This window comes from Phyllobates terribilis, unplaced genomic scaffold (genome assembly GCF_046119375.1).
Source record: "Phyllobates terribilis strain yellow unplaced genomic scaffold, ASM4611937v1 Scaffold_4__5_contigs__length_816908805, whole genome shotgun sequence".
NCBI classification, from domain to species: Eukaryota; Metazoa; Chordata; class Amphibia; order Anura; family Dendrobatidae; genus Phyllobates; species Phyllobates terribilis.
The window spans coordinates 722,290,656-722,362,744 of NW_027362764.1; the positions used below are offsets into that span (position 1 = coordinate 722,290,656).

Sequence of the window (72,089 nt, forward strand, 5' to 3'; positions counted from 1 at the left end):
CTTTAAATGGACAGGTGATAACATGTTCTTCATCAAAGGCGATATGGACTCGCTAGCTTTTGGAGGAGGAGGGTAAATGACTTTTCTTATGTTATCAGTTATGGTGCTTTCACATTACGTTTAGTCACCTGTTCATTGGTCTTCTCGAGGTTTATGTCCAGACCCCCTGTAAAATGAGATTCAGGTGTATGTGCAGACGGGGCCATAGACTATAATTGGGCAGACAGAGCAAATGTGCGCTCTGTTGTATGTCATTTTCAGACTTGTACACCTATTGGAGGCCCACATTCAGACGTGGTAGACTACATCTCAGTGTCTCCCTCCAGTAGGCGTATACGTCCGAAAATGAAGCACGACAGAGCGTACATTCACTCTGTTGGCACCATTATAGTCTATGGCCCCGTCAGTGTATACGCCTGAATCCCTTTTTACGGGGGCGGGAGGATTTGGACGTAAGTTCCGACCTGGATCAACCAACTGGTGCCAGAATGTGGTGTGAAAGCACCCGGGGAGTTTTCACATTGGGGCTCGGGTGTCTACTGAATGTAAAATAAGTTAAAGCGGTCTGTGATATTAAGATGTCCTTTCTTGTGTGTGCCATTGGCTGAAGGTCCTAACTGAACACCAATACGGAGTTGCACAAGTTTTGAAACCTTTGGCATTTTAATGCCATTATCAACCTTTACGCCGACCCTTCAAATTCATTGAAAATTATGCCGTTCCTTGCACCAGGAGTGTTATTCCGGTCCTTGATTGGAGTAACATTTTTGGCGAGGCGCATTGATGGGATGCACCACATTCATGTAGTGATGTGCGCATCTTAAAGAATTCGGCATGTCTTGTTCCTGCATGCCCATCATTGAAGGGGTCTATCAGGGCTAAATAAATTTATTTTTTCACTATGAGCCAAAAAACTAACAATCAGATAGTTGCTAACTGGTTAGCAACTACCTGGCTGTTCTATCCGGTGCCGGTTCAGACAGTCACTGACCGCTCCTTCTGACGATTCAGCTGCTCCATGTCAACAGATCAGGTCTTCCTCTTCCGCTCTGTTGGTGGAGTGACTGCCGAGGTCATACTGATTGACAGCTGGCTTCCCGCAGTTATGCAGTAGGGAGCCGGCTGTAAATCAGTATGACGTCTGCACTCACACTCCATCAACAGAGGAGAGAGGATGAGAAGCCTCTACTCTCTCGACGTGACGTCAGCGGCATCATCAGAATTGCCGGCAATAGCGGTCTGTGCCGGGTAGAACTGGCAGGTAATTAGCAGCTACCTGACTGTTAGTTCTTAGGCCCATGGTTAAAAAAAATTAACATAGTCGTTAGTAACCCCTTTAAGAATGGCGTACGAAATGCTAATCTTAATTTCATAGTCTGCTCTGGTAGATTCATTAAGATCCAGATCTCTAAATTCATTTAAACCCTCAACACTTCATGACGGGTATGTGTGTCCTGGAGCGAGTTCAGGTGTGTGGACTGATGCCGGCCGAGTTATAGTCTTCATCGGCCTCTAACAGCAGTAATTGACACTAATGCCAATCGCTTCTGTTAACCCCTTAAATGTCACTGTCCATTGATGACTGTGGCGTTAAAGCGCTGCTTTCCGGCCCAGACGGTCCTTCTTTATCTGCTTCTTGTGCTGCTTTACTTCTAGATCCTGCCACGGGTTATGTAGAGAAATGCCTCATTGTATTCTTTTTCTTCTCCTGTCTTATTAAAATTGCTGACTATAAAAGAAATATCATTTTTTTCCACCTACAATGTAAAACAAATGACTTCTCTTACATCTTCTATTCCGGTGGGAGAGTAGATGCATAGCCAGGCAGAGGTAATTGAGGAGAGTGGGATAGCTGAGAAATGCATGTGACGCCCCAGGGGGAGCTAATAATGGCGGCTGAATAGATGGCTACAACCACTTTAAATTTGCATTTTAGCTGGAAAGTTCCTTGTAAAGAACTTGGTAGAAGAAAAACCTAGAAGATGTTGCTGATTTAATTCTTGTGTCAAAGCATCACTTTTTTTTTTTTCTCTCCAAGATCTTTGCTTCTAGTCATAAAGTCTTTATTGTTTATAGCCGAGGCAAGAAAATCTAACTGGGCCAGTTATCCCATGTCCAACTTTCACGGTCGAAGCACCCAACCCAAACTCAATATGTCTGAGGCTGTTGCATTCAGGCCAGGAGACCCAAGGTTGGTCTAGACTTCAATGTCCATACTTGGACTGTGAATGTTGGATGAATATCGTATGATGGACAGGAAAAACCTTTAAAGCTCTGCAATCTCTTCATTCTCGGGATTAGTGGGGGTCCCTGAGGTTTGACCCCCGCCGATCATGTGTCCTAGCGACATATGCTTTTTGAGGTGGAAATGGTTTTCTTAACTTTGCAGTTGACCCATAGTCATCAAGGTTTTACCATTAAGCATGCCGGAAGACAAGTTTTGGCTCTGCCAAATCTAGATGTATTTATGCCATAATTTCCACATTTACTGCTATTTGTCACTCAGTTGTGTCTTTTTTTTTTTTTTTTTTTTCTTCCTTTTTCCCGTGCAGAGGAGAATTTGCCCTGTGGCTGGACGGAGATCTTTACCACGGGAGAAGTCACTCATGTAAAACGTTTGACAACGATACGCTTTCTAAGAAAGAGGATTTCATTGTTCAAGACGTTGAAATTTGGGCCTTCGAGTAAATAAAACCTAGCGACTAATATCTCTTCAGCCTACCCTCCCCTGTACAGAAGAGAGAGACTCCGTGTACCGCAGCTTAATATATACCCTTTTAAAATATTTGTATTTTTGTTAATATTTAACCATAGTTACTTTTTATTTTCGGTAGCTATATCTATTTTCAGACCTGAATATTGGGTGAAGCTGTAACTGTACGTTCTGATGAATGTTGTAATTATCCGTCTCTAACTCAGTCACCGACTCTAGTCTAAGAAAAGAGCACATATCGCAAAGCAAACGTCAGTACAGTCGTGGATCAGCGGCAGACGTCCAAGGCGAGATCTCGTAAACCATCCGCTCCTGTAACCTTGTTTTATGCATCAAAAATGAAGCACATTTGGAAAGATTTCCTACCCTTTTGTGTCTACAGCACCTGGCCAGACCTATTTGTTTCCAGTCTGTCATCTTGCTCCCCACTGTAAGTTATTAAAGAGTATGTCAGCACAGAATGACTGTTCAAACCAAGCACCGGTGCTCGGTACACCATTGGCATGGCCAAACATTTAAGCGCACCTTCCCATCTATTTGTTTTCCATCTATCTCCATTATTCACTGGCTGTATAAAGTCAGGTGGAGATAGAGGGAAAACAACTAGCTAGTAAGGTGCACTTAAATATTTGGCCACACCAAGGGTGCACAGAGCTCCTGTACTTAGTTTGAGCAGTCATTCTGTGCTGACCGTCCCTTTAAGCACAAGAGGTTGGATGGTAATATGACTGCAGGATCAGACTACACAGCGTTTGTTTTGTAGTCTGTTACCATGGAGACACAAAGGTCTGATGTAGAGAATAAACCTTTAGTTTATGTCTACAGCTCCTTGGCAGACCAGTGGGTTTCCATATTATATGCTCGCTAAACTACCAAATGTAAGGTGGTAAAGTAAGAAGAAGGGGTATAACTGATGGATCAGATGCTAGGCAGAGTTTTTGTAGTCTGTTACTATGGAGACACAATGGTCTGCTGTAGACCTCAATGGGAGTCTGTCAGCCCACAGAATAACTGTGCAAACCAAGCACAGGAGCTCTGTGCATCATATCGAGACCAGTCATTTAAGTACACCTTCCCACCTAGTTGACTTCCTTCTATCGCCTCCTTTTCTTTTTCTTGACCATTCTGGCTTTTGGAGCCAGAGATAGAAAGAAATAAAGTAGGTGGGAAGGTGCACTTAAATGTTTGGCAACACCTAGGGTGCACCAAGTACCTGTTCTTGGTTTGAACAGTGATCCTGTGCTGACAGCGTCCCTTCAATGTCTTCAACAAATCATGGTCTCCATGGTAACAGACTACAAACCAGCCTACATTTAGAATGTTCGCAAGACGATACTATGGAAGTATATAGTTTGCGTCTACAGCTCCAGAGAAGACCTAGATGTGTCCATCAAATGTAAGTTGGTAAGAACTAGGGGATAGATGGCGTCATGGCTTCTGGATCAGACTACAATGTTTTTGTTTGTAGTCTGTTGCCATGGAGATAAAGATTTGCTGTAGATTTTAAACTAGCACCTTTTTAATCACAACACATTTGAAAACTGCCTTGTTCTTCACTCTGGATTTCAAAGAAAATTCGTTGCAAGGTTTACATAGGACTTAAAGGGATCGTGCAGCACTTCTGGCTTCAGGAGGTGCTGCTGACGTGCCATCGACTGCCGTCTCGTGCATGCATCCTGTTTGTAATAATAGGACAGGTGCACAATACCTGCCGGGCACGCACGAGACCTTCTGATATTCGGCAGGCAGCCCTCAATACCACATCAACAAAAAGCGAGAAGCTGTTGCTAACCCCTTCTAAGGGTTTTTTTTCTTTGTTTGTTTTTTTCTATGGCCATTGGAAAACATTTTGGGTTCGTATTCAGGGCTCCAATGGCGTTTACATAATATAAATACGGGGAGGGGGGGGAATTAGCAGGAAAGTCTCATGTAGTTTTGTATCGAGTGCATATATGTTGTACATTTCTTCTAGTACCTGATCTGACAAAATGGTTGACGTGTATGACGGTAATTAGACAATATTGTAATTGTACTACTTGTGGAATATGCAAACTGTCTTCTGACCTCAGAGGAAAAAAAAAAACAACATAAAAAAACCACCAGTCTTGACTATATCAGTAGCCGTTCTGTAGAGAAATCAGCCTTTTTGTGCAATAATTGCTCCGCAAAACACATTCAACGACAAAGCTTTTTATTCTGTGTTCTGCGAGTAACATGCCGTTCTCAATGTGACAGTGGGTTATATATATATATATATAAATATATTTTTGTGCTGAAGACTCAGCTGTTTGATACATATTGTATATTATCTTGTAAATTTAATGTTGAAAAGTAGCGTCGTTCTTATAGAAATGTGTTCATTTGACGGGTTTGCTTCTAGCACTTTAACTTTTTTTTTTTTGGGGAAAAGCCAAAAGGAATGGCTTATAGGCCTTATAACCAGGCAATCAGTTATCCACCCCCCCCTCCTTCATCCATTTCAGTCACAGCTCCCGCCATATACTGCCGGTCTGTCAGGAAAGGCTGGAAAGTGTTTGGTCGGCAGGGCACAATGGGTTACATTTATTAGCATATGAATACCTTTTAACATGAATGTCAACCTTTTTTAAACATCATGGTGTGTAAGTGATCAAAATCCAGTGCTCATTAATTTCTTATATTTTTATAGCAATCATAGCTCTAGTTTCTTGATACATGACTCCATTCTGGCTGCCTGCAGCCACCACTAGAGGGAGCTGAAGAGCTTACTGCATACATTGAACTCCATAATGGGCTTAAGCTCCCTCTAGTGGTGGCTAAAGGCAAGACAGCATGTTGTCTTTTAAATCCATACCTCTACAGGGAATTTGGAGCTCTGTATCAGGAAATTGGAGCTCTGACCGCTATAATGTTTAAGAAATGAGAACATTAGATATTCTCTTTTAACCGAATTTCTTTAAAACTAGGGCTCCACAATAACACAGGGGTCACCTGCAAGTTGTGACAAATTCTATTTTTGGGACTTTTTATGGAATTAATTGGGAATTGCAGTAATGTCAAGCCCTGGTCCGAATACTGCATTGACCTCATGAATAGGAGTTAAAATATTTAATATAATCTACAAAAGGAGCTTTACAACGAGAGCTGTATTCAGAATTCTGCTTATTGCTCTCTGAAATAGTTCATTGAAATTGTCCCAGAATGCAATGCACTATGTAATGATTATCCAGAAATTAAAATCACACGATTAGACCCTGCAAAAGGAACCTGGAATAAAGGACTTGATCTTGCTGACCTAAGAAAGCAGAACCAGCTAACCATTTAACATCTGTATGTTTGTCAAGTGTTCTTTTGACCATTTCTCATAGGGGGAAAAAAAAAAAAAAAGACTGGGCCTATTGAATTGCAACATGCCCCATCCTTTGTTCTCAAGGGACACAATATATTTCTATAGTCAAACTTCTTTTGTGGATTATATCTATAGGTGAACTGTTGGTCAAAGGTAAACGTACGCTATCCGTTATCTTAAAAGAGGGAAGAAAAAAGCCTCCAAATAAAAAATAAACCACCTGCTTCGGTAACAAAGGGAAGACGTTCTTACTATATGTTGCTAATGCTGAATGTGAATAGAAATACAGGGCATCAATTCTCTTTGTACATAGCGCTTTACTCCTGCTAGGTCTGATGTAGGATACATGTAAATATATCCGCACCCCCTCCCTCTAGTCTTCCACAGCACTAATATTGTCTTTGTGGATTTAAGACTATTACTAATCCTGTAACGGATTTTAAGTACTATAAGGTCATAGTGATATAATTATAAATATATGTATAAATATATATAGTAAATAAATACATGTATATTACCTTATTGTCGCATGTCTTGTTTTTATGTGAGTGTGTGTGTGCGCCCATAAGGGTTCCTTTATATCATGGTGGTTAATACACACAACGGAAATGTTTATAAAATTGTAAATATTGGGGTTGATTCACACCTGTCTACCGTGCATTTGGCTGCATCCTTTCCACACCTATGACCCTTTTAAAATCGCTAACCAATTCACTGCAAATTTCCATTAAAAACCTGTGAATTGTATCTACATGTGCTCACATAAGGAGAGGCTCGTGGATAAAGTAAAGGGGGGGGGGGGGGGCATATAATTTTTTTAGAAAAGGAGGTTGACTTGAAACGCACATCTGAACAAAATCAGTTAATGAGAGTCTGCCCCCATGTTTTGCTACCTTATCTGAGTGCAGCATACGTAATGTAGGGGCAGAGACTCTGATTCCAGTGATGTCAGTTTACTGGGTGCAGCAGTTGTTAGTTTTTTTTTTTTTTAGATGTAGCAGAGCTGGGGAAGCTGCCCCCCGCCCACACCATTCAGTGTACTGCTTATCACAGGAGGGGGCGTGGTCAGGCTCATAAGACCGTAGTCCAGCAGTGATAATATCCTGGTGATAAAACCTTCATTTTATGGGAACAGCACACAGCCTTGTAAGTGACACATCGCTGAATTCCTAGAGAGAAAAAACAAGAGGGGCTCGTTGTGTAACACCATCTTCTTCATTTAAACGAGTTAAGTGATGTGTTTTAAACATCACCTCCTACATAAGAGCGGAGGCACATCCTTTTCTGTTATGCCTGAGGAAGAAGTAGGTTATATTCTGAAACGCCTTGCAATAAATTGGAATTTTATTTGATACCTACTGCCTGAATTAACATCTGTTAGCGGCAGCGCCGCCTGGATCTCCTGCATTCCTCTTTCCTTCACATTGCTGAATACAGTGTTTCAACCCCTACCTCGTGCTGCCCTCAGATTACATAGAACCCTTTTACATGTACAGGCGCTTGCGCCTGTGACTCCTTTAGTTTACAAACATGTGCAACTGCACTCAGGTCTACCAGCTAAGTAAACTGAATATATCAATTTTAATCTGCATTACTGCTATAGAGACTGTACTTACAACATTGAGGTAGAAAGCGTGCATTTTGATCAAGTTGTGTCAAACCATTGTCACGCTTTTGCCAGACGCAATACAGCGTACGGTGAGACTGAAGGGAAGAGGAGCTCTGCCGCTAGGGAAAGATTAAAGGAGGGCACCTCTGACCCTTCTGTGCAACCCTAAGCTCCCTACTGTCCCTAGACGGGTCCTTTCACCCCGTGCAGCGATACGGTCCTACCCCTGTCTTACCCTGACTAGTGTGTAGGACAGCAGGAACGCTAGTCCTACTCTAGCATAAAGACTCTAAGGGAAACAGACCAGGATAAAAGAAAACGCAATCACTTAACTCGCTCCCAGACTACAGAAAGTAGAAGGACAAGGTAAGACAAACCAAATCGTAGCTAAGGTAAAGGAAGATTCTGAAATTTCCAAACATTTCTCCAGAGACTATTCCAAGACTACTTCTCTTCACACACCTCCAGCTCCAAACCAGGTTATAGCAAGCTATCACTGGCAACTAGTCAAGCTAAGAGGGGAGTATACCAGAGGGGAGTGGAGAAATCAGAACAACTGAGCGAGTTCTCCATCCTGCGTTTTAGGAGACAAACAACTGTTTAACCCTTGCAACAACAGAGCAAGGGAAAACTACAGCTAACTAGAAGGCAAAGCAGATCCTACCAGTGTAGGTGCATGTGTAGCCAGACGTGCGATCTTCTGACCCCTCTCTGTCGCGGTATCCCCATGACACCCATCTGTTAGCTGTAAGCAGTAACTTTTCAGATATTTTTCTCCTGCAAAAATGCCTACAAATGTAAAGGACAGATGAGATCCAGTTCTCTTTTTAAAACCATCTTACCCCTCATTGAGATTTGAGTCTGTTTTTCTCGCACATGGAAAGGAAAATGAACAGAACTGCTGAAACTTCAATCAAAAACATCTCTGAAACCTGTCCGTGAAAAAAGGACAGCACATGGATGGTGTTCACGTGCTGTTTGTTTTTTTACCATAAACTTGCATTAGCGACTTTAATTCAATATGTTCCCCCGATTTTGCACCGATCGGTAGGCCCGACAAAATAAATGTCGATTGGGCTGGTCACATGTCCATCATAGTTACAAGTTCTGTCTGTGAAAAACACGGATATTACTCGTACATGAAAAAATATATCTGAATGAATCTGTAGGCTATGTTCACACGTGGCTTTTTTTCTGCAGAAAACTAACAAAAATTGGGATTTCAGAAATATGTACACACAGCTTTTTTTTGAGCACTGCTACACCTTTGAACAGCTGCAGCTTGAAAATTCTTTCAGCGTTTTTACGCATTGAAAATACTGAGAAACTGCAAAAACGCATATTTGTGTAGCGTTTTTGGTGGATACAACTAACTTTATTAACATTTACCGTAGACAAATCATACATATAATCCGCACTCAAAAAACGCCATGTTTTTACAGCCCATCATTAAGGTTTTGACTACAGAAAAAAAAAAGCTTCAAAAACGCCAAGTACCTTTAGACTGATGGGAAGAGTGCTTGGCCAATATGGAAACCATCACCCTCAAAAGTACACTACAGAAAAAGCACCTAGGGAAAGTTTTTTTTAACCCCTAAACGACCACTGATATGCCTTTTCACAGCAATTGTTAAGGGTACTTATTCATCAGCGCCGCTCTTTAATGGTGATGAATAAGGGAATAGCGCCGCCCGACGGAGGCAATTCCTGCGGGTGTCAGTTGTATGTCATAACAGACACCCTGCAGTATCTGCGCCTGCCGATTTTGAATCTGATCGGGGCTGATTAACTTCTTAAATACTGCTGTCAATCATGACTGTGATATTTAAGCTGTCACAAGGGGGTTGCGAGACCCCCTTTAATAACCATTAGACCCCCACGATGAGAATCACTGGTCCCAATGGTTACCTTTGTACCCTGAAGTCAGCACTAAAATGCTCGGGTACTCGTTGCTTGGGTCGAGCACATAGGAATACTCGGATGCTCGACCCGAGTAACGAGCCCAATGTAAGTCTATGGGAAATTCTATCATTTTTCAGGCGGCTCCCCCCGGCGGTCTGCAGAGGGCCTAAAAATTTACCAAATTGATGGGAACACTGCTCAAATGACATGGGAACAGCATTGGGAAGACCCCTGGAAGCATTTCTGACCCCCAGGTGACTGCTGTCAACAACGTGGTCAGAGTATTACGCCACTTTTGCGGGCTCACAATAAAACGTTCAAAAACTAAACCAAAATGGATTTTCCTGGGAAATGTGTTAAGGAACATCCTTTCCAGGGTAATGACTCGTATATAAGGCAAAATAAATAACCAAAGATTCTCCTCCACACCTTGGACTATGTTCACACGTAGCGTTTTTTGCACTTTTGTATTGCTTTCAAACGTGACAAATGCATTCACTGGGAAATGTAATTTTAACATTTTACAACCTTATCTGGCCATGTGCTGTGTGAGCAGAGGAGTAGCCAGGGTTTTGGTTCAGGGGAGGGCGAAACTTCTGAGTGGGCCCCTAACCAGGTAACCCTGATTACAAAAATAGTTGGGCACCCATATAGTGGATGTAGGAAAACCTCAGCAGATAACAACGCTGTTACTGAAAATAATCTCTATTCAAAGACCAGCACTGCTATTACCTCCATATGGTGACAAATTGCTAGATACCAGTCCTGCAGAACATATAAGAGATTACAGTTATATATAGTAACTTACAGCTGATGTTCTTTCTGATTAAATTGTTCACTTTTCTCGTCTTTTCCATCTGGCCCAGACCGACACGACGACTTCTCCATCCAGGACTCAGAGTCTCAGGTCTGCAGAGATCACAACAAAGACACATTTGACTCCTTATATTTCAGGCCCTGTCCTCATCTATTCCCAACCTGCACAAACCCCTCATCCTGCTGATACCCCAATACTGAGCCTCTGATTCTGTACGTGTCCCTATTACTGCACCTTCTGTGTGCTGTCAAGATGGTAAAACAACCCTCTGGAATATAGTAATGCTGCGTGTAAGTGCTCTAGAAAACAGTGACCACATTTTGCCCCCTAGAAAGTAATAATGCCCTCTTTCAGCAGCAGAAGGGAAGGAAGGGAGACACAGATTCTCTACTTCGTGGGTAGGCGGAGCCCCATAGGATAGTCACCTCAGATTGGAAAAAGACGACCGGCCCCTCCAGTATATAGGCTCCTCCTACTCCCATGTTCATCAGTCTTTTTATCTGAGGTCTCAGAGGATAGTCGCTGCTTCGGCAGCTCCTCAGAAGAGTTGTTATTTTATATCCAGCGAGTCCTGTACCCCCCGTGGTCTAGAGGTCTCTGGGGGTCTCGGCGCTGCTGAGACCCCTGACCCTCCCCTGGCAGCTCTGTGTACCCCTTGAGGAGGTTCCAACTTATGCCTGCCGGCCCCGGGGGATACAGGGCGCTCCCTGGCGGAGGCGCACACCACACATGAGAGTGGGTCCCTGCGTGCTCCGCCATAGGGGGGAGCAAAGGGCCATGGCGCCACACATCCTTGAGGATCCCTGTGGCGTTCAGCCGGGTAAGTGCTCTTTGGTCTAAAGAGTATCTTTGACGGCTACGGCAAGTGTACTGCCTGTGTGTTTCTTGTCTATTTCAGACGCTGCCTTGACTGGGGAGCAGAGACGGAGGCCAGTAATTTTTATTTTTATTTTTTATTTGCGCATGCTTTTTTGTTTTTGCTTCCTGCCTTCATTGAGGCAGGAAGCTCCCTGTATTGGCGCGCGTTTTCTTGCTTTTATTGACTTGCTTCCTGCCTTCATAGAGGTAGGAAGTTTTCTGCCCTCATTTTTTGATTGAATAAGGCGGGGGCGTGGCCTAGCAGGGGCGTGGCCTAGCGTCTCTTGGCTTCCTGCCGTCATTACTTAGGCAGGAAGCGCTTGGTTGAGCGTGCGCTGGCGGTCCCTGCTTCTCCCTCCGGCGTCCAGCGGCGCCTCCTGCTCTCTGCTCCCCGTCCGTCCACACACTCAGGAGGAGCGGTCGCCGCAGTACCCCCTCTGCCTCTGGCAGGGGTTCTTTGTCAGTGCTGTCTCTCCAGGCTACCTATTAGGAGTCCTCGTGAGCACTGCCGCTTTCTCTCCTAAAGCTATTTACTTCACTGACCTTTTAGGCTGTGTAGTATTATAGTTGCTGTGATGTTAACCCCTTCTGAAAAAGTGGAACTTTAGGGGAAACACATGGTGTTTAAGGGAGTTTCCCCCTATTGATTTTTTGCTCGGCATTTCTGGGGTAGCTCTTTTCTAAGGGTGAGCTTTAACCCTTCAGAGCCTGTCCCATATATAAAAAAAAAAATAAATAAATAAAAAAAGTGAGTTTTGAAAACAGGCTGTGCAGCTTTCACACTTTTTTGCCATCCTTGTTGTACATCCTGGCATCTGGTGTGGGTGGCATGTCGGATCAGGGGCCTGGGAGTGCGGATCGGTCTCCTGATCCGTTTCAGGTTCAGTCGCACGCCTCTGATACACTCAGGCCTTCTACTACATCAAGTTCAACGCTCAGTGATGTTAAGGTGGAGGCGCTCACTCGCTCCATTGATAGTCTCTCTAGTCTCCTGGGACAGTGGGTGTCAGCTAGATCACACCCAATGCCACGAGGTAAAAAGCGCCGCAAGACTATGGTGGCGTTGTCTCCCTCGCAGAGCGCATCAGAGGCTTCGGATTCACCAACAGATTCGGTTGATGAAATTTCTGAGTCCGAAGAGGAGGATCAACAGGATCGCTCTGTTTCTCTTTCTGGTCGCGTAGATGGGCTTATTAAGGACATGCGGGAAGTATTAGAGCTGTCTGAAGAGCCGACAAGACCATCTACGTCGGGCCGTCTGTATCAGAAGACGCGCCGTGTTCGTTCTACATTACCTGCACATGAGGAACTTAACGAAGCGGTGGAGAAGGAGCGTCAGTGTCCAGATAAACGCTTCCGAGGAACGCGTTTTTTTGATGCCCTATATCCCTGTGCCAAGGAGATGGTTACTAATTGGGTTCTCTCTCCTGAGGTGGATATACAGTGCTGGCCAAAAGTATTGGCACCCCTGCAATTCTGTCGGATAATACTCAGTTTCTTCCTGAAAATGATTGCAATCACAAATTCTTTGGTATTATTCTCTTCATTTAATTTGCTTGCAAGGAAAAAACACAAAAGAGAATGAAACAAAAATAAAATCATTGATCATTTCACACAAAACTCCAAAAAATGGCCGGACAAAAGTATTGGCACCCTCAGCCTAATACTTGGTTGCACAACCTTTAGCCAAAATAACTGCGAACAACCGCTTCCGGTAGCCATCAATGAGTTTCTTACAATGCTCTGCTGGAATTGTAGACCATTCTTCTTTGGCAAACTGCTCCAGGTCCCTGATATTTGAAGGGTGCCTTCTCCAAACTGCCATTTTGAGATCTCTCCACAGGTGTTCTATGGGATTCAGGTCTGGACTCATTGCTGGCCACCTTAGAAGTCTCCAGTGCTTTCTCTAAAACCATTTTATAGTGCTTTTGGAAGTGTGTTTTGGGTCATTGTCCTGCTGGAAGACCCATGACCTCTGAGGGAGACCCAGCTTTCTCACACTGGGCCCTACATTATGCTGCAAAATTTGTTGGTAGTCTTCAGACTTCATAATGCCATGCACACGGTCAAGCAGTCCAGTGCCAGAGGCGGCAAAGCAACCCCAAAACATCAGGGAACCTCCGCCATGTTTCACTGTAGGGACCGTGTTCTTTTCTTTGAATGCCTCTTTTTTTTCCTGTACACTCTATGTTGATGCTTTTTCCCAAAAAGCTCTACTTTTGTCTCATCTGACCAGAGAACATTCTTCCAAAACGTTTTAGGCTTTCTCAGGTAAGTTTTGGCAAACTCCAGCCTGGCTTTTTTATGTCTCGGGGTAAGAAGTGGGATCTTCCTGGGTATCCTACCATACAGTCCCTTTTCATTCAGACGCCGACGGATAGTACGGGTTGACACTGTTGTACCCTCGGACTGCAGGGCAGCTTGAACTTGTTTGGATGTTAGTCGAGGTTCTTTATCCACCATCTGCACAATCTTGCGTTGAAATCTCTTGTCAATTTTTCTTTTCCGTCCACATCTAGGGAGGTTAGCCACAGTGCCATTGGCTTTAAACTTCTTGATGACACTGCGCACGGAAGACACAGGAATATTCAGGTCTTTGGAGATGGACTTGTAGCCTTGAGATTGCTCATGCTTTCTCACAATTTGGTTTCTCAAGTCCTCAGACAGTTCTTTGGTCTTCTTTCTTTTCTCCATGCTCAATGTGGTACACACAAGGACACAGGACAGAGGTCGAGTCAACTTTAATCCATGTTAACTGGCTTCAAGTGTGATTTTGTTATTGCCAACACCTGTTAGGTGCCACAGGTAAGTTACAGGTGCTGTTAATTACACGAATTAGAGAAGCATCACATAATTTTTCAAAGGGTGCTAATACTTTTGTCCACCCCCTTTTTTAGGTTTGGTGTGGAATTATATCCAATTTGGCTTTAGGACAATTCTTTTTGTGTTTTTTTTCATTGAAGACAAATTAAATGAAGAGAATAATACCAAAGAATTGGTGGCAACTATGGAAGCAGTACCATTTGCACAATTTCATTCCCGGGATCTCCAGAGCCTTATTCTGACCCATTGGGATCGATCTTGGATGGTGGTTACGTCCGGAGACTCTATCCGTGGGGAAATCTTTCCTTCCTCCGAGATGGTCGGTGGTGACAACCGATGCCAGCCGGACAGGCTGGGGGGGAGTTTGGAACAACCTCTGGATTCAGGGAGTCTGGTCGCCAAAGGAGTCGTCTCTCCCGATCAACATTTTGGAGTTGAGAGCAATATTTCTCTGCCTCCAACATTGGGCGGTCTTATTGAGCGGTCTACCGGTCCGGATCCAGTCGGACAACGCTACGGCTGTTGCGTACATCAACCACCAAGGCGGGACGAGGAGTTCCAGTCTCATGTCGGAGGTCTCTCGGATCCTGGTCTGGGCCGAGTCCAAAGTTCCAGCAATCTCTGCAATTCACATTCCAGGGGTGTTGAATATCTCGGCGGACTTCCTCAGTCGCGAGCAAGTGGACCCTGGGGAATGGAGTCTCCATCCAGAAGTGTTTTCTCTGCTGTGTTCCCGTTGGGGGACTACTCAGGTGGACTTGATGGCATCCAGGCTGAACGCCAGGGTTCCGACGTTCATGTCCAGGTACAGGGACCCGGAGGCGGTGGCGGTGGATGCTCTAGTGGCCCCGTGGGGTCAGTTCAAGCTGATCTATGCGTTTCCGCTGATATCCTTACTACCTCTGGTGATCCGACGGATCAAACTCGAAAGGGTATCAATAATTCTGATAGCACCAGACTGGCCGCGGAGGACATGGTATTCGATGCTGGTGTCTCTTCAGGCGGCACCTCCGTTTCCGCTGCCCCTTCGCCTGGACTTACTCACTCAGGGGCCCATTCGTCATCCGGACCTGAGGTCCCTTCGTTTGACGGCGTGGCTCTTGAGACCGAGATCTTGACCCGTCGCGGTTTTTCGCCCGAGGTCATTGCTACCTTGCGGGCGGCCCGGAGTCCAGCTACGTCCAGGATTTATCACAGAACTTGGGAGTCTTTCTATTCATGGTGTTCTGGATCCTCAAGAAACCCGAGGGTTTTTTCCATCTCCAACTTCTTGGCCTTTCTGCAATCTAGTCTGGCCAGGGGTTTGGCAGTTAGTACGGTGCGGGGACAGGTATCTGCTCTTTCCGCACTTTTTAGGAAGGCTATTGCCTCTCGTAGGGATGTGCGCTCTTTTTTTCGCGGAGTCGCACGTCAGTTTCCGCCATGGAGGGCAGTTGTGGCTCCATGGCGGCTTAATCTAGTCCTGGAAGCCCTTCAGCATAGGCCTTTTGAGCCTATGGATTCTGCTAAACTTTCACTATTTTCTTGGAAGGTGGCCTTCTTGGTGGCAGTCACCTCTTTGAGAAGGGTTTCGGAATTGGCAGCACTTTCTTGCTCACCTCCTTTTCTGGAATTTTTTCCTGATCGCGTGGTGCTTTGTACTCGGGAAGATTTTTTGCCTAAGGTAGTGTCACAATTCCACATTAATCAGGACATTGTGTTGCCTTCTCTTTGTCCAGGACCTAAGAATCCAAGGGAGCGGGCCTTGCACTCGTTGGACTTAGTGCAGGCATTGAAGTTCTATCTTACGATCACCCAAGGTTTTCGGAAGTCGGACTCTCTTTTTATAATTCCGGCAGGTCGTCGGCGTGGTCAACGTGCTTCCAAAGACACGATAGCTCGGTGGATCCGTTCAGCTATCCTGGAAGCGTACCGGCTCAAGGGCGAGCCTTGTCCGGTTAAAGTTAAAGCTCATTCCACGAGAGCCATTGGCTCATCGTGGGCTTTTCGTCAGGGGGTCTCGGCAGCGCAGCTCTGCCAGGCGGCCACCTGGCGCTCCGTTCACACCTTTACTAAGTTTTATAAGGTGGACGTAAGTGCTTCAGCCGATGCGGCCCTGGGACGCAGGGTCCTGCAGGCGGCGGTAATTTAAGTTATCCCTTTACTTAGTTTTCCGTTATTTTAGCGCGGTTTGCGCTCTTGCCTAAGTTTTGGGGTATGGAAGCTTCTGCCTCTATTTCCCACCCTTAAGTAGGTACTGCTTTAGGACGTCCCACGAAGTAGAGAATCTGTGTCTCCCTTCCTTCCCTTCTGCTGCTGAAAGCCGGATTTTGGTAAGAACTTACCTGTAAAATCCTTTTCAGCGAAGGAAGGAAGGGAGACACAGCACCCTCCCAGGGCAGAAGTGTTTTTTTGTGTTTCTAGATGCAGCGCGTCTCCTTCCTGATGTCGATCTTCTGGACTGGGTTTAGCGCTCTACGGCTCTCCTTCCAGTTTCGCCAGCTCTACACAGTTGTCAGGTCCAATGGGGTATGCTTAAGACTGTGTGTTTCTTTTACATAACCTGTTTTCTCTCATTTCTGAAATTTCAGAAGGGGATATGTTGTTCTGCTGGTTGGTCTGCTCTTCCTTAGCTTGTGTACGGACTGATGAACATGGGAGTAGGAGGAGCCTATATACTGGAGGGGCCGGTCGTCTTTTTCCAATCTGAGGTGACTATCCTATGGGGCTCCGCCTACCCACGAAGTAGAGAATCTGTGTCTCCCTTCCTTCCTTCGCTGAAAAGGATTTTACAGGTAAGTTCTTACCAAAATCCGGCTTTGTGCCCCTCTGACAGTCACAATAACCTGAGTTTCCCTATAAAGATAAGTGCCCACTTAACATTTAATAATGTCCTGGGTCTCCCCCCATGTACAGCTCCCCTATACACAGTATGATGCTCTCCTATACACAGTATAATGCCCCCTCACTGTATAGTACCCAACACACAGTATACTGACCCCTTAGTAGCCTCCAAACTGATGTCTCCAACACTGTGTGATTGACTCCACACTGTGCAAAGACCCCACATTATCTCCCACACTGTATGATGGCCCCCACACTGTGCAAAGACCTCACATTATCTCCCACACTGTATGATGGCCTCCACACTGTGAAAAGACCCCACATTATCTTCCACACTGTATGATGGCCCCCCACATTGCAAAAAGACCCCACATTATCTCCCACACTGTATGATGGCCCCCCACATTGCAAAAAGACCCCACATTATCTCCCACATTGTATGATGGCCCCCACACTAAACAAAGACCCCACATTATCTCCCACACTGTGTGATGGCCCCTACACTGTGCAAAGACCGCACACAATCTCCCACACTATATGACCCTAACTGTAATCCCCACACTGTATAAATAACCTCCATATAGTATAATGCGCCAGATAGTCCTCAATATAGCATAATGCACTCCCCATAGGCAGAGTCTGTAGGATAATCCCCCCCATTGGCAGTCTATAGCATAATCCCCGCACCCCCCATAGGCAGTCTGTAGCATAATCCCCCCACCCCCATAGGCAGTCTGTAGCATAATCCCCCTCATCCCCCCATAGGCAGTCTGTAGCATAATCCCCCCACCCCCCATAGGCAGTCTGTAGAATAATCCCCCCACCCCCCTATAGGCAGTCTGTAGCATAATCCCCCATAAGAAAAAATAACTAAGCACAATACTCACCTCTCTCTCCTCCTGGTTCCCCCGCTTCTCTGAGCGCCCAGCCCGCACACATCTTCAGCACCACGGGCCGGGCGCCAAGTGATGACGTCAGTGACGTCAGACACAGAGGACGCTATGGGGACTGATGGGAGAGGGAGCATCGCTCCCTCTCCCATCACTGAGCTCGCGGTTGCGGTGAATAGTGGGGGGGCCCTATGCTGGCACCGGGGGCACCGGGGGCCCCCTCCTGCTTAAGGGCCTCATAGCGGCCGCCAGGCAGTGCAGGGAGATCGAGTCTCCCTGCTCTGCCCTGAGTGTAACTGTGTGTGAGACATGATCAGACACATCCTGTTTCAGAGGGACTCTGAAAGTCACAAAGCCTATTTTTATAGGGCCATCAGGCGGCCTTTAATATTCTTAAAGGGCCGCGCTATTCTTAGAGAGCCATCAGCCGGCTATGCTTTGTTGTTCCCATTACTAAAGAGTGGGTTTCCTATACTGTTATTGCGTATGCAGTGAGTGGCAGGTCTGCCCAAAATTTGGACGCACCCTGACACCCGTTTGAAAATTTGGACGTACCCCAATACCCCCTTGAAGAGACTTAGAGGAGAGCCTCCTGAAATCAATGTTCCCATTGTTAGGAAGTGGGTCTCCCATACTGTTTGCCTATGAAGTGAATGCAAGAGCTGCCAAAAATTGGGACCTACTCCAATGCCCCTTGGAAGAGACGTAGAGGAGGACATCCTGAAAAAAAATGTTTCCATTATTAGGAAGTGAGTCTCCCATTGTGTTTGCTTATGCAGTGAATGCAAGGGTTGCCAAAAATTTGGAGACACTCCAATGCCCCTTGGAAGAGACGTGGAGGTCAGAGGGCCTCCTGAAAACAATGTTCCCATTATTACGAAGTGGGTCTCCCATTGTGTTGTCCTATGCAGTGAATGCAAGGGCTGCCAAAAATGGGGAGGCACTCCAATGCCCCTTGGAAGCAACGTAGAGGGCCTCATGAAAAAATGTTCCCATTATTAGAAAGTGGGTCTCCCATAGTGTTGGCCTATGCAGTGAATGCAAGGGCTGCCAAAAATGGGGAGAAACTCTAATGCACCTTGGAAAAGACGTGGCGGAGGGCCTCATAAAAAAAATGTTCCCATTAGAAAGGAGCGGGTCTCCTATACTTGTAATGCCCATGCACGAAGTATATGGGCTGACAAACATTTATCCCTGGGGGGTATACATGAACATACTGTATAACATTTTTTTTTTTTTTACGGGAATCATAAACACCCTTTAAAAAAATTTATGTGGGTGTTGCATCACGGACCATGGACCAAAGGTGCATGGGAATACACCTCCCAAAAAAAAGACACTGGATTTGATTTTATGTTACGCTGCTATCATTCGGTGGTGTTGAGAAGTCTGGCCCAATCCAGCGCTTGTTCATTTTTATAAGAGTCAGCCTGTCAGCATTTTCAGTTGACAGGCGGATGCGCTTATCAGTTATAATTCCACCAGCGGCACGAAAGACCCGCTCTGATAAAACGCTAGCGGCAAGGCATGCCAGAACCTCCAAGGCGTAGAGAGCCAGTTCATTCCACGTGTCCAGCTTAGATACCCAATAATTATAAGGCACAGAGGAATCACAGAGGATGTTGTTATGGTCGGCAAGGTACTCCCTCAGCATCTTCCCAAACTTTGCACTCCTTGTGAGAGTACCCCCCGCCTCAGGGCTTGTGTGATGTGAGGGGCTGAGAAAACTCCCAGAACTTTGACAGTGTTCCCCTGCCTCTGCTGGATTGAAGTTGTGTCTCTCTCGCCTGTACTCCTTGGTTGTCCAACGAACTGTGACCTCTGCCGCCAGTGTTTTCAGATGGGAATTTTTTTAATAGTTCCGCAACAAGGGCCTTCTGGTACTGCCCCATTTTTGTAGACCTGTCTGCTTCAGGAATAAGAGATATAAAGTTCTCCTTGTAGCACGGGTCTAGAAGTGTCACCAACCAGTACTGACTGTCACCCAAAATTTTGAGAACGCGAGGGTCACTGGAAAGGCAGCATAACATAAACTCAGCCATGCATGCCAGACTGCTAACAGGCAAGACTTCCGTGTGCTCACCAAGAGGATGACTGACCATGCTCTCCTCCTCCTCCTCTCTGTCCTCTGGCTATCCACGCTGAACAGACGGTATGACAGCTGCGCAGGTAGTACCGTCTATAGCGCATGAAACTAGCTTCTGTTTTTCCTCCTCCTCTTCCTCATTGTCACCCAAGTCCACTCCTGAGGTCTTATGTGTGGAGTCTGAACTGAAAACCGATGGCCTTGTTGATGCTGGTACTCAACAACTGCCCCCTTCGGCTCACAAATCCTTCCCAACATCTACAGTGTAGAGTTCCAATGCGTGGGGACGTCACAAACCAGTCAGTGAGCTGGAAGCTGCAAACGCTGCTGAAGCACCGCAAGGGTGGCGGAAGCTGTAGCTGACTTTCTAAAATGGGCACACAGGCGGCGCACTTTGACAAGCAGATCCGGCAGCTCCGGGTAGGTTTTGAGAAACCGCTGAACCACGAGGTTAAGCACATGGGCCAGGCATGGTATATGTGTGAACTCGCCTCGCCTCAGTGCCGCCACCAGGTTCCGGCCATTGTCACACACGACCATTCCTGGCTGTAAGTTCAGCGGTGTGAGCCACAGATCTGCCTGCTCTTTCAGAGCTGTCCACAACTCTTCAGCATTGTGCGGTTTGTCACCTAAGCATATTAGCTTCAGCACAGCCTGCTGCCGCTTGGCTGAGGCTGTGCTGCAGTGCTTCCAGCTTGTGACTGATGAGGTCCTTTTGGAGATGGAGGCTGAAGAGGAGGAGGAGGTTGAGGAGGATGAGGTGCAGTAGCTGTAGACTGTGGGGGCAACCCTGATTGACCTATGGCCCGCAATCCTCGGAGTCGGGAGATGTGTTCCGTTCCAATGTCCGACTGGGTCCTGGCTTCCACTATGTTTACCCAGTGTGCCATCAGCGAGATGCACCATCCTTGCCCACAAGCACTTGTCCACGTGTCCGAGGTTAGGTGGACTTTCCCAGTAACTGCATTGCTGTGGGACACGTGCTTGTGTAGTGCGGGGACGGCACACCGGGAGAAACAGTGGCGGCTGGGGACCAAGTACCAAGGGGCGGCCGCCGCCATCAGGTTGTGGAGGGCTTCCGTCTCCACGAGCCTAAAAGGCAACATTTCGAGTGCAAGCAGTGGCGAAATGTGGGAATTTAGTAGTGTGGCTGCATATTTGTGCTTGCGTTCCAAGGACTGGGGTATGGACAACTGAACGCTGAACTGGGACAAGGACGTGCTTGCTGATGGTGCTAGTTGAGAGCGTGCAATGACAGGTGCAGGGCAGGAGGCATCTTTGCAAGCACTATGGACAGGGAATTGGCTTGCACGCACAACAGCAGAAGAAGCAATGGTGTCACCTGCAGACACTGTTCCTGGACCCTGGGGTTCGGCCCACGAAGTTGGGTGCTTTGCTGCCATGTGTCTGATCATGCTGGTGGTGGTCATGCTGGTAGTTTTGCTACACCTGCTGATGCTGGCCTGGCAAATGGTGCAAATGGCCTTTTTGGAGTTATCTGCAGAGTCTTTAAAAAACATCCAGACTCGGGAAGACCTAACAGTTGTACTGGCAACTTACTTCGTGTTGGTGTTACGGGGAATGGTTGCCCGCCTTCTGTCTGCGGCCACCACACTGCTTCTTCCTGCCTGTTGGGGTGCTCTGCCTCCCTCCCCATGTGTGCTGCTATCCTCGCTCTGCATGTCCTCCTACCAGGTTGGGTTAGTTTCTATATCATTCACCACCTCATCTTCCACTTCCTCACCCTCGTCCTCCTCCTGACTTTCTGGCTATTGCCTCATCATCGTCCACTTCTTGTGACAGTTTCCCACCATCGCCTTCATGTGACCGTGGCTGCTCAAATATTTGGGTATCGCTACATGCGATCTCCTCTTGCCCCGCTTCAAGTAGACCAGGCGAGAGGCCAGAATCTATAAATGGAAAAGTGAACAGCTCTTCGGAGTGTCCAAGTGTGGGATAAGTTGTCTCTGGGCACTCGGCATGGTGGGAGGATGGAGGAACAGGGTGAGGAATTTGCAGTCCAGACTCACGGCTACTGAGACTTGACCGTGTGGAAGACAGGGTGGTTGTGGTGGCTAAGTGACTGGAAGCATTATCTGCTATCCAACCAATAACCTTTTCACACTGCTCTGTGTTCAATAGTGGTGTTCTGCGGTCCCCTATTAATTGGGACAGGAAGGTCGAGCGAGAAGATGTGGAGTTTGTTGTAGCTTGCCCACGGCCTCGGCCTCTGCATGCATCATCAACATCACGTCCAGTTCCCCGTCTCTTGCCACGTGCCTTGAACATTTTAAATGGAGGACAATATCTTCCACGCTCAATGGCTGAATTTGGAGCGAACTTATATGTTCCACAAAATAATTGGTAGTGCTGCGTTTTTTTCCGCAATGATAATCCGCAGCGGTATTTTCCGCAGCATGTACACAGCACATGCGGATTATTATTGGGGAACATGGCAGGCCTTCTACCATGCGTTTTTTTAAGCATTTCTGCAGCGTTTTTGCCGCTGCGGAAACGCTTAAAAAACGCATCGTGGGCACACAGCCTGATAGGGAAAGTAGATTGTGAGCCCCAGTGGGGACAGTGATGATTGATGATGATGTCTGTAAAGCGCTGTGGAATTAATGGTGCTATATAAGTGAGTAAAATAAATAAATAAATTCTGTATCTTAAAAATTGGAATAAAAAGCGATCAAAAAATTACTATGTGCCCCAAAATGGTACCAAAAAAATCTACAACTCGTCCCACAAACAATAAGCCATTATACAGCTCTGTTCGCCAAAAAATAAAAAAGTTACAGCTCTCAGAATATGGCGATGAAAAAAATTACACTTCATAAAAAGCATTTTAACTGTGACAGCAGCAAAACCTAAAAAAGAACGATCTAAATCTGGTACCGCTGTACTCGCACCGACCCGAAGATTAAATTTGCTTTATCACTTAGACTGCACGGTGAACCGTTCAGAAATAAAAATAAGGACTATTCTTGTGCTGCTGTGTTTATGTTCATTCTGCCTCCCAAAAATGAAAATAATTCTCGGCTCATGTTTATCCTGCACTCTCCGCTGAGCGCTTTCGTCAGGGTTTCCGTGTAAATTCCCCAAAACCGTGATTTAGACAAAACCCCTAGATGGAGCCACTCACTTACGAGGCAGATGGAGTCACTTTGGACTGGTCTGTGTTCCGGCGGTGTCCCATCATTTTAGGTGTCTTTTTAGTGCACAAGTGTGGACGACCACAGATCTGTGTATGCCTAAAAAGATGGAGACCACTGGAGCAGACGCCAAAGAGTCTCCATATGCCTCATTATGGTGCATGGTTCCAATGGGGTTTTCATCTGAATCACATTTCTGTGGGATCTACACAGAAACCCTGACGTAAGTGCTCATTTTAGAACACAAGAATGTGATCCTAGCCTTATTCTGGAAGCAATCAAAAAATATTATGTACCCCAAAATGTTACCAATAAAACCCTAATTTATCCCGCACAAAACCAGCCCCCACTCAGATCTGTCACTGGAAATATAGGGGGTCCCACGTTACTCATAAAACAGAGTCTGGAAAGACGATGGCTCCCACCTTCTCAAATAAAATCCAGTGAATTCTGTGCTCCCAAATTCAAATGCCCCCCTCCTTCTGAGCCCCACAATGCCTAAACCACAGTAAGTGGCCACATGGCATTGGCATATGGCATTTGGCATTATTGTAGTGGGGAGTGCATATTTAACAATTTACGGGGTGCGTGTCTCCAGAAGCACACGCTGGGCACAATGTATGGGGGTGCTACAATATATGGGGGCACTATACTGTATAGGGGCCCAATGTATGGGCACTAAACGGGCATATTTGCAATTCTCCAGAATAAAATCCTGGCTTGGATGTTACAAAATAGTCACTGAAGCCGTAGATTAATACATTGAGAGGTGCAATTTCTTAAATGGGGTCACTTTTGTTTTTTTTCTGCTGCAAATGTCGTCTGCAAACTGTTCTACCAAAATCTGTGCTCCAAAATCCAAATAGCGCTCCTTCCTTCTCAGCCCTGACGTGTGGCCTAACAGTAATTTCTGATGACATATGGGGAAAATGCGCAATAAATTAATGAATTAAGGGGTCCAGTTTCACCTATTAACCCTTATGTACCTCAAAAATTTGCAGTAAATTTAATTTTTACCATAAAAATGTCATATATCCACGTTCCAATGTTATAAAATTCTGTGAGGCACCTATGGCTTCAAAATGCTCACTACACCCCTAGATAAATTCTTTAGGCAGTGACGTTTCCAATATGGGGGGGAGGGAGTTTCTGCTGTTCTAGCACCTTAAGGTCTCAGCTAATGGAGCCCACAATCTATTAAAACGAAATCTGCATCTAAAAGCCTAGTAGTGCTCCTTCCCATTTGACCCCTGCTGTGTGCTCAAACAGTAGGGTTCAACTACATATGGGATATCACTATGCTCTGTAAAAATTGCATAACAAATTATGGGGTCCCTTTTCTCCTATTATCCCTCGTATAAATTTGGTGCTAAAGCAGTGTTTTAGTGGAACAATTTAATTTTTTGTTCTCACATCTGGAAGTTATAAAGTTTTGTGAATCACCTGTAGGTTAAAAATGCTCAGTATACCCCTAAATGAATTCCTTGAGGGGACTAGTTTCCAAAATGGGGTCACTTGTGGGGGAGGTTTCTGCTTTTTTGCATGTCAGGGGCTCTCCAAATGCGACATGGTATTCACAATCTATTCCAGAGAAATAGCACTCTTTCCTTTCCTAGCCCTGCTATGTGCCCAAACAGAAGTTTTTGACCACATATGGGGTATCATCGCATTTGAGAGAATTGGTATAACAAATTATGGGGTTTAATTTCTCTGGTTATCCATTGTGAAAATTACAAATTTGGGGCTAAAATTACATTTTCATGAAAAAAATGAAAATTTTCAATATGATGACCTAATGTTATCAAATACTGTGTAGTACCTGTGGGTTCAAAATGCTCACTATACCCCTGGATAAAATCCTTGAGGGGTGTAGCTTCCAAAATAGAGTAACTTCCATCAGTCTGCATTGCAAAACATCACTGCTTCCTTTCCGAGCCTTGCTGTGCACGCAAACAATAGTTTTCCCATACATTTGGGGTATTGGCGTACTTGGGAGCAATTGCACAACAAATTTTGGGTTAAATTTTCTCCTGTTACCCTTGTGAAAATAAAAAAATTGGGGCTAAAAGTACATTTTTGTGGGAAAAATTGTATTTTTTTATTTTCACGGCTCAACGTTATAAACTTTTGTGATGCACCTGGGGTTTCAAGGTGCTCACCATACATCTACATACATTCCTTGAGGAGTCTAGTTTCCAAAATGGGGTCACTTGTGCGGGGTTGTCACTGTTTAGGCACAGCGGCTCTTCAAATACAACATGGCGTCTGCTCTCGATTCCAGCCATTTTTGCATTCAAAAAGTCAAACTGTGCTCCTTCCCTTCCGAGCCCTGCCATGCTCCCAAACTGTAGTTTTACCACACATATGGGGGTATCAGCGTACTCAGGAGAAATTGCACAACAAATTTTGAGGTCCATTTTCTCCTGTTACCCTTGTGAAAATAAAAAAAATTGGGGCTAAAGTAAAATTTTTGTGAAAAAAAGTAAAATGTTCATATTTTCTTTCCACAATGCTTTAGTCCCTGTGAAGCACCTGAAGGGTTAATAAACGTATTGAATGTGGTTTTGAGTGCTTTGAGGGGTGCAGTTTTTAGAATGGTGTCACTTTGGGGTATTTTATGTCATATAGGCCCCCCAAAGTCACTTCAAATGTGATGTGGCTCCTAAAAAAATGATTTTTTAAATTCTGTTGTAAAAATGACAATATCGCTGATCAACTTTGAACAAAAAAAAATTTGTTTCAAAAATTGTGCTGATGTAAAGTAGACATGTGGGAAATGTTATTTATTAACTATTTTGTGTGACATGACTTAACAGCATAAGAATTCAAAGTTTGAAAACTGCAAAATTTTCTACATTTTTGCCAAATTTCCATTTTTTTTCCACAAATAAATGCAAGTCATATCGAAGATATTTTACCACTATCATGAAATATGATATGTCATGAAAAAACATTCTCAGAATCAGTAGGATACGTTGAAGTGTTGCAGAGATGTTATTACCTCATAAAGTGACATTGGCCATAATTGTAAAATTTGTCTTGGTCATTAAGGACATAATTGGCTCAGTCACTAAGGCTATGTGCCCACGTTGCGGAAATGAAGCAGAAAATTTCTGCTTCATTTCCGCATGTCCTCTGCCGGAAAAACGCATGCGGAATTTTGCAAGCGTTTATCGCGTGTTTTTCGCGCGTTTTCTACATGCGGAATTGCCTTGCGTTTTTTATTGCATTGAAAAGGCAATTCCGCATGCGGAAACGCAAAATTAATTGACAAGCTGTGGATTTTTGCGCTCATCAAAAACACTGCAGAAAAATCCGCAGCATGGGAATAGAACTTGCGGATTCTCATTGGGGACCATGGGTGCGGATTACCAAGCGTTTTACAAGCGTTTCCGATGCGGAGATTCCGCATCAAATACGCTTGTAAAATGCTACGTGGGCACATACCCTAAGACGTTAAAGCTAATGCATCTTGCATGCAGGAACAAAAATGTAAATGTTTTTCCTCTTGGCCCTGTCATTTCCATGTTTTTTCCAAACAAAAACTGAATAGCTCCTCGTAACAAAATAAGGTGCAAACTACTGTGACTGCAGTTTATATCAAAGTCAAGCAGCACACTGTGTGCGCCAAGATCTGTGCAAACATTGAATATATGAAATGTAAATGGCATTACTGCCATGTATAAAATTGAGATATTTAATGCACAAATTGGCCAAGTATATTTTAAATTACGGTAATGCAATTTACATTTCCTATATTTGATGTTTTACATTTATCCTGGCCACAAAGTAGCTGCTGCTCTTTTTTGATATGTGGCCACATAGGCGGATTATAATGAGGACGATATGGGCTACCGCCCGGGGCCCCGAACCTCCAGGGGGCCCGGGGCGTCTATGGCCAGATTGTCCTCATTATATGTGCGGCGCCACGGCACATACCGGCAGACAGTGGCGGGGGGGCCCCCGGACCGCTCCCCTAGCAGCGGCGCACTGCCGCTCCTTCTTCTTCGGCCGGGCTAGCACTGCAGCAGTTAACTTCCCTGTGCTGGCCCGGCCACGTCACTGCTAGGAGACACGGCCCTGTGCGCGGCCGTGTCTCCTAGCTGTGACGTCATGCAGGGCGCACCCGGCCTGCACTGCTACTTACCACCGGAGAGGAGCAGGAGCCCGGAGGACTGGAGCCGAGGCGGGGGATGGTGAGTGTGTGTATGTGTGTGTGTGTGTGTGTATATATATGTGTGTGTGTGTGTGTGTGTGTGCAGGCAGATATCATTGTGTGATGTCTGTTTATATGTATTTTTGTGTTTCAAATGTGTTTATGCGTGTATGTATAAGTCTGTATATGTTTGTGTACGTGCGTGACTGGTGCGGCCTCCTGCTGAGTATAGATGGCGCCGTGCGGCCTCCTGCTGTCTCTGGGGGGGCGCCGTGCGGCCTCCCTCTGTGTATAGACGGCGCCATGTGGCCTCCTGCTGTGTATAGATGGCGCCGTGCGGCCTCCCGCTGTGTATAGGTGGTGCTGTGCGGCCTCCTGCTGTGTATAGATGGCGCCGTGCGGCCTCCTGCTGTGTATAGATGGCATCATGCGGCCTCCCGCTGTGTATAGGTGGTGCTGTTCGGCCTCCTGCTGTGTATAGATGGCGCCGTGCGGCCTCCTGCTGTGTATAGATGGCATCGTGCGGCCTCCCGCTGTGTATAGGTGGCGCCGTGCGGCCTCCCGCTATGTATAGATGGCGCCGTGCGGCCTCCCACTGTGTATAGATGGCGCTGTGCGGCCTCCTGCTGTGTATAGGTGGCGCCGTGAGGCCTCCTGCTGTGTATAGATGGTGCCGTGCGGCCTCCCGCTGTGTATAGATGGCGTCGTGCGGCCTCCCGCTATGTATAGATGGCGCAGTGCGGCCTCCCGCTGTGTATAGGTGGCGCCGTGCGGCCTCCCACTGTGTATAGATGGCTATGTGCGGCCTCCTGCTGTGTATAGATGGCTATGTGCGGCCTCCTGCTGTGTATAGATGGCTACGTGCGGCCTTCTGCTGTGTATAGATGGCTACGTGTGCTCAATATTGAGTCATACAATTAATGTAAGGCTATGTGCCCACGATGCAGAAATGCTCTGGATTTTTTTTGAGCGTTTCTGCATCTCCCTGGCAGAAAAAACTAATGTGGATTGTACATGCGGATTGTACATGCGTTTTTCCTGCCAGGGACTTGCTGAAGTGAAGCGTTCTTCACATGCATTTCTGCATGCAGGTTGACAAGCGCTTTCCAAGCGATTTTAGCATCACTTGGAAAGTGCTTGACAACTTGGTCACACTATATAAATCCATGCAACCGGCATGGATTTATATAGTGAGACCGTAAAAGAATGGTAAAAAATAAATATATAATTACCTTCTGATGGCCTGCCGACGTCAGCGGTCGTGTGACCCGTCACATGACTAAATTACGTCACGACAGTTCCTTTTCAGACCATCGCGAGCTGCCGGCAAGCCAGGACGCATCGGATAAAGACACCGGGGGCCATCAGAAGGTAAGTATAATAATTTTTTATTTTATTCTTTTTTTACAGGTTCTATGGTACCCGGGTCCGGAGGAGAGTCTCCTCTTCTCTAGACGCGGGTACCATCCGCACATTGAAATGCATGGATTCCACATGTACAGATGCAGTGATGCGGATTCCATGTGTTCCAATGCAAGTCAATAGCGGCGAAAGCGCCACGCTTCCGCAAAATAATTGGTAGTGCTGCGGATTTTTCCGCAATGATAATCCGCAGCGGAAATTTCCGCAGCATGTGCACAGCACATGCGGATTATCATTGGGGAACATGGCAGACCTCCAACCATGCGTTTTTAAGCATTTCTGCAGCAGAATTGCCGCTGCGGAAACGCTTAAAAAACACATAGTGGGCACACAACCTCAAAAAAAATTATTATAATTAATATTGTGCCCAATTAATTTCACGTGAACTATCACATGATCTATCATAGGGGATCATGTGACATGTCACGTGATACATCAGGTGTGTGTGTGTGTGTGGGGGGGGGGGGGGGGCCCGCACCTTCTAAACTGCCCGGGGCCCTTGCTACTCTTAATCCACCCCTGTGTGGCCAGCAAGTGTTCTGACTCGATTTATGATGACGGTTCAAATAATAAAACTGCTGAAGAAGACAAAACTTCATCTTAGAAAGCCTGTCTGTCATTTCACCTTCGAGAAGGTTGGACTCAGGTTCATGTAGAATTCTGGATGTTGTAAAAGTTTGAGAACTCGCAACAAACTACCGGTCCTCACTCTGAAAAAACATGCTTCATTGATTAAAATTGACTTACATTTGTGTGTGTTATGATCTATGCATCTAGAATGTACAGCGAGTAAACTAAAAACAATTTGAAGTAGATTAAAGCTGGATCAACATCCTTCATAGTTGTCCATAAAGTTTAGATGGTTGTCGACCATACTCCCCCTTACAGGTGCATGCTCGGCTAAGCATTCATGTAGTTTCAATGGGGCAGAGGAGAGTAAGCTGCATCAGGAACACCACTATCATTACCTTTTCTCCTTGTCAAACAAGGATTAGGCCTTGAAGTGTAAATCCAAAGAAAGAATGGTCCGGCTCAATGAATAAAGCTTAAAAGTACTTCAATGATTTATTCCAAAATAGTTAAACCAGGTAGAGGAAATCCATACCACCAACACATTTCTGGCAGCAAGTGCCCTTACTAGTGGTGTATGAAAAATAGAAAAAATATTGAATTAAAATACCTTTCGGTTCCAATTAATTGTTGTTATGATAGTGTAGCAACTCACTTAAGAAAATAAGTAACACTGAAAACTGCAACTGACCCTGTCGGTTCCTGTACAGACTAGAGATCCTGACCCTGCAGTCCCTAGTGGTTCCTGCGTGACCTGAGATAGTCCTAATCACAGACGATGATGTCAACTCAGACCTATGCTGCCTGAAAGACTGTTGAGCTCTTCATTTTCCTCCTAAAAATCTGGAGGGCAGAGCAGAGTGCAAATTACCTACATAAGGGAAAGCGTGCTGAAACAGAAAGAGATCCTAGAGTAAGTAAAACAAACCACAAAAAGCAAAAATGATTGAGTACATACTGATAGAGCATATGCCATATACTTTCTTAAAAAGAAGGAGATAGGTTCAGGATAAAGAACAAAAAAAGCAGAGAGATAAACCCTAGCTGGTCTTTCACAGACTGGCTTAAACTACAGCAGTATGGCTGTAGAGAGGATCACCAGCAGGAAATACTAGCTGGAGGAAAGTATATAAAGCTGCACCCGCAAGGTGATAGGGCAGACAACTGAGTAAATGAAAACACCTGTTATGCTACAAAGACTGAAGCAAGGATAACAGAAACTAAACACCCAGAGAAAAGGTTTATCTGCTGTGGCTCGCCAGACAGAGAAGCCGACCACAAACTACAGGCTCAATGGTTTGAACCCTGGTGCATGACAATTGGAACCAGAAGTTTTAATTTAATTTAATAGTATTCTTTTTTTTCTCATGTCACAAATTGCAGAAATGTGTTAGTGGTGTGGATTGCTTATAAATGTCCTGTACCTTTTGGAATAAAGTATTGAAGAAAGTTTAATACAGTTATTGAGCTGGTAAATTCTGTTTTTGGGTTTACAAGGTGCTCCAAGAAAGTGGCAAAATGTCGTACACATGGGTGGACTAATTATTTTAAATTTTCAACTAGCACACAATTGGTATAGTAATAGTATTGATTCAAGAGTCCACCCAGTAGTATTGAGACTCTACTCCTCTACATGAACAGTTTGCATTTTTGACTACAGCATTGTTTAAACCCTAGGAAAAAAAATCTGCTGAGCGCGAGGTCCCACGAGCGTCGCTCTTTCATAAATGTTTAAATAAACCCGCACAGTAATAAGGCCGTTTGTCACTACTTTAAGGCATAAGATAATAACGCAATGACACCAACTGATATAAATAATTTATTAAGGTATAAAATACTATAACAAATGTTAAACGCATTAATAAATAATAAAAAATAAATGTTCTTTCAGATTCATCTACAATGCTGTACATAGAAGACTTCACAGCAGTGAAAATAAAGTAAGACCTCACAGGGCAAACCTAATAAATTGTTCTGATCAATCAAATTAAACTAACTCCTCATTCAAGGAAAGAAGGGTGCTAATTCTAGAAAAGTAGGAAAAACCCTTGTGTTTTATTCTATCAAAGCTCCGTTAAACCAGACGCATCAATTTTAGTTTATAGGCGTTTCCGGTAGATGATGTTCCACTTTCATCAATCTTGTAGGTTTTTTTCTTTCCTTTTTGATATTTTGTTGTACAGCAGTCAAACAGAAATCTCATTCAATTTGCATGTACAAATGACTCCCGTTTGCTCCTATGGACTACAATGGTGTCTGATGTCACTGTACAAAAGTCTATGTAACACCAGCCTATAAAGCAAACATCATATCAAAGGAAAGTCTGCCTGCAGATGGGTTGAGCCCGTCAGACCATACATGTACTGACCAGATGATCTGAATTATTTCTAGCTTCATACAGTTGCCCCCCTAAGCGTTAAAGGGGATTGCCATCGCCAAGATCCTACCCCAATATATAGTAGGTATAATAATAATAAATACCTCCAATTAGAAATGTAGTATAGTTTTTCTGATTCTCTATGTCCCTTACCCTATGTGCAGGGCATTGCAGTAGTTTAGCTATCCGTGGTACTAACCACTAACTAACTGTCACTATATTAGTGGTTGCAAACATGGATACCTAAGCTACTGCAATGCCCTGCACATGGGGTAAGCAACATAGTGACTCAGAGGAACTATACTACATTTATAATTGAAGGTATTTGCTAATAGTATTATTATTACTACACATACTACATATTGGGATAGGATCTTGGAGATGGGAATACCCCTGTAAGAGGACTGTGTATGACACAAGGGTTCAAAACTCACAAAAAAAAGAGAATCTTATGTCGTCCCAGCCCTCGCAGAATTTTTGGCAAATTTAAAGAGGTTGCTCAGGATTAGTAAAATGTTTTTTTTTCTCCAGGAATATCATCACTGTTGTACATGGACTGTGCCTGACGTTCTAACTCAGTGATCGACCACTCTAAAGTTAGGACTGTCTCAATTAGGGTCACCGTGAGGAGGTGGGGATGGCTTTTTCATTACTTTGATCAAAATTATGTTAACTAAGTACCATATATTATTTTCATGCACTATTGTGGTTTATTTATTTATTGCAGGGCATTTGTGTATTGTGTTTCTGTCTTTGTTTTTTTTCTGTTTAATGGCCATGTGTGAACATGCTCTTACATGCTGCATGCACACAAATTTACATTCCAGTTCATGTGTTCAGATTTTTTCAGTGATCTACCATGTCAGACACAAGTGTGGCGTTGTTTCTTGAAAAAATGTGACCAATTTTTTTTTTCCTTTTTTTAATCCTGTACTCTTTATGTTAAAGTGATTGTCAACAACAATTATTTTATATTAAAATTGAGCACAGCATGGTATACAAAAAAATAAAAAAATAAATAAAAAAAATACCTACTGGACCACCAAAGTGTTGCCTGTGTCCTCTGCTAGCCTTCTCGCTGTCTCTTCAGGAAGCCAATCAGCAGCAGACGGTCTCCTAACTCTGTTGGATAGAACGTGACCACTGCAGCCAATCAATAGCTGCAGCAGGGACATGATATCTGCCACCAAAAGGGCAAGTGATGAGGCCAACTAGAGACAAGGGCAATACTGCAAACGAGCAGCAAGTGTCCGATAAATATTTTTAAAATTATTTTGAAACTACTTTGGGCCTTATATTTTCTATAAAATTTTTTTTATAATGGGCTACTGATTTAATTGTGCCAACTGTGGCCTCTTCTTTTCTCTGGATGACACATAAGTATGCGCCCTGTGCACGGGATGAGTTATGCCTGTAAAATGGTCACCATAATGAAAAATGCTACTTTTTCATATATACAACTATCTACTAGGAAACGTTCTTACACTGAATTGGAATCTTAACCAGGCTACAGTAAGGTTATTATCACATGGTCATCTCTGCCCTGCCATAACATTTCCCCTGGGAAATCCACCATTCCATGTTTTCTGGCCCTCAGCAGGATTCCCACCACCTTATCGGAAATCCGTACGTATCTATCAAACAGTTCTCCAAAGGTGACACGGACCTTCCCGTCTTTGCCTGGTTCAGCCATTGTAGAAATGATGAAGCAGAGGTCTTTCATCTCCCGACGTATGTGTGCTTCTGCCCTCATGGCCCTCTCGGCAGTCTTGGTTCCATCCTTTGGACGCCCATAGCCATCTTCACCCTTCTGTAATCGTTTGGACATTGCAAAATCATGGTCAAAGTCATCACTGAAAGGATTCAGCTTCTGGTTGAGGACATGTTCCCCAGACCACTTCTCCCATTTTCCCTTAATGTTATTGACAGGGCTGTTTCTTTTATAGGCTTTGTTGATGTTCTTGAGTTCTCCTACAGCCTTGTTGCTCCTGTAGGTTTAAGAAAAGTAGTATATATTTTTTAATTTATTATTTTCCTAATTGGATATATACCGATATACAGCTCTGGCAAAAATTAAGAGACCACTGCAAAATTTTCAGTTTCTCAGATTTTTCTCTTTATAGGTTTATTTTTGAGTAAAATGTACATTGTTGTTTTAGTCTATAAACTACTGACAACATGTCTCCGAAATTCAAAGCTAAAAATTTTGTATTTATTTGCAGCAAATGATAAAGCGTCAAAATACTAAAAAAGAAACCGTGCTCTTAGACCTCAAATTACTCATGTTTTAACTGTGAAATCAATATTTTGTGGACTAACCATGATTTTTAATCACACCTTTCATTCGTCTTGGCATGCTTTCCACCAGTCTTTCCATGCTTTCCAATAGAATACTGTTCAGTGGTGTCTTAATTTTTGCCAGAGCTGTATATCTTCCATTCAGCACCACATACATTTTGTAAAGCCAACTGTTTTCCCTCTTGTAGCCTTTGATGCAAGGTCCAATACAGGAATGTTATGTGCAAAGTGTTTGAGTTTTATGGTTTAATACCCAACTAATCTATTGCATACCGCCTAAGACAGGTGTGACCTAATGGACGAAAGAAAACAACTGTTAAGGATATTTTCTCAGCACCAGCATTTATGGCATGTAGAGCCACTCTTACATGAGTTGCTCCAAGTTTGGATATTTTCTCCTACCCATAGGGGAGGGAATAACTTTCTAATGCCTGGAGGTCCAATCACTGGGACTCCGACCGATCCTGAGAACAGGGCTCAGTGTGAATAGAGAGCAGGTCGTGCATGCTTACCAATTCATTCTCAAAGGGACTACAGGAGATATCCGGGCACTCTCATAAAGAATGAATGTAGCTCAGGTTTGCATGCTTGACCTCCATTCTCTTTGCACATGGCTCTTCAAAGCTTCATTCTCGAGTTTCTGCAGGGGTCATAGTGGTCGGATCTCCAGTGATCGGGATGCCATCCGCCATGCTATGAATATGGGAAACTTGCAAACTCTCTAAGTTGGACGGTGCCCTATACAGCAACATAAATTGTTGCACTTCCATATGGAGGATGTAACAGTCTTTTTTTTTTTGGATTGTCCTGTAAATCTAATCACAAAGGTTATACTGTCCATGTAGGTAACTCAGAGATGTTACCATTCAGAATGGGGGTAGGTCTGTAGAACCTGTCCAGATAGGTTTATAACCTCGCCAATGGTCTCCAAATAGAAATAAATGGTTGCTCAAAAAAAAAACCTGAGATAAATCCAGAAAATAATACAAATCTATAAATTATAGATGATTTGGTCTCCCTTCAATACTGGTCATGTTTAGAGTTCCCAGACCATTAGGCTTGGTGAGCTCTCCAACATGGAAGGGTGTCGTACTTGTGCAACCACTTTGGTCACACACTCTTTGGCCGGTCTTGATGACATGTTCACAGTACATGCCATACATTTCTGATAAGTGTGAAGATCAAAGAATCCCCAACCTGTGTTTCACCAAGTGAAGAGGCAACAGGATCCATGGTGGGATTTGATAATGAGGTGGGCATTTCACATGGCAGAACGGTTTTGTGGAAACGTATTTCTTCCAATAGGTTCAGATCCAGTGGCGTGGTCCCCACCTATTAGAATTTTATGGAATTTGGCATCATTTTGGATGAAACTATTTATCTCTTTTTTTTTTGGGGGGGGGTATGTCAATAATTAATAGTGTAAGAAAATAACACGGCATGAAATAAATTCTATCATTTCGTGCAACCAAATGAGAAATCCTCTTGGAAACATAACAGGTACCAAGTATAATATCTACACATAACAAAGATGTGAACATATAACAGACCAAAGTAGCAAAATCGATGTAGTATTTCACGACGTTATATAGGCTAATTGTGCTCATACAGTTGTCCATTCCTGTCCTCCAGAAAAGCAATAAAATCTCTATACCAAGTGGAATGGTATAATTGTATGTGCGGTGAGACATGTAACCATGCATTTCTTCTCTACTGTTTCTATTGTAAAGGGAATAATAAGGATTAATCCAGAATTAAAGACTAATTCAGGAGGATTATTCCCTGTAAACAATGGTATTTTTGAAAACGTATCTACAGTAGATGATTAAATGCTTTAATAACAAAAGCTTTACCAAAAAGTGACTGCAATGTAAATCATGCTTTTGTGTATTTTCTGAATTTACGGGGAATATTACATTTTTATAACTTTTTAACCCTTGCACTGGACACTACTCTTATATAACTCAGTAGTACAATACTGCCGTCTGTTTCTGTGATTCTGACCCTCACCATTTTTCTTTGCAAATTACATGGTATATATCACAGACTATATTAAGCCCCTCGTCCGCACCTGCTGAAGCCCTGGGTCTTAGAATAGATCTAATGGGTTGTGCAATGCTCCTAATGGTGTACAGCTCCTTATTTCTGCATTGGATTCAGCATGCCACAATGTTTGTCCTGTTGGATTAAAAAGTAATTCAACTTTTCATTTTTTTTTAAAATAATTTTGGCCATCGTGGAAAGTTATGAAACTTTGTAAATCACTTTATTAGGGGATTTGTCTTCATTCCTGAAATAAAATTGCATGCAAGTGGCTCCCAAAACCCTTCTTTCTTCCTGTCTATTTGCCTTCAGCTGCATTGAAATCAGAACATACTCATTTGCAGTAAAGATGATGGCAGTGAAAGGGTTATCAGCACTAGAGATGAGTGAATAAATTCGGGTGGAACTGAATTCTACTGGAATTTTACATTAATCCGAATTCACCAAAATGCGGATGTATTGCAATTTGCTTCTGTGTAGATTTAGCAAAATCGCGGTCACTGATCACCACTTTTCTGAGCCATAATTGGACATCAAAAGGTTAAAAAATGCTTATACTCACCTAACCACTCACCTCTCCAGTCCTCTGCTACTCACCACCACTTTTCCAGTCTTTGGCTTAGTGCCCACGATGCAGAAATGAAGCGGAAATTTTCCTGAGCATTTCTGCTTCTCCTTAGCAGAAAAAAGCATGCGGTTTTTACATGCGTTTTTGATGCGTATTTGACACGCTTTTGCATGCGTATTTGCCATGCATTTTTTCAATGCAATGTATAGGCAACTACGCATGCAGAAACGCACAAGAATTGGTCATGTCCGTATTTTTTCTGCGAGTAAAATCTGCGCAGAAAATCCTGACCATGTGCACAGAACTTGCAGAATGTCATAGGAAGTCATGGGATAAGGTATGTAATGCGTTTCTGGAGCGTTTACGTGCTGCAAATACGCACCAAAATACGCACCAAAAACGCATCGTGGGCACACAGCCTTAGCCACATCTTCTGATCACCCATTGGTTCCCATCTTGTAGTAATGTCCTCCATCCTGGTCCTCATCTTGTAGTAATGTCCTCCATCCTGGTCCTCATCTTATAGTAATGTCCCCCTTCCTGGTCCCACTCTTGTAGTAATGTTCTCATTTTATAGTAATGTCTCATCCTGGTCCCCATCTTGTAGTAATGTCCCCATTCTGGTCAGCATATTTTAGTAATGTCCCCCATCCTAGTCAGCATCTTGTAGCAATATCCTATCCTCATCTTATAGTAATGCCCAATCCTGGTCCCCATCTTGTAGTAATGTCCCCATCCTGGCCCCCATCTTGAAGTAATGTCTCCATCTTGTAGTAATGTCCCATCCTTGTCAGCATCTTGTAGTAATGTCCCCATCCTGGTCAGCATATTTTAGTAATGTCCCCCATCCTAGTCAGCATCTTGTAGAAATATCCTATCCTCATCTTATAGTAATGTCCCCATCCTGGTCCCCATCTTGTAGTAATGTCCCCATCCTGGCCCCCATCTTGAAGTAACGTCCCCCATCCTGGCCCCCATCTTGAAGTAATGTCCCCCATCCTGGTCCCCATCTTGTAATAATGTCCCCCATCCTGGTCGCCATCTTGTAATAAGGTCCCATGCTACTCAGCATCTTGTAGAAATATCCTCATTTTATAGTAATGTCCCATCCTGGTCCCCATCTTGTAGCAATGTCCCATCCTGGTCAGCATATTTTAGTTATGCCCCCCATCCTAGTCAGCATATTGTAGGAATATCCTCATCTTGTAGGAATGTTCCCATTTTTAGTAATGTCCCGATCCTGGTCAGCATCTTGTAGTTGACGCGCCCCTGGGCCTGTGTCGCGCTGCGTTGCGCACGCGGGAGCTTACCCGGAGCCGGATCTCTTGAGGGTTGTAGTCTCGTGGCGGTGACCCGGTCCGTGCCCAGGGAGTCAAACTGAGCGGCGATGTAACAGCGGTAGATGTAGGACGACTACGCCACCCGTTGAATGCAGCTATGGAGCTGCCGCTGCAGGACAGTCCGCTGAGGCCGGTGGATGGATGGTGCAGCGTAGATGGTATAACCCCCAACGGGAGGGGTATGGCCTCAGGGCAGCAGATGTGGATGATGGGGGTAGCAGGAACCACTCAGAGACGGTGCGGTGTAATTCAGGGTCTTTACTGGTAACAACGATAGACCCTCCCGGAGTACTTGCTAGTGAACGGGGCCTGGTCAGTCCTTGAGCAGATGGGATCTCCCCTGGCCAGGCGGAGTTGTAGGCCTCCCAAACTGACTGTACTCTTCTGGCTACCTTGCTAGAAGCGGATATAAGTAGCCCACGTCCCTGAGTGTACCGTGTGGTGCTCACCCGTATGGCCGGTGACTCGGGGCCTTCTAATGGCTTCCGCTCCACGATGGCGGTGCTGGTCCCACGCGTGTGACCTTGCCTTCGGGTTTCTGGGCCTGAGGACCTGAAATCCCCTGCCGGTCGGCTTCTGCTGCTGGGTAAGAGTTAGTCCCCACAGCCTCGGACGCCGTGTCCGGTAAGAAAGCTTCTCAGTCAGGGCGAGCTCTGCAGCTGCCAGCCCCTGACTCGTAGTAGTATTGCTTCTGCTGTTTCTTGTCTCTACTCTCCTTGACTGACTAACCCTGCCTCAGCCCAGGGTTTATACAGGGGAAGTTCTTCCCCTCCCAAGACTGGGCAGGAGGTGTGGCATGCACAGGATCCCTGACCAAAGGACCTCCCACCTGCTCTCAGACATAACATTACATTACTGTGGAAAACCAGACCCCTGGGGTGCCACATTCCCCCCTAGTGAAATTTAGTACTCCGGGACTAAACATATTTTAGAAAAAAACATAACAAGATATAACAACAATAATAGTACAATAAGAAGAAACACATAAAGGTGGTCACGGCATGTCCGTAACCGGGTGTAGTCTTTGAAGAAAGCAAGGTGTCCATTTCACCAAAACAGGGAGACGTAACCAGGTGGGGGTCTGTCCTACCCCGAGTCCTTAACAGTCTCTAGTCCATCCTGGGTTACGCTCCAACTATGTACAAGGATTCCCGGTAAATCCACCAAGGATTCCTAAAAATAACTGGAAACACAAAATTATACACAAGCAACAATACACAGATAAACATAAATAAAACAATTTATACACTTCAAATCCTCCAGCGTGCGGGTAACTGGCCTCTAGTGGCCCTAGTAGACCTACGGAGCTGACTGTCTGGCCCTGAACTACAGGGTGTAGGAGCTGTCAAGGGTAAACTGGGCAGCTGTCTACCGGCTCTTTGTCTCACTAGGGGTACGGCAGGCTCACTATAAGCAGAGGGTTGATCCTCCTGTTCTGCTTGTGTGGAGTCTTCTGCCTCCTGGACCGGCTGTTCTTCCAGCTCTACCTGTTGCTCCGTAGGTGCTTGGGATGCTGGTTGGAGGAAGGTGAGTACGGGTACCACAACTGCACCATTGACTTGAGTCCAAGACCGAGGGAAGTCCCCGAGCACAGTACTAACCATATCTTCCCTTTCCTCTACGGGTCGATGGTCTTCTTGTTCTTCTTCAGGGTTCCTCAGTTGTTCGGGACACTTCTTCAGGTGGTCCCGGGATACAATGGCTGTGGTTTCCCCTCCGTCTTTACTGATGGTACAAACCTTCGGGTTCTCGTGGCTTGAGGGCAGTACGGTGTACGGGTCCTTCTCCCACTGGTCATCCAACTTGTGGAGCCGTCTCTTCCTCTTCAAGACCTGCTCTCCGGGTACCAGGGGAACAGCGGGAGCATACTGGTTGTAAGTTTTCTCTTGTCTTTCCCTAGCCTGACAGAGACTTCGCTCCACGCTCTCCTGTACTCTCCGGTACTGCTGCTGCCTCTCTGTGTCCCAGTCTGTTTCTGGTGAAGTGTCCTCGGGTGTCAGGACTCCCATTTCAAGGTCAACAGGTAACTTACCAGGTCTTGCCCTCATTAGGTAAGCCGGGGTACAGTTGGTGGAACCTACCGGGATGTGGTTGTATAGGTCCACCAGATCGGGCAACTTCTCAGGCCACAGACTGCGTTCTTCCAGGGGCAACGTTTTTAGAAGATCCATTACCACCTGGTTCATTTTCTCACAAAGTCCATTAGTTTGCGGATGGTAGGGTGTCGTCCTTATCTTCCGGCAGCCATACAGATTGCAGAATTCCTGGAAGACCTCCGCTTCAAAGGCAGGTCCCTGGTCCGTCAGCACTTGGTCCGGGTACCCGTGTGGATGGCAAAAGTGCTGCTGGAAGGCTCTAGCCGCTGTTTGAGCCGTTAAGTCCTTGACGGGGACGACAACCAGAAACCGGGAGTAATGATCCACGATGGTTAACGCGTAGACGTAGCCACTTCTGCTTGGGGTCAGTTTTACATGATCCAAGGCTACCAGTTCCAACGGTTGCCGGGTGACGATGGACTGCAGGGGAGTCTTCTGGCTGGCACGGTCCTTCCTTCTCAGGTTGCACGGGCCACAGTCTCTGCACCACTTCTCGATGGTTCCCCTCATGCCTACCCAGTGGAACCGCTCGCGCAGCAGGAACTCCAGCTTCTTCCACCCGAAGTGTCCAGCTCCATCGTGGTATGCCTCCATCACCATGGCTGCGTCTCTTCGTGGCACCACTACTTGCCAGAGTAATTCATGCGTCCGGGAGTTAACCATTCTGCGGCACAACTTCCCTTTGTAAAGGAACAGTCGACTCTTCTCTGCCCATAGTTGTTTGGCTTCCTCCGGAGCGTCTGGTTCAAGGCGAGCCTCCGGCCGAGTCAGCATCTCCTTCACCAGTCGGACGGCAGGGTCGCTGTCTTGCGTTTCCGCCCAGTTGTAGTGGGGTAAGGGGTTCAACGTAGCAGCCTGCTTACTCCTTACCCGGTGGGAATACTGGATAGTCCCATGACGGTGGAATGCAGGGAGTTCAACTTCTTCCAGTCCCTCCGGATCTTCTCCTCCGTCCGGCAGGTTGGGCATCCTGGACAGGGCGTCCGCGTTGGTATTGGAGCGTCCTGCCCGGTATTTGATTGTGAACTCGTAGTTGGACAGACGGGCCATCCACCTCTGCTCCAGGTCACCGAGTCTTGCCGTGTCCAGGTGTGTCAACGGGTTGTTATCCGTGTACACGGTGAACCGGGAAGAAGCGAGGTAATGCTTAAAGCGCTCAGTGACTGCCCATACTACGGCCAGGAACTCTAACTTAAATGAGCTGTAATTCTCGGGGTTCCTTTCGGTGGGTCGCAGTTTTCGGCTGGCGTAGGCAATTACTCGTTCCTTTCCCTGCTGGATCTGGGACAGTACGGCTCCTAGCCCGATGTTACTGGCGTCGGTGTAGAGGATAAAGGGCTGGCTATAATCCGGGTACGCCAGGATTTCGTCCCCCGTGAGGGCCATCTTCAGCTGGCGGAAGGACTCTTCTTCCAGCTCCTCCCATTTGAAGGGCGGCTTCTGGTTCTTAGCCTTCCGGGACTGGCCTATCAGGAGGTCCTGCATAGGTGCTGCCTTTTTGGTGAAACCGGGAATAAACCTTCGGTAGTAGCCTACCAACCCGAGGAACTGCCGCACTTCTTTTACGCTGGAGGGGCTTGGCCATTCCTTAATTGCGGTGATCTTATCAGGGTCGGGAGCCACTCCGTCAGCGCTCACCACGTGTCCCAGGTACTGCACCTTTGGTTTCAGGAGGTGACACTTGGAGGGTTTCACCTTTAGGCCGTAACTTGCCAGAGCTTCGAACACTTCCGCCAGGTGTTTCAGGTGGTCCTCATACGTCTTGGAATATACGATGACATCGTCCAGGTACAACAGGACCGTCTCGAAGTTTCTGTGGCCCAGACAACACTCCATTAGTCGTTGGAAGGTTCCCGGTGCGTTGCAGAGTCCGAACGGCATGCAGGTGAACTCGCTAAGTCCCATCGGGGTGGTGAATGCGGTCTTCTCCCGGTCCGCCTCTGCTACAGGAACCTGCCAGTACCCGCTAGTGAGATCCAAGGTAGAGAAGAAGTTAGCAGATCTTAAAGCAGCCAATGACTCCTCTATCCTTGGTAAGGGGTACGCATCCTTGTGTGTGATACGATTGATTTTCCGGTAATCTACACACATCCTCATGGTGTTGTCTTTCTTTCGGACTAAGACTAGTGGAGCTGCCCAGGGGCTACAGCTATCCCTGATCACCCCAGCCTCCTTCATGTCTCTAAGCATCCCCTTGGCGTGTTGGTAGTGGGCAGGGGGTACGGGTCGATACCTCTCTTTTATAGGAGGATGGTCTCCCGTGGGGATGTGGTGTTCTACCCCCTTGACTCGCCCGAAGTCTAACGGGTGTTTACTGAACACTCTCTCGTACTCCTGAACCACCCGATAGACTCCTTGTTTCTGGTGTGCGGGAGTGGAGTCAGTACCCAGATGTAGTTGCTGACACCAGTCCTCCATGTTTTTCTTAGAGCCGTTACCTTCCTCCGGGTGAGATGGAGGCAAGGGTTCCACAGATTGTATAGAATTTTGGTTAATGGTATATAATTTGGCTAGCGTGGCATACCGGGGCAGGTACACTTCCCTCTCCCCGATATTTATTATGCGAATGGGCACCCTCCCATGGCGTACATCAACCACCCCCCGTGCTGTCAAAATGGTGGGCCTACTGTCCGAGTAAACTGGTTCTACCATTGCCTGGTAATCTCTACCTCTCAGACCAATAGCTGCCCGGCACCAAATCATCATTTCACTTTTTGGGGGCATGGCAATAGGAAAAGGGTCACACATTCTTACGCTACCAATCTCACCGCCGGAGAGTTCCACCTGTTGCCGTCGCATCAGTGCCCGGATCTCTTTCTGGAGCACCCGCTGCTCGCCGGAGCTGGCGTTCTTGGCAACCTGCTGTAAAAGGAAAATCACCTCTGCAAGACAATTTTCAATTACATTAGTTCCTAGAGTTATTTTTGGGTGACTCTCATGTTTGTCAATATCTACAATGATCAGTCCCTGTGCTGCCAGTTCGACTCTACCGATTTTGATGGTCACCTCTTTAAATCCGATCTGTGGCACGGGCTGGCCATTGCTGGCGATGATACTCAAGTCGTCGTCAGGGTAGCGGGTAATATCCGAGTCATTCCAGTACTGCTTAAAGAGCACGTACGGGATGGTGGTGACCTGTGACCCGGTGTCCAGTAGGGCACTCATGGGAATGCCATCCAGTACCACAGGCAAGACTGGACGTCCTCCCACATATCTGTCGCGCCAGTTCGATGGGCCTGGTGATCTTTTTCCTGGGGGTTGGCCCTCTACCCCAGGTTGTGCCCGTTTAAAGAACAGTACCTTGCCATATGTCCAGGTTGATTGCAGCGGCGGCAGATGGGTCGTCCGTCCTCGCTGTATCGGTCACTGGGTCTTCCTCTGGCCGGTGGGGTCCTCCTTGGTCGACGCCACGGGATGTCCTCCGGTCCGGATGCCAGCTGGATCTTCCCTGGGGTGGAAGCCTGTAAAGACTGCACAGTTCGGGTTAGCGCAGCAACGCTCTTAGCTAGCTCTTGGACCTGATGGTGTAGGTCTGGAGCCGGGTCATTGTCCAAAGCCTGCGCATCAGCTCCCACAGGCCCTGCCGACAAGGGCGCCGCCTCCTGGTGGTAAGTGATAGCAGGGCGCTTGTGGGTCACAACGCCACCCGGTGCCGGTTCTCGGAGCACCCGGATGGCTCTGTTCTTGAACTGTGCAAAGCCCAGATGGGGATCCTGTAAGGCCATTGCCCGCAACTGGGTTCGGTGGGTATTACAATACAGTCCCTCTATAAACTATTCGGTCAACAGCCTGTCCTCGTTTCCCACTCCATCAGGGTCGGTCTGCTTAATGGCCCTCAGGGCCTCTTGTAGGTTTAGTGCATAGTCCCTTATACTCTCATGCGCTCGCTGCTTGCACCCGTAGAATCTAAGCTTAATCTCGGCTGAGGTGCGGGTATCAAAGGTGTCCTTCAGCCGGGTTAGTATCCCTGCGACAGTCTTCCTCCCAGGTGGCCAGGATTTTACTTCCCTTTTGGCTGCCCCGGTTAGTTGGGCCACCAGGATGCTCACTTTTTGCTCTTCTGTGAGGGGGTACACCTGGAAGAGGCTATCCAGCTTTTCTCTAAAGTCATGCAGGGTATGTGACTCCCCTGAGTACTGGGGTAGCCAAGCTGCTCCCGGGATATAGGGCATGGTGAAGGGCATAACTGCAGCAGCGGTAGCGCTGGCGGGGGTTGAGGCAGTGAAGCTCTCCTCCGTATCCGACATCTTCCTCCCCCCTAGTGGACCGTGGCCTACCTTGCGATGATCCTGTTCCGTAGGCCGCGGCTCCGCAGTGGATCGTCAGGGTTGAGGACCTTCCGTCGCGCTCCTGTGACGTCGGTGTCTGCTGGGCTCCTTCCAGGACCTTACGCAACGTCCGGACGTGAGGCGGGGCTTCAGTTCTCGCGCGCTTTCGGAGTCCACGCCCCTCTTCTTCCCGCGCGGCGTCCTCAAGATGGCGTCCAATGGCGGGAAAACTCCACGGATGGCGGGAAGAAGGCAGAAGATGGCGCCGGATGGCGGGAAACTTCACCGATGGCGGGAAGAAGGCTGAAGATGGCGCCGGATGGCGGGAATCTTCACCACAGGTAAGTTTGAAAAGTCTCTTTTTCAGGCACGCAGTACCCGGTGGTTGCGGGCACGAAATCCTGCCGACTACGCCAAAGTTGACGCGCCCCTGGGCCTGTGTCGCGCTACGTTGCGCACGCGGGAGCTTACCCAGAGCCGGATCTCTTGAGGGTTGTAGTCTCGTGGCGGTGACCCGGTCCGTGCCCAGGGAGTCAAACTGAGCAGCGATGTAACAGCGGTAGATGTAGGACGACTACGCCACCCGTTGAATGCAGCTATGGAGCTGCCGCTGCAGGACAGTCCGCTGAGGCCGGTGGATGGATGGTGCAGCGTAGATGGTATAACCCCCAACGGGAGGGGTATGGCCTCAGGGCAGCAGATGTGGATGATGGGGTTAGCAGGAACCACTCAGAGACGGTGCGGTGTAATTCAGGGTCTTTACTGGTAACAACGATAGACCCTCCCGGAGTACTTGCTAGTGAACGGGGCCTGGTCAGTCCTTGAGCAGATGGGATCTCCCCTGGCCAGGCGGAGTTGTAGGCCTCCCAAACTGACTGCACTCTTCTGGCTACCTTGCTAGAAGCGGATATAAGTAGCCCACGTCCCTGAGTGTACCGTGTGGTGCTCACCCGTATGGCCGGTGACTCGGGGCCTTCTAATGGCTTCCGCTCCACGATGGCGGTGCTGGTCCCACGCGTGTGACCTTGCCTTCGGGTTTCTGGGCCTGAGGACCTGAAATCCCCTGCCGGTCGGCTTCTGCTGCTGGGTAAGAGTTAGTCCCCACAGCCTCGGACGCCGTGTCCGGTAAGAAAGCTTCTCAGTCAGGGCGAGCTCTGCAGCTGCCAGCCCCTGACTCGTAGTAGTATTGCTTCTGCTGTTTCTTGTCTCTACTCTCCTTGACTGACTAACCCTGCCTCAGCCCAGGGTTTATACAGGGGAAGTTCTTCCCCTCCCAAGACTGGGCAGGAGGTGTGGCATGCACAGGATCCCTGACCAAAGGACCTCCCACCTGCTCTCAGACATAACATTACATTACTGTGGAAAACCAGACCCCTGGGGTGCCACATAGTAATGTCCCATGCTGGCCCCCCTCTTGTAGGTGCATGCGGGCCGCATGAAGCAGCCTCAGAGGCAGGCCGTGTGTTTGAGACCCATGGTCTAGACAAACTTCAGAGCATAATAAAGGACATTAATTTCCTGGGAAAATTCACGCGAAAAGGCAAATGTGATCTGTGTCTTATCCACTTATCTCTAGTCAGCCGATGTCTCCTCCTCTGAGTGTTGTGCTTAGCAGAACAATCACCTGCAGCAGCTTTTCCATAGAGTTAGTGAGACACAGGGACTGCTGAACCTTTCACTGACATCATCTGTACTCCAAATGGGTAGGTTCTGATATCAATGTAGCTAAAGAAAGGCAAACAGACTGAGGAAGAGCAGGGGATTGGAAGTCTCAATTTGTTTTTGCAGGAATGAAGACAAATCCAGCAATAAAGAGATTTTGAAAGTTTCATAACTTTCCATGTTGGACAAAATTATTAAGAAAAAAAATGTAAAGTTTAGTTATTGTTTAACACTGGAATAAATATACATAGGTATGGAACTGTAATATGCCTCAATACCACTTGATCTAGTCTTAAAATTTGTGATCTGTATAAAAATGCATACAAACATTTTTAGAGACAATGCACATGGGACACAAACGACAGGGCCTCCGTCCCTTTGACGTCCATATGAGCAACCACCTTCTCCTCTGTCCAGTCTGGACCTTTTAACCTTCCAAGTATTTTCTTTCTAGTTACAGCACAGGCAGCAACATTTTATATGGCTAGTATATACACTGCTCGCCTCTGGGACCCCTTTTTCTTAAGAACATAATATGATGTCTCCTGAGGTGGCCATGGTGGCATGTGGCTTTCTCATGTGAAGTCTAGATGAGTTCTTGGCTAACGTGTCTCCAAAACTACTATAGGCAGATGTGGGGAGAATCAGGGTCAGAGGCCAATTCTGTGACCACTATGGTAATAAAAAATATTTTCATGTTAGGACCTACAGAAAAATAGCCCTAACTGGTGCCATGCACATATGTATGATACATAACATGCTATATCTAAAATAGCAATATTGTTGTGATATTACTTACAATGAAGAAGTTGCCCGTTTAATCCTGGCTGTGTCTTCCTTTTTGTCTTCTGTAAGGTCCTTTTTCTTTTCCAGGTCTGTCTTTGTATCTCCCTCATTTTCTCCATATCCACTGTCTTCAGTTTCCAGACTTTCACTTCGAAATTCAGCAAGTTTTGGTAAAGACCTTGACTCTTCTTGTGGCTCTTCGCCAACATTTTCCATATGCTTCCAACCTTTTGTGAGTTGTGAGACCAGATTAGAGCACTTCCTTCTCCTTGTTGGAGACACTTGACCTTGCAGTAACTTGTCCACCATCGAATCATCGTATTTTCTATGTATTTGTGTGCAGGGTTCTTTCTCGTACCTTTCAGTCACTGAGCCAATGTCCATTCCTCTTTCTTGAGCTTTGCTTGAAAAACTTTTGGTGACAGCTTTAGTTTTTATGTGCATCTCTGCAACATCTTCTGAGGAACATATGGCTTCTTGTTTAGGTTCAGGTAAAATGATAGACCTTGGATTCTCCTCCAAAGTGGATTTGAGATTTTCAGGAACATCTCCATCACCTGGATTCCAACCGGAAGGTTCTTGAGATTGCTTTGTTGAGTGCTCAGATGCCCATTGCTGCCAACCTCTAGTTAAGCTGGAGACCAAAGCTGCTGTTTTAATCTTTCTGACAACTCTTTGGACAGGCTTCATCGTTTTGGTTTCGTTAGGAGCCGTAATAATGTCCTAAAGTCGTCTATTTGAAGATGTGGAAGAAGCAACTCATGAATTCACGCTCTCAGTTCATATGTAACAATGAGGTGAAGAGCAGCCGGACTTTTAAATAGGCTGGATGCTTTAAGGTCTTGGAAAATATTTCAAGCATTCATGACCAAGAGATGGCTGCAGTGACACTGTTACTTTTTACAGAGTGGAGGATTACGTTTCATCATAGTGGTAGATGGAAATCACAGATGGTAAACAAGGCACTTGGGATACATAATGTGTACTTGTTAGCGTTGAGCATTAAGATTTGTAATTGTATTTCTATATTCAGTAGAATATCTTCATACCTTTCATGGTTTATATTGATCAAAAATAATCTTATTTGTAATAGGATGAGACATTTAGAATTGTTTTTCATTAATACAACCCCGATTCCAAAAATGTTGGGATTCTATGTAAAATATAAGGAAAACAAGAATGTAATAATTGGGAAATCTCTTGTAACCATTTTATTCCCAACAGTATATAGGACACCGATCAGAAGGTGAAAGACATTTTTCCATTTCATTTGAACATAACTGAATTAATACTTCAAGAATGCCTCCAGGCTCATCGTAATAACTCTAAGGTACTTTACTTCTTCAACCTAGCTAGAACTGACAAAACAACTGCCCAGAAAAGAATTAAGAGGTCAGCGGAGTTGACAGGAGAAAACATGTCAGGATCAGCAAAGATCACAGCAGTTGTCTTCTGCCTATCCAACATATCCTATCCCAAATGTCAACCGATTCTATGACTAGACATCCCCTTGGATGTCACCCTCTTTTGTCAAGTTTTACAATTCTATCTACAACCCCAATTCCAAATAAGTTAGTATGCTGTGTAAAATTAAATTTTTCTGAAATTGTTCTACAATTTTTAGACACTTCACAGATTGGTGAACCTTTAACTATCTTTGCTTCTGAGAGACTCTGCCTCTCTAAGATGCTCTTTTTATATGTGATTTAGTTGAAAATTCACCCTCCAATGTTTTTCATTAGTTCCACTTACTTTTCCAGCCTATTTGTATACCGTGTCCCAACTTTTTTGAGGCGTGTTGCTGCCATCAATTTCTAAATTAGTTCATTTTTTGAATGAAGTTGAAAAATGTCTATCGTTCAACTTCTGACTTGTGATCAATGTTCTGTTGTGAATAAAGTCTGGTTATAAAAGATTTCAAGTAATTGCATTCTTGTTTTCTTTGCATTTTACTCAGCGTCCCAACTTTTTTAGAATTGGGGATGTATATTGTTGATTCTTTGTGCTTTGAGGTATTCTGACTAGGGATTAGCGGACTTGAACTTTTGAGTTGGAAAATTCTCTCTCTCTGTCTCTTTCTCTCTCTCTCTTTTTCTCTTTCTTTCTCTCTTTTTCTATTTCTTTCTCTCTCTACCTCTCTCTTCCCCTCTCTTTCTTTTCCCCTGGAAATCCGAACATTGCCACGGACTTCCCCCGGAACCTCAAACATTGCAACGGACTTTCGCTGGAACACCGAACATTGCAACGGACTTCCCCCAGAACTCTGAACATTGCAACGGACTTCCGTCAGAACTCTGAACATTGCAACGGACTTCCCCCAGAACTCTGAACATTGCAACGGACTTCCCCCAGAACTCTGAACATTGCAACGGACTTCCGTCAGAACTCTGAACATTGCAACGGACTTCCCCCAGAACTCTGAACATTGCAATGGACTTCCGGGAGAAGTCCATGATAGACCCCAGACACTATCTGTATAGAAGTGTATGTTAGCCCCCAGACACTAACTGTCCGGTACGAACCCCAAACTTTTAAGTTCGGGTTTGCTCATCTCTAATCCTGACACTTCGGACATATATAAATATATTGGCATATTTTACAATTTGCATCCTACTTCTACATGGAAGGACACTCGAAATAACAATAAGTTTTCTTATTTTATGAATCTAATACCTCAATAGAAGTTCTTGCAGAACAAGGTTCTTCAATCTTTGACCCAGCAATCACATGTGGTTTCCTAAATGTTCAGGTGGCTCCAATATAGTCAAACCTTTCATATAATTTCTCTATTTATTCCAAGTTCTAGATTTGACAGGTAATGGGGTTATCTCATGAATGATAGCTATCACCTATTTACGGGATACATGAGGAATGTGTGATCACTAGGGTCTCATTGCTCGGACCCCATCCCAAAGTTAGAACTGAGATCCCGAACTTCCATTTTCTCAACTTGAGGTTGGGATTGAATGGATTATTGGTGATGGACACCCTTCTATGAGAAAGTTATAAGGTATGCTTTAAGGTTTGCTGCATCACGGTAGGTAACTTGTTCAGTGTCAAGTCAAAGATTGCTACTTCTGTAGGAGTAAGTGCTACCTCTGTCCCCCTTGTAGGTTTGCATCCAAGTTTACCTAAATATCCTGGACATGACAAAGTAAAAGACAGAATCTTTACTTCGAAGACACTTTCATCATTATCAATAAAAGAAAAGGGTTCTTTACTGTCATGCATAGTCATATTCAAGAACTGAAAAAAAATAAGAAACAGATGTTCTCTAATATTTCTTAGTGAAGTGGGTACCAATTCATTTAATCCAGGGAATTTTTCCAACTACCTTGATTTCCAGTGAGTTGTTGCCTTTCCCTTTCCTTAGATTTTAATACTCGGGGCAGAAGCTTTTTCAGGCACCGCTGTCTGCATGTACATATAAAAATTCAATATTCCCTCTATAGCAGGCGCAGAGCCCAGTGAGGGTGACATTGGGGATAACCGTGATCACATCTGATTTTTCTCATTTTTAGAAATCTATAGTAGGAGGAAGTCTCCAATCCAGACTGAAATTTGCAAAAAGAACTCATACAGTAGCATTTAAACAGAATCTGTCACCAGGTTTTGCTGTCCCATCTAAGAGCAGTGTGGCGCCCCTGAGGGTTCAGTCGCCACAGGGGTACTGCACCTCAGATAGAGGTGTGGTATCTCCTCTTCCAGGTAAGGATGGAGCATCACACAGGACCCCACTTCACACTCAACACTACACCACTCCTGTCCTGTAGGGGGTCTAAATGCACCAGGGTGCTGCCCCGGTCCGGGATAGAGGAGATGGGGGGAACCAAGTAGTGAGTGAGGGTGGAGGAAACACTTGCAGGAAGCACCTATAGAATCATATATAATATTTGGCCATCTTTAGTTCAAGGTCTTTGATTGTGGGTCTTCTGTCAAGGTCCAGCAAGAGGCTGTAGCTGGCTGAAGATTTGCGGTCCTCGCTCTCTGGCTGTCACGCTGTCTCGGCATTCAGGAGGTCAGGGGCCTATGCTGACCCTACACTGAGGCCCTGCCTAATCCCTCTACCTGGAGGTACTGTTGATGGTACAGAGGTCCAGGCCGCCAGCGTAAACCTACCTCCTGAGAATCCCTGAACCTCAGTAATCTAGTCCTGAGAAGGACCCCGATCACAACAATTGGGGACAGGACCGTATATGCCAAATACAGTACAAGACGAATGAGACAGTACAAGGGGCAAACCCAAAACCACCTTGCATACAAAAACTTACACCACTACAACGGAGGGAACACCAACGGGTAAGGGGATAAAGAATAAAGCGAGGAAGGGAAAAAACCACACCGAGTACACTTCGCTCCTAACTCCACAATACCACGTATCACTCTGATAGTCTGCATGAAAAGCTTTCACCGACAACTACCCTATCAGAACGACAGGTATTTGAAGGAGTCCCAATACTGCAGAATTAACTGCAGCTGGGCGAGGCTGGGCCTCGTCTAGCACAGAGAGAGAGAATTAACTCCCTCCCTGCCGAAAAACACCAAGCACCAAAAACTCAGCTGCGAGAAGTCAGGCTGTGTAATCGCGACGATCTTCGTGGCGACACACCCGTGACAGTACCTCCCCTTCTACGAGGGGCCTCCGGACCCTCAGGGCCAGGTTTATCTGGGTGAGTTGTGTGGAAGGCCCGAATTAATCGGTCTGCGTTAATATCCGACGCAGGAACCCACATCCTCTCCTCAGGACCATACCCCTTCCAATGAACCAGGTACTGAAGGGACCGGCGATTAAAATGTGAATCGATGACCTTCGATACCTGAAACTCCAAGTTACCATTGACCACCACAGGAGGAGGAGGTAAAGGTGACGGTATCACCGGCGCCACATACCTTTTAAGCAAAGATCTGTGGAACACGTTGTGAATTTTAAAGTAGAGGGGAGGTCAAGACGAAATGCCACCAGATTAATTATAGAGCAGATCCTCTACGGCCCGATGAACCTGGGACCCAGTTTCCAGGAGGGAACCTTAAGTTTTATATTCTTGGTAGACAACCATACCCGATCGTTCACACTTAGGTCCGGACCAGACACCCTCTTCCTATCAGCCATACGTTTGTATCGGTTCCCCATAGAACTTAGATTATACAGCAACCCTTTCCATATCGAAGCGAGTGATGACGAAAATTGTTCCTCCTCAGGAACCCCCGAAGAGCCCCCCCTACTGAAAGTACAAAACTGGGGGTGAAAACCATATGCCCCAAAAAATGGGGACTTACCAGTGGACTCACTCCGCCTATTATTAAGAGCAAACTCCGCCAGAGGTAAGAAAGAAGCCCAGTCCTCCTGGTTCTCGGACACAAAACACCGGAGATATGTCTCCAAACTCTGGTTCAGACGTTCCGTCTGACCATTGGTCTGAGGATGAAAAGCCGAAGAAAACGATAAATGCATCCCCTGCCGTGTACAAAATGCCCTCCAGAATTTAGACACAAACTGAGACCCCCGATCAGACACCACATCAGAGGGTACACCGTGAAGCCTTACAATCTCCCCAATGAACACCTGCGCAAGAGTTTTAGCATTAGGAAGAGCAGGAAGAGCGATAAAATGTGCCATCTTGCTGAACCTGTCCACTACAACGAGTATGACCGTTTTACCCGAAGATGGCGGGAGATCCATAATAAAGTCCATAGACAGATGAGTCCAAGGACGCTCCGGGATCTTCAAAGGTAAGAGAGCCCCAGACGGACGGGTACGTGGGGTCTTAGAGCGCGCACAAACCCCACAGGACGCAACAAAAGTTCCCACCTCCCTATGTAAATTAGGCCACCAAAACCGACGCGAAAGGAGATCCACAGTTGCTTTACTCCCTGGGTGTCCTGCCAAAGCTGAGTTATGGTGTGCCTCGATCATCTTTTGTCGCAACTGATCTGGAACAAACAGTCTCCCAGGAGGTCCAACAGGGGCGTCCCCCTGAGCCTCCAATACTTCCTCCTCAAGCTCAGAGAATACTGCCGACACCACCACCCCCTCCTGAAGGATAGGAACTGGGTCATCCGTATTCCCAGCCCCAGGGAAACTACGAGATAAGGCATCCGCCTTTACATTTTTTGATCCAGGACGATATGTGACGACAAAATTAAACCTGGTAAAAAACAATGACCACCTAGCTTGTCTGGGATTCAGACGTTTTGCGGACTCCAGATATAGCAGGTTCTTGTGATCGGTGATGACGGTGACCGGATGGATAGCCCCCTCCAAAAAATGGCGCCACTCCTCAAAAGCTAACTTAATGGCCAAGAGTTCCCTATTGCCGACATCGTAATTCCTCTCAGCGGACGACAATTTTTTAGAGAAAAAAGCGCACGGACGCCATTTACCAGGAGACGAACCTTGTGATAATACTGCCCCTACCCCTACCTCAGAAGCGTCTACCTCTACAATGAATGGCTGTGACGCATCAGGTTGAATGAGTATGGGTGCCGAGGTAAAACATTTTTTCAAGGAGGAGAAAGCTTGACAAGCCTTGTCAGACCACCTAGAAAAATCCGTCCCTTTTTTTGTCATGTCTGTGAGAGGTTTAACCACCGACGAGAAATTACGAATGAATTTCCGGTAATAATTAGCAAACCCCAGAAAACGTTGTAGTGCCTTAAGATTCTCTGGCAGATCCCACTCAAGAACTGCCCGCACTTTCCCAGGGTCCATACGAAAACCAGACGCTGACACCAGGAAGCCTAGAAACTGGAGTTCCTGAACGGCGAACACACACTTTTCCCACTTGGCGTACAGTTTATTATCCCGCAAGATCTGTAACACCTGCCTAACATGCTCCTGATGAGACACAAGATCAGGCGAGTAAATTAAGATGTCATCCAGATAAATAACAACAAACTGACCTACCAGGCAGCGAAAAATGTCATTAACAAAGTGCTGGAACACCGCCGGGGCATTAGTCACACCAAATGGCATGACAAGGTTCTCATAATGTCCCTCCGGAGTGTTAAAAGCCGTCTTCCACTCATCCCCCTCCTTCATCCTAATCAGATTGTACGCCCCCCTGAGATCCAATTTAGAGAACCATTTGGCGCCCACGATCTGATTGAAGAGATCGGGGATAAGTGGGAGCGGATACGGATCTCGGACCGTAATCCGATTAAGTTCACGGAAATCCAGGCAAGGGCGTAGGCCACCATCTTTCTTCTTCACAAAGAAGAACCCCGCGGCCACCGGGGAAGATGAAGATCTAATATGCCCCTTAGCCTGACTCTCTGAAATATAATCCTTCATGGCCTGCCTCTCCGGACCAGACAAATTATACAACCTAGATTTAGGTAACTTGACCCCAGGAAGCAGTTTTACCAAACAGTTATACATGCGATGAGGAGGTAGTTCCTGACACCCTCTTTCCGAGAACACATCCTCAAAGTCAGTCAGAAATGGGGGTAAGACCCCAGGAGCGACTGTACCGATGACCGTATTCATGCAGTTTTTTTTACAGAATTCACTCCATTGGCTTATCTCTCTAGATTGCCAATTAATAACCAGGTTATGCTTAGTTAACAAAGGAAGGCCCAACACAATAGGAGTGGGAAGACCCTCCAACACGTAACAAGACAACAGTTCTTTATGTATCGCCCCCACCTGAAGATTTATGTTATGCACCGCTTGCGAAAAACTTCCCTGACCGAGAGGCCTGGCGTCGATCGAGAATATGGGGATGGGTATAGCCAACACACTCAATCGCATACCTTGAACCCGAGCAAACTGAGCGTCCACCAGATTAGCCCCGGCCCCACTATCCAAAAGAACAGATAACCTCTCAGTTCTCGTACCCACCACCACCTACGCCGGTACAAGAAACTGAGACGAACTTAGGGACGAAATACCTACTCCCAGATTGCCGTCCACCACACAACCTGGGATCAATAGTTTTCCGATGACTCTTTGCTCTGCGAAGGACGGGAAGGACACCCCCCAATAAAATGTCCCTTTCTCCCGCAGAAGAAACACCTTCCTGTCTTGTGGCGCACCGCCGGTCCCCTCCCCCGAAAGGATGTCCCTCCTAACTGCATAGGCTCCTCTGGACTGACCAGGGGAACCTCCATATAAGGGACCCTTGTAGAAGGTGGAGTCATCACAGGGGGTGGAGTTATCCCGCACCTCTCCCGAAGCCGTCTGTCAATGCGAATAGCAAGGGCCATAGCGGCTTCCAGCGACGCGGGAGAGTCATACTGTGCCAACATATCCTTTAATTTGTCAGATAAACCTTGACAAAACTGGCTCCGAAGAGCCGGGTCATTCCACTGGGTGTCCGTGGCCCACCTACGGAACTCTGAACAGAATTCCTCCGCTGGACGATCTCCCTGCTGGATCCTACGTAACTTAGATTCAGCAAGGGAGATCCGATCCGGGTCATCATATACAAGACCCAGAGCAGAGAAAAACCCATCCACTGTCCGGAGAGCCGGAGAGCCCGGGGGAAGAGAGAACGCCCAAGATTGGGGGTCCCCTTGAAGGAGCGAGATGACTATTCCCACCCTTTGTTCTTCACTCCCCGATGACCGAGGCCGCAGCCGAAAGTACAACTTACATGCCTCCCGGAAAACAAAAAACTTGTCCCGCCCCCCCGTGAACCTGTCAGGGAGAGCTACTTTGGGTTCTGATCCGGCTTGCTCCAGGGGATACAAAACCTTGGACTTAACGTCCGCCAGCTCCAAGGACAAACTCTGCAACTGCCGAGCTATATTGGCTACTGGATCCATGGTGGCTGGAGAGAATCTTTTAGTGGGCCGGTGAAAATGTCACGCTGTCTCGGCGTTCAGGAGGTCAGGGGCCTATGCTGACCCTACACTGAGGCCCTGCCTAATCCCTCTACCTGGAGGTACTGTTGATGGTACAGAGGTCCAGGCCACCAGCGTAAAACTACCTCCTGAGAATCCCTGAACCTCAATAATCTAGTCCTGAGAAGGACCCCGATCACAACAATTGGGGACAGGACCGTATATGCCAAATACAGTACAAGACAAACGAGACAGTACAAGGGGCAAACCCAAAACCACCTTGCATACAAAAACTTACACCACTACAACGGAGGGAACACCAACGGGTAAGGGGATAAAGAATAAAGCGAGGAAGGGAAAAAACCACACCGAGTACACTTCGCTCCTAACTCCACAATACCACATATCACTCTGATAGTCTGCATGAAAAGCTTTCACCGACAACTACCCTATCAGAACGGCAGGTATTTGAAGGAGTCCCAATACTGCAGAATTAACTGCAGCTGGGCAAGGCTGGGCCTCGTCTAGCACAGAGAGAGAGAATTAACTCCCTCCCTGCCGAAAAACACCAAGCACCAAAAACTCAGCTGCGAGAAGTCAGGCTGTGTAATCGCGACGATCTTCGTGGCGACACACCCGTGACACTGGCCTTGAGAAGAGGAGCGGGTCAGAGTTAACAAGTGTCTCTGCCCGGTCAGGGTCCCGTTCTAAGAAGGCCTTGGAGGGGAGCAGAGGAGATAGGCAACACAGGCAAAAGGATCCCAGGAGGGTACGGACGGAGCGGAGTCGCCACCTGTATTCTTCACTCTGGCCTAGCCAGAGGGACTCCTGCTGCAAAAGGGGTAACCGGCCCCCGATATCTGACTTTGTCACTTCACGTCTCTGTCAGAAAAGCCCGGAGGCTTAGTGGATCCCAGGGGGATACGGAAGGAGCGGAGACGCCACCTGTATCTCTCAACCTGCGTTTACCCAGTGGGACCCGGCCTTACACCACGTTCATATCACACAGTCAGGAGAAGACTCAGTGGGAGAACTTACTAAGTAGAGGAACACACCAGCGGGGTCTTGACAGGTGCTCCTGGTCTACCTGGGGAGCGCTGAATCCCTTCCTGGTGGCCGCAGCGCGCCACGAGAAGCAGAGAGAAGCTTTGCAGCTGCTACTTCACCAAAGTGAGTAAAGCTTGGATGACTTCACCTACTGCCTCCGTTTGTTCATTCCTGCGCGGCACTGCACCCACCACAACTCTCCAGATCTTACTCACTGCCCTGAGGCCTACTCCGCCTGTGGGGAGTAGTACCAACCGAGCTGCCAGAACATCAGCCTCAGAGGACTGTTGCTGCGCTGGTGGCCTTCACCAGAAACCACAGGTGGCGTAGTCGAACAACCACTCATCCAAAAGCCCATTTTTCATTGGACAGCCCTGGGCACGGACAGGGTCACGGCCACGACGACATCCCACACCACCACCATAGATTGATCCGACACCGAGTAACCCCACCGCTCAGGGAGGGCGAGTCAGCAGCATAATGTATGGGCAGGGACCCTGATTCTAGCGATGTATCACTTACTTGGTTGCTTACTGTAGTTTTGATTAAAAACTTTTTCTCTGCTGCAGATCTACCAGTTTTCTGACTGCTGAGCTCTGTATAACCCCGCCCACACCACTGATTGGCAGCTTTCTATGTAAACTGTGCATAGGCAGAAAGCTATGGATCCGTGGTGGGGGAGGGGTTATACAGAGCTCATGAATATAAAGCATTACCTGGTGACAGATTCCCTTTAAGGATAAATGCCTCATTATTGGCACATCTTACATATGTAATGTCCAACTACCCCCTTTCTAGCATTTAAAGAACCTCCGAGGACAGAAGACGAGAATGAGCACATACAGTGGCTTGTGAAAGTATTCACACCCCTTGGCATTTTTCATGTTTTGCCACCTCACTACCTGAAATTTCACTGGTTTTTTTTGAGGGTTTGCATCAGTTCATGTGAAGAACATGCATACAACTGTGAACATTTGGTTTTCCTTTTATTGTGAAGCAAACAACAAATATGACAAAATAACTGAAAGCTTCAGTGTGCATAACTCTTCACCCCCCTAAAGTCAGTACTTTGTAGAGTTTCTTTTTGTGGAAATTACAGCTGCAAATCACTTTGGATAAATGTCTATGATCGTTCCACATCTTGCCACTGTAATTTTTGCCCATTTCTCAATGCAAAACTGCTTCAGTTTAGATGGTTTCCACTGGTGAACAGCAATCTTCAAGTCTAAATGCAGATTCTCAATGGAATTAAGGTCTTAACTTTGACTAGGCCATTCCAAAATATTTACGTGTTTCCCCTTAAACAACTCGAGCATTCCTTTAGCAGTATGCTTTGGGTCACTGTCTTGTTGGAAGGTGAAACACTGTCCCAGTCAAAAATCACTGACAGACTGAAACAGCTTTTGCTCAAGAAATCCCTGTTTTTCGCATCATCCATCTTCCCCTCAACTCTGACCATTTTCCCTTTCCCTGCTGCCTAAAAACATACCCACACAATGATGCTGCCACCACCATGTTTCATTGTGAGGATGGTGTTCTTGAGGTGATGAGCTGTGTTGGTTTGGTGCCAGACATACCGTTTACCTTGGTGACCAAAAAGTTAAATTTTGGTCTCATCTGACTGTATTGCAGGTGCCGGAATGCAACACACAGAGACACAAGGTGAGGACAGTCAGAGATGAATATAAACAGTTTATATATAGATATAACAGGTATTCTAAACAAGGAAATGGCAACAAGGGTATTGAACGGTAATTTGAAATATTAACAAAATGCAAAGTCTCCCAAGGTACCCAATCATGGGAGTCACCACATCAATTATTTAACTGTATATATGGCCCTAGCGGGGGTCACCGGTTATTCCCGTTGGGCCGAAAGTCTTTTACGGACAAAGTTAATTAAATCACGTTTAGCTTCTTCTGCCCCAACCGTTCCCCTCCCAACCTGAGTACCCACACCCAACTGGCCCCGGTACTGTGAGTGAACAGTAGAAGTGATGGCCCTGTTCATGTATGCAGCTCCTCTGCTTTCACTGGCGTGACTTTCCTGGTGCAGCCGTCTCCCAACTCCTCTATTCCTGGCCATTGGAAGCAGTCTCTCAAGCCGTGGATAGCTTGGACCCCCCGTCCAGACCTCGTCTATCGGCGGGCGACGTCTGGTTCCGCGAACTCACTCAGCACTGCAAGCAGGTTCCGACTCTCCTCAGTAGGCACAGCACTCGGGGGACATCTGCAAGGGATCCGGAGCTCATTCACCGGTGTCAGGCTGTGGCACCTCGAAGGCCTCTGGCTTAGGCCTGCCACGTGGGGCTTCTCAGCACGTAGAGAGCACGTCTGCTCCTCTCTGCTGCTTGGCGCCAAAACCACCACAGGTTTGGCGCGCTGGCCTCTTATACCCAGGAACTCCTTCCTGGAAGTCACCTGACTGGTTCCAGCGTCCTAATCTGCTCCCCCTTCAACTTCCCTTGCACATCTTGGTTCCAATGGACTGTGCCTGACCAGCAGATGGCAATCTCTCTCTATCTTTGAAGCATCCTATAAGAATTCTCTTAAAGGCTCTCTTGCCTCTACTACATGACCACAGCACCTTCCTCCATACATTTCCACATACATGTCTATTGGCAAGCTCAAAATGAGCCTTACAATTCCTGTGTGTAAGTAAAGGCTTTTTTCTGCCCACTCTTCCATAAAGGCCACCTCTATGGAGTGTACAACTTATTGTGGTCATATCGACATATACTCCAGTCTCTGCTTGGGAACTCTGCAGCTCCTTCAGGGTTACCTTTTGGTCTCTGTGCTGCCTCTCTTATTAATGCTCTCCTTACCTGGGCTGAGAGTTTTGGTGGACGGCCCTTTTTTGGCAGGTTTGTTGTGGTACCATATTCTTTCCATTTAATGATAATGGATTTGATGGTGCTCAGGGGGATCATCAGAGATTTGGATATTTCACTTCACTTCCCCAACTTAGACTATTTAGTGCTGAATTGATGCATCACACACAAATCAGGTAGCAAAAATATTGAACCACAGGTTGTAATATAACAAAATAGGTGAAAAAACAAAGCGGGTGAATACTTTTGCAAGCCACTGTATTCTTGTACAATAAGCTGACAATCTTGTTTTAAGACATTGCCTAAAATAGAGTGAATACATTTTCCTAAGATAAAATGGAAGTAATATCCTGCTTCTTGGTATTCTGTCGCTCACTCACTCTGTGGTTTGTGATTCAGTCGTCAGGACATGCAGAACCGTCTGTGGAATGGAACCAGACACCGTCATGTGAGCTATAAGGGGTCACTGACACCACAGATGACTGGATTCTCCACGTCAGTAATTTTCCAAAGCATGCCCATGCCAGCCAACACTTGTGCATTGCATTGGGTAAGAAAAAGCAGTAGACTTTAGTGAGGGAATGAAGAATTTTTCACATTGGCTATCTCTTCCTAAAATTACTGGTTAGGGGAAATGGTATTCTGGTCTAGTTTGGCAAAACAGAGGGACCTGGGCAATCACTTTAAAAGTTGCATATGTAAAATAATACTGCCATACAATGCATAAATAATACCCACATATATTTTTACAAAAATGCAGTTTAGGACCCAACCAAAACTACCAATTATTTTCCAATAACAATATAGTAATACCACCATACCAATAATACTCCCATACTGTGTGCACAGAATGTCACCATATAGAAGAGTGCAAAGCAGGAGACAGAGAAGACTGTGTAGCTGTGATTTAACAGCTTCAAGCTCCTTCCTATTGATGGGTTCATGTCTTCATCTTCAAATCATAAGTTCGAAATGCTTAGGCTTGTATGGTAATACTTTTTGTACTTCGTATTTCTAACTATTTGGTATTCTGCTAAATTTTAAAATTATTTGTTTATATTTCTGATTAGGGGTTACCAGGCATGTGATACGACTCTTTTCAGGAGTTCTAGAACTTTCAAAAAGGTAAAAAAAAAAAACATAAAATCTACTAAATTTAAGTCAGTTTTGATGTAAAGATGTAGATTTTGTTTATGAGAAAACACCTTTAATTCCTATTCTAAAATTTGCTGTTTGACATGGAGGTCCCTAGTTGTCTTACAAGAACCCCCTTGCCAGGACATCATATAAATTGATTACAGATGATAGGACGCCTCAGTATAAAATTCTAGAAGGTTTCAGATCTAGAACGTGGTGAACTATTTATTACAGCTCATGCTAAACAAAGCCTCACACAAGTGACACATGTGGCCAAAAATACACCATGGGCCGTCATCGGCCAACACACACAGTGACTCAGGTCTTCTCATGTGAGCAAAGAATTAGATACAGTAATTGTGTAAATATAAATATTTTACCCCATTTCATTGAATATTTTTATTTGAGAAATCCAACAAAAGTGCTTCTCTGATGTCAAATATATTAAAGGGATTGTCCACTATAATATTTTATTATACAGATGATCCTAAGATGGGCTTAAAAAAGATGCAAAAATATATACCGTACTCACCTACCTGTGGCGGATGTGTCAAGTGTAATAGATAGTCACTCTGGATCTGGCTGTAGAAGGTCACTGCGCTTGACATTGCAGACACCTTCTTAACACTAGGACTACTGGACTCGTGACCCCGCCTAGAACTACTGAAAGGAGTCATTTTGACTCCTTGCTTGTTTTCGTTTATTTTTAGAGTTTCATTTGTGGTTATTTATTAATAATTATATTTTTTGTAATGTATTATTATTGTGAGATCCAACAGTAATGCTTTTGATTGTTTTTTTTCTGCTTTTCTTATTTTTCTACAGAAAATAACAATAATTATAATAGACGTTTTTCAAACATTTTTTTTTATTCAAGTGCACACATATAAACAACAACTGAAGAACAAAAAGCAGAGAAAATGTAGGTGGAGGAGCATAAAAATGAAAATATGGCGCAGAATTCACCTTCTAAACATTTGGTGTTTCGCATTTTAGGCATTGCCTTTGATTTATGGCAGTACATTGCCCACACAAAGACTTACCACAAGTCTTACAATTTCCGACAGATCTATTTTTCTTGCACTTTTCTTTGATCTGGCAAAATTTTGTTTGAACCATCACTTCTGAGCATGTAGAAACTTGGGACGTGGAACCCTTTTCCCTATCTGTGACATAAGGACCACTCAACTCTCTCACAAGCGTTTGCAAAAATGCCTTGCGTGACATTTTTTGGTGGGTAATCTCCTTGAATATTATCCATGCATTTATACCCGCAAAGTCTAAGGCATTTTCAAATGCATGAACAGGCCATCTCCTTGTGCATGTTCGTGTGGTATATTTTCGTGCCATCTGATCCACTACATCTACTCCATATTTTGTTTCATTGTAAAACTTTACCGTTTCTGGAGTTTTTTTAGCGGAATCAGACGCAACAACAACATCTGGATGGACGGAACTCAAAATGACAACATTTTTGTTGGGCTTTCCTTGATATACTGTAAGTGTAAAATTGTCTTCATTTCTAAACACTTTAGTGTTGTACAATTCCTCTTTCATGGATTTTATTTCTTTAGGCACTTCTCGCCTTATCTTGTTCAGTGTTCCCACGATGGTTGTTCCTTTGCTTTTTAGCTGTTTAGCTAATTTTACTGAAGTAAAATAATTATCGGTTGTAACATTGCGACCTTTTTTCAAAAACGGGTCCAATAACTTCATTACCACATGGTCAGCTAAACGGTCCTCAGCACGGCGTGTGTCATCTTTGCCTAGATAAGGGAAGCCATTTGCCAGATATTTGCTCCTCTTATCAACAGCTGGCCAATATTTGTGGCCATAATTATCTGGTTTGGAAGGCATGTACTGCGTGAATGGACACCTAGTTTTGCTTGGGAAAAGTTGCTCATCCACCGTTATGTATGGGCCAGGTTTGTAACACGCAATACAATTTTCAATAAACCTGTCCCACACAGTAGAAAATAGAGCAAACTTGTCCATTTGCAGTCTCTCCGATCGAGTAGATTTCTCATCAAATCTGAGAAACCTCATAATTTCAACAAAGCGGTCCCTAGACATTGTCGCTTTGCAAAATGGTATTCCCCAGTCATTACACCAAATACTGCTAATCGAGTGACGGTTCGTGCCAGATATTCCACGAGCATAGAATATCGCAATGAATGCATCTAGCTCCTCATCAGATAGAGTAAACTGTAAATTATTGTTCCTGCATGCTTCTGCAAGCGTACAGTTCTTTATATGTGTCAATATATATGAATCAAAAAATAAACGCCATGCGCTCAAAGGACTATCGATAATGATATTTCTTCTGGCGTATCCTGTAGGGCCAGGTGCTTCTCGAAGAATATTTTGGCTGTCACGCCTACCAGGCAAGTGTTCTCCAATTTCAACAGGTTTCCATTGAATACCATCCGCTGAAACTAGTATTCCTTCAGATTCGCCTTCTCTGGTGTTTGTTGTTGCATTACCTTCGCCGCCATCGTTATCTGTTGTTCTTTCATTTCTGGGACGTTTTGTTGATTTTTTCTGTCCACGACCAGGAGGATGGTCACGAGGCAACATAACTGCATGAGCCCGATCCCCAGTTGATGTGCTTGGAATATCTGTAAAAAAGTTGATGAATATTTAGAATTTTTGTTTTGTAAGGGTCCGTGCACACTGGCTGGATTAGCGGCGGAATATCCGACCGGATATTCTCACCACAATCCGGCCCGTACCTGCCCGCTCAGGTACAGAGCGGAGTTTCATACCTGAAGCTCCGCTCCGAACCCCGGGCTGGAGCCGCTGTCTGGGACGGAGCCGTGCTCGCACGTAAGCAAGCGCTGCTCTGTCCCTGACAGCGGCTCCAGCCCGGGGTTCGGAGCGGAGCTTCAGGCATGAGCAGGCAGGTACGGCCTGTATTGCGGCAAGAATATCCAGATGGCTATTCAGCCAGAATTCTGCTAGTGTGCACAGGCCCTAACTCAGTGTGTGGAAGAACAAATAAATACACATAACTACTTACCTTCTGGATTTGTTCCTTCTGAGTCTTCAGATTCACTTGATATGTTCTGAGGAATGAAATCTTCATCACTGTCAGAATCAAATACATGTTCCTGCAATTCGGATTCCGATTCATCCTCCGGTATGGATTGCAAAGTAGCCAGAATATCCTGAGGCTTTATCAAACGTCTTCTCTCCATATTCCTCACAAATTCCATAATTCTATATAGTTCCCTGCTGAAAAATAGAAATGAAATGAAAACTAAAAGAAATAATAACTGTTCTGCCACCTTCAAAAGTAGGTGGGCTGAATCAGTTGACAGACAGCTAAACTATTTCATAACAATTCACACCTGTATGAGTCTTCAGAGCTCGTATGTCTGCGTCTGTTCTCTTTGTCTCTTCAGCTGAACTGAAAGTAAAGTTACTATCCAGAATACTGTCTAGGACCTTAGAAAAACACCACCCTTCATTAGCATAAGATAAGAGCCTAGAGTAAACAAGCTATTTTGTTCAGCATTACACAGTAATACAAGCAGGTAAAACACAAAGAAAATGTGAAAAGTTGACATGTAAATTGAACTACATCTATATGAACATCAGGGTAAATAAGACAGAGTGAAAAAATTATGCACAAAACTTTATAGCAACATTTAGTGACAAAAGGACCTCAAAATATAGTAGGGAGTCAAAATGACTCCCTTCAGTAGTTCTTGGTAAATTTTGAAAAAAACGCGCAAATTTTTCACCAAAATTATTTATTCTCACAAAATCTTTTTTCACATCATATTTGAGGAAAAGTCACCGAGTTTCAAGCCGGAATTCTGAAAAATGTAGTCACAGAAGAGAAATAAAAAACGAAAGGAGTCAAAATGACTCCATCAGTAGTTCTAGTGTTAATAAAGCTTCTTCCTTTAAGACCCAACGGCGACCTCCCTCCTGCTGCTGTTTGACACACCCTTGAATGGGAGTTAAAAACTCAGTTTGCTCTAGGCAATTGCCGATGATACTTCTATGTACAGGCTTGGAGCACTAGCGGTCGGCTAGCGTCTTCTCTGGCGCCCTTGGAGGACAGTTGGTGTTACTCCTCTGGTGTCTGCTCAAGCTAACTTAATCCCCTTTGTTTGTCTACCTTGTTGTCTTTAGTTTGTAGTGGAGCCTGACCAGTGTTCACCTATCCCCCTCCCCATCTAGGGCCAAGCTCTAGGGACATCCAGGGTTTAGGGTCCTGCTTGGTGATAGGTGTGTAACCTATATAGGGATAGTAGGGTAGGCAGGGTGATATTAGATCTGTCTAGGGGTCTCTACTCCCCCTTTCCCTAGTGTTTGGGCTTCCTCCCCCTCTTCCCTTCGTGTTGCACTTAGTCTTTCCTACACATTGCGTGACACTACTGCACCCCGCCATTGCTCTACACCACTGCCCATGTCCAACGCCAGTCTGCTAGCTTCTTTCTCTGGCAGGGTATATCAATCAAGTGACTGATTAGCTGCAGCCCTAACATTCCATTTGAGACAGAAGAAAAGATTAAAAATGTTTCTGCCAGTTAGGGCAGAAAGTTATGTCTGCAGCCAATCAGTACTTGCTGATTGTCTGCAGCAGTCATTTGGCTTCCCCGCCAGAAGAGAAACCTAGGAAATCGGGGATAAGAGAGGACATGGGCTGTGGTGCTGGAATCTGGTAATCTGTTTTTTCTTTCTCAGAGATACATGGACCCATATATACTATAAAATATTGTACTGGACAAACCCTTTAGGATAAGGGAAAAGAGGAAAGGTAGAAGCATTTTTAACTCACTTTTCAGAAATAAATTGTTGAAATAAAACAGAATGATTAGTAATTTAATAGAAATATTTCAAGCACACAAGGTATGATGTAGTTTACAAAGAACCATAGTATGAAGCAGATCTACATACAGTACATTACTAAATACACAGTGGCGAAACTAGAGTCCGATGGGCCCCGGTGCAAAATTTGGACCTGACATCACCCCCTTCCCTGCATGTTGATCAGATATATGGGCTGTTGTAGCATTCTAAATCCTATAAAGACATATGTGCTCGGTCCCCATTCATTAATTAGTATAGTCTTCCTCATCCTAGGCCCATTCCTGGTATATATGTCCCCCCATCCTCGGCCCCTTCCTGGTATCTATGTCCCCCATCCTAGGCCCATTCCTGGTATATATTTCCCCCATTCTGGGCTCATCCTAGTATATATGTCCCCACTTCCTGGAATATATGTGGCTGAACCTGGGCCCCTTTCAGGTATATATATCCCCATCCTGGTATATATGTCCCCCATTCTGCTATATGAGTCCCCCATCCAGGACCCTTCCTGGTATATATGTCTCCCATCCTGGTACTTTTTGCCCTTCATCCAGGAATGTGTCCCCCACCCTGGGCCCTTTTCTGGTATATATGTCCCCTATCCTGGGCCCTTTTCTGGTATATATGTCTCCTATCCTGATATTTTTTCCCCTCATCCAGGAATATGTGTCCCCCACCCTGGGCCCTTTTCTGGTATATATGTCTCCCATCCTGGGCCCTTTTGTGGTATTTATGTCCCCCATCCTGGGCCCTTTTGTGGTATTCATGTCCCCCATCCTGGGCCCTTTTCTGGTATATATGCCCCCCATCCTGGGCCCTTTTCTGGTATATATGTCCCCCATCCTGAAATACTTGTCCCACATCCTGGGCCCCTTTCTAGTATATGTTTTCCGTTCTACCTCAGCATAACAAAAAAAAAACAAAAAAACATTCTATTCACTTTCCTCGGCTCCCTCGATGTGTGGTATTCTTTTCCATAGCTGGCGCAAAGGCCGGCAGCTGACATTGGCGTTACTGCTATGGTGACGCATGACGTCACTGCCATGCAATGCCAATGCCTGGCATGCTGAAATCAGCTGCTGGCAGATGGGGTGTATTGCAGCGCAGGGAGCCGGAGAGTCCCTGCACTACAATACACTTCAGCTGAATGTACGTCCTCACTATACGCATCCAGCTGAAGTAGGAGTTGGCGCCAGTGGGCCCCTCTCCTGCATGTGCCTGGTCCCAGTCGCATCCTATGCGACCACAATCTTTATGCCCCTGTAAATAAATTTTAGTCCTAATGAGGCTGATGTACTTATCTTAATATTAACAGTATTCTACAGCCATTCTGACATGTCTATTCAAAGTGCGAGTTCAGCTAAAGAGTAAGGCTATAACCATGTTCAGTATTTGGTCAGTATTTTACATCAGTATTTGTAAGCCTAAACCAGGAATGGGAGAATCAGAGGAAAAGTATAATAGAAACACGTCACCACTGTATTTTTCACCCACTCCTGGTTTTGGCTTACAAATATTGATGTAGAATACTGAATGTGTGAACGTGGCCTAAAAAGAAAAGGGAATGGTAATAGATAGATAGATAGATAGATAGATAGATAGATAGATAGATAGATAAATAGATAAAGCAAGAAAAAATATAGGTGTATGTCTAATAAATGTACACCATGTGCTGTACATAGCCCAGCAATAATGCGCATTCAGAAAATATCTCAACATATTTTGATTAAAAAATGTATAAATCTTTATTAGAAGGGTTTTCCAAGAACATGATAAAATGGTTCCCGTTACATGATTCAAACGGTAGTCTATCCTAGTCACGTGTCAGGACAAGCTGTAGTCTGAAGAAACATTTCTCCTGAGACCTGTGTCTCAACTGACAGGAAATGTATTGTAAGCACTAGTGATGAGCGAGCTTGTTCTCTACTGCTCGGTGCTCGACCGAGCATTTCACAGCTCGAGATGCTCGGCGATCGCCGAGTATTTCCGGGGTTGCTCGGCGGGAGCTCGGGTCCCCTCCCTGCATGTTTGGCGCTCTTTACAGAGCTAATGAACATGCAGGGATTGCCTGCCACTCATTGTAATGCCTTAGCCATGTTGGTTGTGACATTACAATGATTGGCTGGCCGCACAGTGTCATCAAGTCTGTATCAGACCTGGCGCCGCCATGCTTGTCACAGTCACTCCGGAATCAGACAGTGTAAGGAGAGGTGCTGCTGAGCTAGGGAGAGATTTGCTTGTTTCTAGTAAGTGTAGGTGTACCAAACTATATTAGAGACACATATCCATCTCAACATACAGTCCTTCTGAGGACTAATCCATCTGCAGAGATATCAGGCAGGCAGTGTATATAGGCAGGCAGTCAGGGTATATAGCAGACTGCAGCGCACATAGCACAAGAGGCTCCATTCCAGTTCTGTCGGCTGCTGCTGTTAGATATTTCTAGAAATAGGCCCAGGTCTCAGGGGCCAGGAATAATTTTTTTTTGGATCTTAATCCTCATTATTTGCTTAAAAAGCAATCAGGAGAACATCGTTGTTCTGTGCCATTTGCTTGTTGGCACTGCAGAATACAGCCATGTCCTTTCCATATTACAGCTCTAAAAATCCAGCTAGTTAAAACTGTGGTTTGTCCGTCACATGGATCGCATATAATTGCGCTGAAAATACTGCCATTTCTGGCCTCCATTAAAAATTTTTTCAATTTGTCAGTGAAGCAATTGACACCAGTTTGCTGTTCAAAATAGTTACCTACAGGCCAGCTATTTAAAACTGTGATTTCTCCGTCACACGGATCACATATACGTTTTCATAAAATACTGCCATTTCTGACCTCCATTAAATTTTTTCAGTGTGTCAGTGAAGCAATTGAAACCAGTTTCCTGTTCAAAATAGTTACCTACAGGCTAGCTATTTAAAACTGTTTTCTCCGTCACATGGATCACATATACATTTTCAGAAAATACTGCCATTTCTGGCCTCCATTAAAAAAATTTTCAGTGTGTCAGTGAAGCAGTTGACACCAGTTTGCTGTTCAAAATAGTTACCTACAGGCCAGGTATTTAAAACTGTGGTTTGACCATCACATGGATCACATATACGTTTTCAGAAAATATTGCCATTTCTGACCTCCATTAAAAATTTGTTTCAGTGTGTCAGTGAAGCAATTGACACCAGTTTGCTGTTTAAAATAGTTACCTACAGGCCAGTATTTAAAACTGTGTTTTCTCCGTCACACAGATCACATATGTTTTCAGAAAATACTGCCATTTCTGGCCTCCATTAAATTTTTTCAGTCTGTCAGTGAAGCAATTGACACCAGTTTTCTGTTCAAAATAGTTACCTACAGGCCAGGTATTTAAGACTGTGTTTTCTCTGTCACACGGATCACATATACATTTTCAGAAAATGCTGCCATTTCTGGCCTCCATTAAATTTTTTTTTCAGTGTGTCAGTGAAGCAATTGACACCAGTTTGCTGTTCAAAATAGTTACATACAGGCCAGCCATTTAAAACTGTGGTTTGTCCGTCACACGGATCACATAAACGTTTTCAGAAAATACTGCTATTTCTGACCTCCATTAAAAATTTGGTTCAGTGTGTCAGTGAAGCAATTGACACCAGTTTGCTGTTCAAAATAGTTACCTACAGGCCAGATATTTAAAACTGTGGTTTCTACGTCACGCGGGTCACGTATAAGTTCACTCCAAATTCAGTCATTTGTAGTGAGCGTGGAAGATATTGTCCTCCATTTAAAATGGGCAAGGCACGTGGCAAGGGACTGGGAATTGGACATGATGGTGCATGCAGAGGCCGAGGCCATGGGCAAGTTAAATTGTGCCACAACAAATACCCACATCTTCTCGCTCAACCTTCCTGTCCCAATTAATAAGGGATTGCAGAACACCACTATTAAACACAGAGCAGTATGAAAAGGTTTTTGCTTGGATATCAGATAATGCTTCCAGTCACATAGCGACCACCACCACCTTGTCTTCCACATGGTCAAGTCTCAGTAGCTGTGAGTCTGGACTGCATATTTCTGACCCTGAACCTCCTTCCCCCCACCATGCCGAGTGCCTGGAGACAACTGATCCCACACTTGGACACTCCGAAGAGCTGTTCATTTTTCCATTTATAGATTCGGGCCTCTCGCCCAGTCCACTTGAAGCGGGGCAAGAGGAGATCGCATGTAGCGATGCCCAAATATTTGAGCAGCCACGGTCACATGAAGGCGACGGTGGGAAAGTGTCACAAGAGGTGGACGATGATGAGACACAATTGCCAGAAAGTCAGGAGAAGGACCAGAGTGTGGAAGTGGAAGACAAGGTGGTGGGTGATATAGTAACTGACCCAACCTGACAGGAGGACATGCAGAGCGAGGACAGCAGCACACAGGGGAGGGAGGCATAGCACCCCAACAGGCAGGAAGAAGCAGTGTAGTGGCCGCAGAAAGAAGGCAGGCAACCATTCCCCATAACACCAACACGAAGTAAGTTGCCAGTACAACTGTTAGGTCTTCCCGAGTCTGGTTGTTTTTTAAAGACTCTACTGATAACCCCAAAAAGGCCATTTGCACCACCTGCCAGGACAGCATTAGCAGGGGTGGCAAAACGACCAGCCTGACCACCGCCAGCATGATCAGGCACATGGCAGCAAAGCACCTGACTTTGTGGGCCGAACCCCATGGTCCAGGAACAGTGTCTGCGGGTGGCACCACTGCTTCTTCCGCTGTTGTGCATGCAAGCCAATCCCCTGTCCATGGTGCATGCAAAGATGCCTCCTGCCCTGCACCTGTCATTGCACACTCTCAAGTAGAAGCATCAGGAAGCACGTCCACGTCCTTGTCCCAGCGCAGAGTTCAGTTTTCCATACCCCAGTCCTTGGAACGCAAGCGCAAATACGCAACCAACGCCCCACAGGCCACACTACTAAATTCCTACATTTCGCGACTGCTTGCGCTCGAAATGTTGCCTTTTAGGGTATGTGCCCACGAAGCGTTTTTCAAGCGGATATGCTGCGGAATTTCCGCAGGTAAACGCTTGTGAAACGATATGTCCCAAATGTGATTACGCAAGTTCAATGCCCATGCTGCGGGCATGTTCATTAATTTTGCGTTTCCGCAAGCGGAATTGCCTTTGCAGTGCAATAAAAAACGCAAGGCAATTCCGCATGTGGAAATCACGCGATAAACGAACGATAAACACGTGCGGAATTCCACATGTTTTTATCCGGGAGAGGACATGCAGAAATGAAGCAGAAAATTTCTGCTTCATTTCCGCAGTGTGGGCACATAGCCTTAGGCTCGTGGAGACGAAAGCATTCTGCAACCTGATGGTGGAGGCAGTTCCTCAGTACTAGGCCCCTAGCCGCCACTATTTCTCCCGATGTGCCGTCCCCGCATTACACAAGCACGCGTCCCAAAACATTAGCCATGCCCTCAATAATTCAGTTACCGGTAAAGTCAACCTAACCACGGACAACTGGACAAGTGCTTGTGGGCAGGGACGGTACATGTCGCTGACAGCACACTGGGTTTACATAATGGAAGCCGGGACCCAGTTGGACCTTGGGATGGAACACATCCTCCCGATGCCAAGGATCGCAGGACCTAGGTCAATCTGGGTTGCCGCCACAGTGTACAGCTCCTACACCTCATCCCCCTCAGCCTCCCCCTCCTCTTCAGCCTCCATCTCCGAAATGACCACATCAGTCACAAGCTGGAAGCACTGCAGCACTGCCTCGGCCAAGTGGCAACAGGCTGTGTTGAAGCTATCATGCTTAGGTGACAAACTGCACAATGTTGAAGAGTTGTGGACAGCTCTGAAAGAGCAGGCAGATCTGTGGCTCACACTGCTGAACCTACAGCCAGGCATGGTCGTGTGTGACAATGGCCGGAACCTGGTGGCAGCTCTGAGGCGAGGTGAGCTCACACACGTACCATGCCTGGCCCATGTGCCACCTGATGAAGGTGGCCTTGTCCACCGAAACGTGTTGTGTGTTAATAAACCAGTTATTTTAATTTCATTTTTGCCCTGTTATTCGCGCTCTGATACCGCTATTCACATTCACTGATTGGCCCATGTGCTTAACCCCGTGGTTCAACGATTTCTCAAATCCTACCAGGATCTGCCAGATCTGCTTGTCAATGTACGCCGCCTGTGTGCCCATTTTAGAAAGTCACCTACAGCTTGCCGTGCTTCAGCAGCGTTTGCAGCTTCCGGCTCACAGACTGGTGTGTGATGTCCCACGCGTTGGAACTCTACAATGCAGATGTTGGGAAGGATTTGTGAGCAGAAGAGGGCAGTTGTTGAGTACCAGCATCAACAAGGACGTCGGTATTCAGTTCACACTCCACACATAAGACCTCAGGAGTCTACATGGATGTCAGATATATGTCCCATCCTTCAAAACTTTGAGGACTCCACCAAGATGGAACCCAGCGTGGATTGGGTGACAATGAGGAAGAGGAGGAGGAGGAAGTTTCATGCGCTATAGACGGTGCTACCTACACAACTGTCATACTGTCTGTTCAGTGTGCATGGCCTGAGAACAGAGAGGAGGAGGAGGACGAGGAGGAGAGCATGGTCACTCATACTTTTGGTGAGGACCCGGAAGTCTTGCCTGTTAGCAGTCTGGCACGCATGGCTAAGTTTATGTTATGCTGCCTTTCCCATGACCCTCGCGTTCTCAAAATTTTGGGTGACAGTCATTACTGGTTGGTGACACTTCTAGACCCACGCTACAAGGAGAACTTTATATCTCTTATTCCTGAGGCGGACAGGTCTACAAAAATGGGGCAGTACCAGAATGCCCTTGTTGCGGAACTATTAAAAAAATTCCCATCTGAAAACGCTGGCGGCAGAGGTCATAGTTTG

The 72,089-nt window shown here is 45.7% G+C and overlaps 2 protein-coding genes across 5 annotated transcripts in view; one reads left to right on the forward strand and one right to left on the reverse strand.

Annotated features, from left to right (window-relative positions):
• OXR1 (oxidation resistance 1) overlaps positions 1-6,558 on the forward strand; it is a 712,646-nt gene extending 706,088 nt beyond the window's left edge. For all 4 annotated transcript variants that reach the window (XM_073679762.1, XM_073679763.1, XM_073679766.1 and 1 more), the window contains 2 exons: positions 1-72; positions 2,553-6,558. The exon at positions 1-72 is cut by the window's left edge and continues 2 nt beyond it. In XM_073679762.1, the coding sequence (XP_073535863.1) occupies positions 1-72; positions 2,553-2,688 (208 nt within the window). In that variant the 3' untranslated portion in view covers positions 2,689-6,558. The remainder of the gene's footprint in view (positions 73-2,552) is intronic.
• A 24,400-nt stretch (positions 6,559-30,958) lies between these two features.
• Positions 30,959-47,413, reverse strand: ABRA (actin binding Rho activating protein). The gene is made up of 2 exons (XM_073679767.1): positions 46,604-47,413; positions 30,959-33,517 (listed from the first exon to the last, which is right to left on the reverse strand). Exons 1-2 carry the CDS (start codon positions 47,278-47,280, stop codon positions 33,037-33,039), a joined length of 1,158 nt encoding a protein of 385 aa, XP_073535868.1. The 5' UTR covers positions 47,281-47,413; the 3' UTR covers positions 30,959-33,036.
• Between the last annotated feature and the right edge of the window lie 24,676 nt (positions 47,414-72,089).

Excerpts from the sequence above, each read along its gene's own strand:
- ABRA (XM_073679767.1), bottom strand. The coding sequence starts at position 47,280 with ATGAAGCCTGTCCAAAGAGTTGTCAGAAAGATTAAAACAGCAGCTTTG. Across the intron at positions 33,518-46,603 it reads AAACGGGCAACTTCTTCATT|GAGCAACAAGGCTGTAGGAG; the intron begins GTAAGTAATATC and ends TTAAACCTACAG.